We start from the raw sequence: 72,089 nt of genomic DNA on the forward strand, positions 1-72,089 counted from the left end.
GAGAATTTCGGGGGAGGTCACATATTTATAGGTAGAGGGAGTTAGGAGAGTCCAAATGAGGAGCGGTTTTCGGCCACGCGATCGTGATCGAACGACCGAGAGCATGGAGGGGATTTTGCTGGGGTTTGGGCCACTTTGGAAGGGGTGTTGGGCTGCAACAAAAGAGGGCTTTGCGGTTATCCGGTTAACCGCTGGAGTATCAAACGACCTCCAAATGGCACGAAACTTGACAGGTGGTCTACCGGTGCTATACCAAGGACACTTGGCAAACCTCGGTCCATTCCGAGAACGTTTAATGCCCGCTCACAACGAGAGACAAAAAGGGGACGCCGGAGGACATAGGAGTGCCGGATTGCAAAACGGACAACGGGGAAAATGCTCGGATGCATGAAACGAACACGAATGCGAAATGAGATGCACATGACGACATGATATGAAATGCATAAGATGACATGGCAAAGTGCAACACGCAAGCAAATGACAAGGCAACGACGGTGAATAACTGGCGGACACCTGACGCAACGAATCCGGGGCGTTACAACACTCCTCCACTAACAAGAGATCTCGTCTCGAGATCTTAGGACCGAGACGGAAGGGAAAAAGGGATGAGGTGAAACAAGAACTCAAGAGAAGAAGCAAAGAATCGAGAGCACTTGAGAAGAAGAGAGGAACGACGAGAAAGACGAGAATCGAAAGCTCATGGAATCAGATAGACTATGTAACCACTCCTGTTAGAACAAGATAAGAAACGAATAAGACTGAAAGGATTTAGGCAGCACTCCGGCTGAAACATGGAGGAATAGAACACGAGCTTGAGAGGATGGAATGATACTTTATGAAGACATGACACAAAACCTCCGGAAAGAATTGAAAAGTTGAATGAAAAGAACGGAGAAGAAAATGACAACTTGTGCCACGAATGAAATTGAAAGCATCTTTAGAAGGAAGGTTTAAATGGAGTTGTTGAGAAAATCAACAACAAAAAGAATAAGCTTGTTGTGGACTTATAGATAACATCTCAAAATTATGAGGTGATCTCCGACCACAAGCGGAAAAGATTGAATGGCTGAGAAGAACGAAGAAATGCAAAACTCCACTTCAAAAGAATACGGAGAATTAATTGCACTTCGAGATGCAAGAAGAAAAGATACTTGAATTCTCCAACAAAAGTTGATGAACTCTTGAAGAATGAATTAAATCATGAAGAACCACCATGAAGAACTCCGGTAACAAAAGATGATGAGATAGAATGAAGGATGAAAAAATAAGATGAGCCTTGCGATGATTTAGATGGAGGTTCCGACGAGATGGCGAGGAAATTTGAACTCCGGAAAAGAAAAGATGAAAACACTTGGAACTAGAATTTATTCCTCAAGAACAAACTCCGAAGAAAGGGATTAATCACTTGGATGAAATAAGAATAAGATTTATTGTATGCTTATATCCTTCATCAAATTAAATTGATGACAAGCAATGTATTTTGCATACTACTTATTCTTCTTGAAAAGGATTGAGAAATGACATATCGCAAACTTGAGAAGGTCTTCATGAACCACCGGTAGGATTGAAACGAACGAATGGATTAATATGATAAACAAGGAAAAGAATCTTGAACGAACCACCGTAAGAATTCAGAAATGACTGACAAAAGAGAATGAATCACCGGGAAGAATTAGAAGAACAAATATGCTTGAGGGAATTTAGATGCAAAAGAACAAAGAGATCACGAACTGATTGAAGAATACTTGAACGAAGCACCGGGATAAATAGAGAACGATAACTGGAATGATGGCCTCCGGTGAAAAGAAACAGAAATCAACTCCTGAAATACTCCGGATGGGTAAGGAAGAATATCTGACAAACGGAATAATATGAGAGGATAACATGAAGCTAAAACCACGAAACTTCGAGAGAACGGGCAAGATTTAGAGGAAAAACTCTTCTTCAATCTTCAAATGATGACGAGAAACACCACCAAAATTACTGAGATACTCCAGGAGAATGAAAAGCAAAGAGGTAGAGTCGACGATGAAAATGATTCCAAATCGATCTTGGAAAAGGCATGTGACTGATGAAATCCATTCTTACGTCACACTTGAAAAGAATTGAGAATAACTTCGGGGGAATTAGAAGAGTCAGGTAATATCCTGGGAAAAGACCTGTGGGTTAGGGCCCACTAAAAAGAAAAACACCGTTGGAAAGGGATGATGAATAGATAGATGATGCACCGGAACAATTGAAATATTCGAATGCGGTGACAACCCCAAATTAATTCGAACACAGACGAATCTCTTGAGATGTCTTCCGAACTCCGGAATGATTGAATGGTGAGAGGCAAACGAGCAAGCAGAACACTTTAACCAAGGAAAAGAATATAATCACTACCGAAAAAAAACTAGAATTGAATCCACCGGAAAAGAAAGGGATGAAGAGTGACGAACGAGACGAGAATCCACCGGTTGAAATGATTGAGGGAAGACTGAAGAGACTCCGGAAAGAAAAGGGTGGGAGGGCGGGAAAAACACAGGCAACTGGAAGGGGAAATCGACGACTAACTTGAAGAGAACGCACCGGTTGAAATCATTGAGGAAAGAAAGCAAAGACTTCGCACGAGTAGGTTGGATACTCGAATACGGATTCCGGTTCCGAGAGGAAGAAGGGTGGGAGGGTGGTAAAAATAAAGGACAACTTCGGACAGGGAAACAACGTCGATCGAAAAGAGCTGAGGATTGATCTCGTGAAAGACAAAGAGGTTTGAGTCAACTTGACAAGAGATGCACCAGATAAAAGAGGATGGACAACTCACAAAACTAACCACGTGATCCTAAAGAAAAATTTGAACGGGAAGAGGAGTAATTCAAAACATCTACGTCAAGATTCCTCACCAGAGCGACGAAGAGGCTAAGGAGTAAAAAGAATTCCTACTCTCCGATATAACTAGACTCAGGAAACAGTTTTTTTTCTAGACTCAACAACAGCCAAACTACACGATCAATCAAGGGGGCTCCTAGGGTCGGTCGAGGCTCTGATACCAACTTGTCACGCCCAATATGCGACCCTATCCAAAAGGAACTCGAAGGTCCTATCAAGGATAGACCCGCATATTGAAACACTTTTGCAAGGTGGATATCATTACATCAACAATTACATAATAGATGGGGATACATACAAGAGGCATACAATGCCACATGAATATGACAATACATCATACATAAGACAAACATCCGACTACGATTGAAACACAAACAGAAGCTCAAACGACATCCACCCTGCTAGCCCAGGCTGCCGACCTGGAACCTATCCCCTGATCGTAGAAGAAGCAGAACAAGAACTCCAAAACAAGCAAACATTGCTCTCGTGTCAAGATCATCGCAACCTGTACCTGCAACTATTGGTGTAGTAATCTGTGAGCCATGAGGACTCAGCAATCCCATTACCATGGGTATCAAGACTAGCAAAGCTTAATGGGGAAGGAAGGGGTAAAGTGGTCAGGTTGCAGCAGCGGCTAAGCACGTATGGTGGATAACATATGCAAATGAGAGCGAGAAGAGAAACAAAGGAACGGTCGTCATCTAGTAATGATCAAGAAGTGATCCTGAACTCCTACTTACGTCAGACATAACCCAGAAACCGTGTTCACTTCCCGGACTCCGCCGAGAAGAGACCATCACGGCTACACACACGGTTGATGCATTTTATTTTGGATCTGGTGTCAAGTTATCTACAACCGGACATTAACAAATTCCCATCTGCCACATAACCACGGGCACGGCTTTCGAAAGATAATACCCTGCAGGGGTGTCCCAACTTAGCCCATGATAAGCTCTCGCGATCAACAAAGGATATTCCTTCTCCCAGGAAGACCCGATCAGTCTCGGAATCCCGGTTTACAAGACATTTCGACAATGGTAAAACAAGACCAGCAAGACCTCCCAGCGTGCCGACATCCTGATAGTAGCCGCGCGTATCTCGTCTCAGGCCACGACCGGATGAGCAGTACGTACAACTAGAACCAGCCCTCAAGTTTCCCCGAGGTGGCGCTGCAAGTGGCTCTAGTTTGGACCAACACTTAGACAAGCATTGGCCCCGGGGGGGGGGGGCTAAAATAAAGATGACCCTTGGGATGCGCGACTCCCAAGGGAAAAATGTAATAGGTGAGGCAAATGGTAAAATCAATGTTGGGCCTTGCTGGAGGAGTCTTATTCAAAGCGAACTATCAAGGGGGTCCCATAAATCACCCGACCGCGTTAGGAACGCAAAATTCGGGAACATAACACCGGTATGACGGAAACTAGGGCAGCAAGAGTGGAACAAAACACCAGGCATAAGGCCGAGCCTTCCACCCTTTACCAAATATATAGATGCATTAATAATATAAGAGATATTGTGATATCCCAACATAACCCTGTCCACCATGGAGCCATCTTCAACTTCACCTGCAACTAGCAACGCTATAAGAGGGGCTGAGCAAAGCGGTAACATAGCCAAGCAATGGTTTGCTAGGAAGGGTGTCAAAGGTTAGAGGTTCATGGCAATTTGGGAGGCTTGAAGAACAAGTGATAGGAAGCGCAGCATAGCGATAGAACGAAACAACTAGCATAGCAGTGATAGTAGTGAGATCCAGGGTAGCGGTCATCTTGCCTGAAATCCCGCAAGGAAGAAGAACGAGTCCATGAAGAAGATGAAGCCACGAAGACGAACCAAGCGTAGACGAACGAATCCTCACGATCGCAACGAAACGGGAACTATCGAGAAGAAGCACACAACATAGTAAACACACCACACATAGGCAAGACATGATGCACAACAAGCATGATGCCTGACAAGGCTACATGAAGCTACTCATGGCAAGAGATGATGCAAACAAGAACAACACATCAAGGCAAGGTTAAATGAGGCCGGGAACAACATATAACAATTCCGGTAAGTCCTCATATGCAAATTTAGAAATGGGTCCAGATCTGAATAAACCTTATGTTCAAGTTGTTAAACAGCAAGTTAAGATGCACCAAGATGATCTACACGAAATTCTAGTCAAGTTACATATAAAGTTCATTTAGTTCGGAGCTACGGCCTAGAAGATATGAGCAAAACAAGTTAAACATGGCATTGATGCAAAACGCATACAAACATCAAACTAACACCTCAAAACAAGGATGCAACATGATAATATGAAGATACATGCAAAATCAAGCAAGTTTCATATAGAGCACACTCAAAACGGAGCAACGGTTCAACACACACACACTATACAAGTCATAGCAACAATCTGTCCATAACAGCAACTAGGCATCTTACAAGCATCAAAACAGCAAGCTACAACACCCCAACATAATAACAAAAGGCATGAGCATGAAGTACAGGTAAAGCATGACAAGACATGAACACTGAGCTATCTCCAGAAATCACTAGATCATGCTCAAAAAGACATGGTAAGATTGCAAATTATAACAGTTTCAGACATATCAGGAAATAACATCAGGTTGCAATGTTTAGACCTATCAAACAACATGTTACAGGAGCTTAACATGGCAAACAAAGGCATGGCATGAATCTACTAATTGCATATAACAAAAGTCCCTTACTGACCATGAGCCAAAAAGGCACAGAAAATATGATGGCACCCATGTAAACATGGCAAATAAATATGACAGATTCAAACATGGTAGGAACAACAATAAGTAGGCATGTTGGTGAGCTTGAACCACTCACCACAGAGCAATACATGGCATGGCAAGGCAATCCACAGTAAGAATACATGTTTATGAAGCTAAGCATGGCAAGAGCAAGTTCATAGGGTGCATGGATCACTAGAAAATAACATGGCCAAAACTGAACTTAAGGTTAACAGGCTGACAGCAACATTATTTAGCAAGTTTGGAGCAAGATTACAACAAGCTACAGCAGGCTATAAATGCAACCAGGGGCATGAATGGATAGAGCAAGACATGTATAACAAAACATATTTAGTGAACATCTCTAGATTATGCATGGAATGACTTGTAGTAGCAAGTTTACATAGCATCAAAACATAACAGAATCTGTTAGGAAAACAGCAACAGCAAGTACCATACTTAACAAGCTCGATGCACTCAGCACACCACTCAAAAAAAATACATGGATGGCACCCCTGGAAAGATGGCATGACATAAATCAAAACACATGTAGACATCAACCTCATAGGATGCACACATCAAACATGGCAAAAATGACAAATGAGCAAGTTATAATAGTTTCAGCACATTAACATCAACATGCACTCTTACAACGATAATTCAGGCATCAAGATGAGCTCAAATGAAAATGACGCAATGGAATGAAATGAAGTACTCGTCGAGGCGAACAATTTGACATATTACACGCATGAAACGGAGCAGTATGCACCAAGTTATGATGCGATGAACATGGCATGATAATGTCAAATCTCAGGGACTTGGGCAAAATCGGAGAAGGGGAAAAGTCAACCTCGTATGGATCCGGATCGGGGAGCGGGCACGGACGACGAGGATCGCCGGAGAGGAGGGGGCCGGCGAGGGGGGCGCCGGATCCGGCCTTCCCGCGGTCGGATCTGGCCGGGGCGGCGCGGTTGGAGGCGAAGGGAGGCGCGGCGGGCGGCAAACTCGGCCGGGGCAGCGCGGTCCGACCGGCGGAGGCAACGGGCGGCGAAGGACGGCGGGGTCGCGGCGGCCGGGCAGGGGAGCCGCGGGCGGAGGCGGCAACCGCGGCGGCGGGTAGCTCGGGGCGGCGCCGGCGGGCGAGGGCGGCGGAGGCCGCGGTCGGGCGGCGGCGGGCGCGGGGCCGCACCGGCGCGGTGGCGGCGCGCGGGCCGGGAGGGCCGGGCGGCGGCGGCTACCGGGCCCCGCGGGCCTGCAGCGGACCGCGCGGGCCGGCGGCGGAGAGAGAGGAGGGGCGCGGCGCTGGCGACATGGCGGCTCGGGATTGGCTGCGGACGGCGACGACGGACATGTCCGGCGGGGTTCAGACGTGTCCGGGTGCGGGAGGAGGAAGAAGCTATGGTTTGGACTGCGGGAATTTCGGGGGAGGTCACATATTTATAGGTAGAGGGAGCTAGGAGAGTCCAAATGAGGAGCGGTTTTCGGCCACGCGATCGTGATCGAACGACCGAGAGCATGGAGGGGAGTTTGCTTGGTTTTGGGCCACTTTGGAAGGGGTGTTGGGCTGCAACAAAAGAGGGCTTTGCGGTTATCCGGTTAACCGTTGGAGTATCAAACGACCTCCAAATGGCACGAAACTTGACAAGCGGTCTACCGGTGCTATACCAAGGCCGCTTGGAAAACCTCGGTCCATTCCGAGAACGTTTAATACCCGCTCACAACGAGAGACAAAAAGGGGACGCCGGAGGACATAGGAGTGCCGGATTGCAAAACGGACAACGGGGAAAATGCTCGGATGCATGAAACGAACACGAATGCAAAATGAGATGCACATGACGACATGATATGAAATGCATAAGATGACATGGCAAAGTGCAACACGCAAGCAAATGACAAGGCAATGACGGCGAATAACTGGCGGACACCTGATACAACGAATCCGGGGCGTTACAAGCATGAATAATAAATATTTATCATGAATTAGGTAAATAAGTAATAACTCTATTATTGCCTCTAGGGCATATTTCCTTCAGTCTCCCACTTGCACTAGAGTCAATCATCTAGATTACATAGTAATGATTCTAACACCCATGGATCTTTGGTGTTGATCATGTTTTGCTCGTGGAAGAGGCTTAGTCAACGGGTCTGCAACATTCAGATCCGTATGTATCTTGCAAATATCCATGTCCCCCTCCGGCACTTGATGACGGATGGAATTGAAGCGTCTTTTGATGTGCTTGGTTCTTTTGTGAAATCTGGATTCCTTTGCCAAGGCAATTGCACCAGTATTGTCACAAAAGATTTTCATTAGACCCGATGCACTAGGTATGACACCTAGATCGGATAGGAACTCCTTCATCCAAACTCCTTCATTTGCTGCTTCCGAAGCAGAAATGTACTCCGCTTCACACGTAAATCCCGCCACGACGCTCTTCTTGGAACTGCACCAACTGACAGCTCCTCCATTCAATAAAAATATGTATCCAGTTTGCGACTTAGAGTCATCCGGATCAGTGTCAAAGCTTGCATCGACGTAACCATTTACGACGAGCTCTTTTTCACCTCCATAAACGAGAAACATATCCTTAGTCCTTTTCAGGTATTTTAGGATGTTCTTAACTGCTGTACAGTGCTCCACTCCGGGATTACTTTGGTACCTCCATGCTATGCTTATAGCAAGGCACACATCAGGTCTGGTACACAGCATTGCATACATGATAGAACCTATGGCTGAAGCATAGGGAATGACTTTCATTTTCTCTCTATCTTCTGCAGTGGTCGGGCATTGAGTCTAACTCAACTTCACACCTTGTAAAACAGGTAAGAACCCTTTCTTTGACTGATCCATTTTGAACTTTTTCAAAAGTTTATCAAGGTATGTGCTTTTTGAAAGTCCAATTAAGCGTCTTGATCTATCTCTATAGATCTTGACGCCCAATATGTAAGCAGCTTCTCCGGGGTCTTTCATTGAAAAACTCTTATTCAGGTATCCCTTTATGCTATCTAGATATTCTATATCATTTCCAATCAACAATATGTCATCCACATATAATATCAGAAATGCTACAGAGCTCCCACTTACTTTCTTGTAAATACAGGCTTCTCCAAAAGTCTGTATAAAACCATATGCTTTGATCACACTATCAAAGCGTTTATTCCAACTCCGAGAGGCTTGCACCAGTCCATAAATGGATCACTGGAGCTTGCACACTTTGTTAGCACCTTTTGGATCGACAAAACCTTCTGGTTGCATCATATACAACTCTTCTTCCAGAAATCCATTCAGGAATGCAGTTTTGACACCCATTTGCCAAATTTCATAATCATAAAATGCGGCAATCACTAACATGATTCAGACAGACTTAAGCATCGCTACGGGTGAGAAATTCTCATCGTAGTCAACTCCTTGAACTTGTCGAAAACCTTTCGCAACAGGTTGAGCTTTTTAAACAGTAACATTACCGTCTGCGTCGGTCTTCTTCTTAAAGATCCATTTATTTTCTATGGCTTGCAAACCATCGAGCAAGTCCACCAAAGTCCACACTTTGTTCCATACATGGATCCCATCTCAGATTTCATGGCCTCAAGCCATTTCGCAGAATCTGGGCTCATCATCGCTTCCTCATAGTTCGTAGGTTCATTATGGTCTAGTAACATGACTTCCAGAACAGGATTACCGTATCACTCTGGTGCGGATCTTACTCTGGAAGACCTACGAGGTCCGGTAGTAATTTGATCTGAAGTTTCATGATCATCATCATTAACTTCCTCACTAATTGGTGTAGGAATCACTAGAACTGATTTCTGTGATGAACTACTTTCCAATAACGGAGAAGGTACAATTACCTCATCAAGTTCTACTTTCCTCCCACTCACTTCTTTTGATAGAAACTCCTTCTCTAGAAAGGATCCATTCTTAGCAACAAAGATTTTTCCTTTGGATCTGTGATAGAAGGTATACCCAACAGTTTCCTTTGGGTATCCTATGAAGACACATTTCTTCAATTTGGGTTTGAGCTTATCAGGTTGAAGCTTTTTCACATAAGCATCGCAGCCCAAAACTTTAAGAAACGACAACTTTGGTTTCTTGCGAAACCATAGTTCTTAAGGCGTCGTATCGACGGATTTTGATGGTGCCCAATTTAAAGTGAATGCAACCGTCTATAAAGCATAACCCAAAAATGATAGCAGTAAATCAGTAAGAGACATCATAGATCGCACCATATCCAATAAAGTGCGGTTACGATGTTCGGACACACCATTTCGCTGTGGTGTTCCAGGTGGCGTTAGTCGTGAAACTATCCCATGTTGTTTCAAATGAAAACCAAACTCGTAACTCAAATATTTTCCTCCACGATCAGATCGTAGAAACTTTATTTTCTTGTTACGATGATTTTCCACTTCATTCTAAAATTCTTTGAACTTTTCAAGTGTCTCAGACTTATGTTCATTAAGTAGATATAACCATATCTTCTTAAATCATCCGTGAAGGTAAGAAAATAACGATACCTGCCACGAGCCTCAATTGTCATTGGACCGCATACATCAATATGTATTATTTTCAATAAGTCAGTAGCTCGTTACATTGTTCCGGAGAACGGAGTTTTAGTCATCTTGCCCATAAGGCACGGTTCGCAAGCACAAAGTGATTCATAATCAAGTGATTCCAAAAGTCCATCAACATGGAGTTTCTTCATGCGCTTTACACTGATATGACCCAAATGACAATGCCACAAATAAGTTGCACTATCATTATCAACTTTGCATCTTTTGGCTTCAATATTATGAATATGTGTATGATCACTATCGAGATTCAACAAAAATAGACCACTCATCAAGGGTGCATGACCATAAAAGATATTACTCATATAAATAGAACAACCATTATTCTCTGATTTAAATGAATAACCGTCTCGCATCAAACAAGATCCGGATATAATGTTGATGCTCAATGGTGGCACAAAATAACAATTATTCAGGTCTAAAACTAATCCCGATGGTAGATGTAGAGGTAGCGTGCCGACGACGATCACATTGATCTTGGAACCATTTCCCACGCGCATCGTCACCTCGTCCTTAGCCAATCTTTGTTTAATCCGTAGCCCCTGTTTCGAGTTGCAAATATGAGCAACATAACCAGTATCAAATACCCAGGCGCTACTACGAGCATTAGTAATGTACACATCAATAACATGTATATCAAATACGATAATTAACAGCGACGGATGGCGCTCCCACCTCCCACCTCGGCGCTGACCTCACCACCGGCGATCTCCACCCTCATCCACTAATCTGTGGATCCCTTCCGATCATCTTCTCCGGCGTCTCCTCCTGATCAAGGCAATACCCATCTCTCATGGGTTCTTCTGGTGGATCTACCCTTGGCTTGGATTTCTCCAGGGGTAGAACTTTGTCTGATGAGGTTTTCAAATCCAGTGGTCAGACGATCCATCCAATGGGACGTAGGGCCTTCACGTTGGTTGTGTCCTTTAGCCGCCATGCATTCCGGCTGTCGGAGGACTCGGTGGCGGCGGCCTTGGAGGCTGCCCTTGGGGGATCAGCCATTGATCTGCGGGTTCTTCTCATCAAAGACAAGGTTTTTTCTTTCCAAGTTTCATGCAAACAAGTTGGTTTCATTATTATGGATCTACGTTTTTTTGCTTGCGATCTGTTCAAATGTTACTTCAATCTCTGGGGCAATGGAGGGCCTAATTGGGTTCGGGAACTTAACATATGGCGTAAGGAATGTGATGCGGAATGGATTCTGATTAGTCCTACTAAGCGACGTTCATCTATGGGTCTTTTGGCAATGCATAGGCCCCCGGTTAGATCTTCAATTAAGTCTGCCGCCACTGTTCGAAAGAAATTAACCTTTGCCACATTTGAGCAGTATTCTGCTTGCAAAGGTTATAGATATCCCGCTACTCAGAACTGCATTGATACGATCATGGATGGAGGTTATTCTCTTTCTGCTCATGAGCGTGTTGTTATTAGACAGGCGCCTCCTCTTGACTTGCATTGGACGGTGGCTCGGCCTCCAATCGTGTTTGGCACAGTCCAGCCACTGCCGGAGTTGCACCGGTCAAACGCGCCGCCCCAACTAGATTTGGTAATGGAGGATCCGCAGCCCGTGGTTTCTGGTAATCTTGCCGCGCAATTTTCGGAGGCGGGATTTTCTCCAGTTCAAAATGGAAATCAGGCTTCTAGTTCTTCTTCGATGCAGGCCCAAATGCCTGGCCCAATGTCGGATTCATCTGCTGGGCCATCGGATGGGTCTTTGGTTAATGGGCCAGTAGCGGCACAGAATACCCCAGTTTCTGTCCTGCCTTTTATCTCTACAAGCTCTAGCCCATCTTTGCCTTCTCTGGAAATACCTTCCTCGCAAGATGCTGCATAGCAGTTTGACGACATGGTCAATGACATGGTGGACCAGGTTTTAACTTGTTCTCTCTGCTCTCTCAAGGGCCACCTTGCAGCCTCTTGTGGAAGGCGAGCGGTCTGCTCGGCTTGCTCGCGAATGGGTCACTTTACCAGGGATTGTAATGATTTCGCGCGCTCCAATGGTTTGGTTTGGAAAAAAATCCTTCTACAACAAAACACGCATATCTCGGGAAATCCTGACGGTCAGGGGAATAGTGCCGGAGTAATTGGGATAGCTTGCCCCGTCGCATCATCGCCGCCCACATTGCACCAATCTCCCCCTGTCCCTTCCAACGAAAACCCCCTTCCATCCTCCCAGTCGCCAACCATGGCGAACTTTGAGCTTGATCCGCAGCGCTTCGTCCCGGCTGGCGGCTCCCACGCACCTACATCACGCCGGCGGCTCGCCCTCCTCGCCGCCATGAGGAGTACATGGTGGCTGAAGTTATGCCTACTCCGGAGGGTCCAATCGGGCCTGTCAGAGAGGAGATTGTGCAGTTCCTGCAAGAAAGGGGTACTCTGGTTCGCTCTGCTCAGCCTTGGTTTCATGGAGTTGGATTATTTCAAGTCAGAGACCCCTCCGTTAGATACACTTTGATTCAGCACCCTCCCTTCCCTTTGGGCAATGATCGATTTGTGAGATTCATGAAGCATGATGAAGGAGAAAATTTTAAGGGTAGTCATGGGTTCCGTAAGGGTTGGCTTATGTTTATTGGAATTCCTCTTGATTATCGCAATACTGAGTTCATATCTCAAGCGGTTGGCACTTTTGGAAAGTTTCACTCCTGGGACAGTGAAGATCCATATTTGGTCCGCACACTAGTGGAGGCAAATTTCCCTGATACACCGTTAGTACCACGCGATGTGGTTTTTGGAGATTATGCTGAATGGGGAGGAGCTCAAGTTTCATGGACTGCTGCTTGCTATGTGTTGGGAGCTGATTTTGCTGATCAGATGCCCAATGACGAAGATCCAATGCCCCTGGATGGCAATCCGCACCCGTTACCTGGAAATCTTGTGAATGATAATCTGATGTTTGTTCTTCCGCCTTATCCCATGATTGGCTGGAATGATAAGCCTGTTCCTCCTCCAGTTGATCACAATGACGCTGCTGGAGATGGATGGGGCCATGCAAATTGGGGAGACAATGATGAGGAGCTCCCACAGCAGCCTCAACCTGCCGAAACAGGATCAGATTTCAATTGTAATTGATCAGCCAGAGGGGTCTGTTTCTGTGGAGCAACAGGCGGAAGTTCTGATAGCGGATCATCATGCGATGTAGCAAGACCACTAGCTCCAGGACAATGTACAGCAGCCTGTTGAGGACAATCCATTAGCAATTGTTCCTTATCAACCACCTGTTGTTCAGCATCATCAGTTAATAATTGGTATGGCTAGGATTGTGGCTGAGCCACCTTTACCTCCAGAGATGATTTGGAAACGATCTTTTGAGAATCTTTTGCCTGAGTTTGTTATCAAGAAGGTGCCGAGGCCAATCTTCTTCAAGCCTCTTGGGATAGTGACATACTCCAAGCGCTCTTGGACCATTGCCTTTGATGATTCCCAAAGGAGCTCTTCGCTGGTTCCTGCTCTGCATAACAATTTGGTCCTTCGAAGGCCTTTTGTGGCCAAACGACCTGTTGCAAGAGCTCTTTTTGGTAATTCCTCTGAAGAAGCTACTTCTGATAATGTCACTGGTGGTATGGAGATGGATGTATCTGGGGGGCAAACACAAGATGATGTACCTCAAGGACTAGAGGAGGTCTCTTCCTCTCCTGTGGTTTTTGCTTTTGCGCAGGTCAAGGGCAAGAAGCAGGCAAGAAGAACGAAGCCAGTGGCCCCCTTGGTGGATACTTCTGTTCGAAGATGTACACGAAGCGCGACAAAACTCGATGGGTTTAAACCTGTTATTTTTGAGCAGCTCTCTTTCCAGCCCACCAAGAGGCGCCCAAGGTCCAAGCCCATCCCTGAGAAGGCCCAGTCCAAGCCTGAAGGTGTTGATGATATTCCTAGTGCCACTGAAGAAGTTCCTCCGCCCACGCCGATCAATGTGCTGCAAGCAATCGGAGCAGAACTGGAGATTGATAAGAGCTTGCTGTCCAAGGAGAAGCTTATGGCTAATCCCAAGGATGATTCCTCCTCCAATGGTGTTTAAATGTCGTTAATTATCTCTTTCGATAGGTGTAGCAAGCCTGTTAAATTTGCTGTTGTCCTGCTACTTCTGAACTTTATGCGCTGCACTTTGGTCTGGTTGCCTTTTGGCTGTTATGGCGTGGTTTATGTGACATTATATGGCATGCAATGGCTTTTTTTCTGCTACTACTTATATTATGTATCAAAGATCTACGCGTAATTGGAAGGTGCTTTGTTGGAACGTTCGAGGCCTCAACTCTGAAGCTCGTCAGCGTTCTGTTAGAGAGAAAATTACTGAAAGTCAGTGTGCCATTGCCTGCCTACAAGAAACTAAGTTGTCTGATTGTTCCCGTTCGGTAGTTAAGGCAATATGTCCTGTGGGCTTTGATCAATTTATTGACTCACCTTCAAGGGGAGCATCAGGAGGGATTCTGACAGTCTGGCGATCTGACTCTTTTAAGGGTGTGTTAATTGAAGTTAAGCCTTTCGGCATTGTCATCAGTTTTACCTCAATGCATAATAATGAACAATGGTTCTTAGTTAATGTGTATGGGCCATGTCAGGGTGAGATGAGGGACGACTTTGTCAACTGGTTGTACCATCTGCAAGTAGAGCCTGAACAAAAATGGTTGATTGTGGGCGATTTCAATTTCATCAGATCAATGGAGAATAGAAATTTGCCAGGAGGGGATGTTAATGATATTTTTATCTTTAACGAGATCATTGGTCATTTAGGGCTGCTTGAACTTCCACTTAAAGGTAGAAGATTCACATGGTCTAACATGCAGGATCTACCGCTTTTGGAGCAGCTGGACTGGTTTTTTACTTCTGCGAGCTGGATAAATCATTATCCCATGACACAAGTGGCACCTCTTGCGAGAACAACATCTGATCATGTTCCATGTATTATCACTATCAGCACCTCAATCCCTAAAGCACATATTTTTAGGTTTGAAAATTATTGGGTGCAACAGCCTGGATTCATGGATTGTGTATGGGAGGTCTGGAACAAGCCCTCACATAAACTCCATATATCTGCAGTCATTATGGACAAATTGAAATCTTTGAGGTTTGCTTTAAAGAAATGGCAGAAGGGGCTCTCTCACATTAAATTGTTAATTGAAAAATGCAATTGGGTAATTCTTTGGCTGGATGATTTAGAGGACTGGAGGCCTCTGTCTATTCCAGAAAACAATTTCAGGAAATTGTGCAAGTTGCACCATGAACACCTTTTGCATTTGCATTATTTATATTGGAGGAAAAGGTGTACTATCAGATATATTAAGGTGGGGGAAGAGAATTCCAAATTCTTCCAGGCCATGGCAACAGAGAGATATAGAAAAAACTCTATTGCTAGTCTGCATTTGTCTGATGGGACTGTTTCTTCAGATCATGGGGAGATAGCTAAGGAATTCTTGGTAACTTTCAAAGGAAGAATGTGAACTATCAAACCTATTGTCCTAGGGAATGATATCCTTTCTTTGATTCCAAGAATTCAAGGTCTTGAAGTGCTTACAAAACCTTTTAGTCTGAATGAAATTGAGAAGGTCATAAAGGAAATGCCAGTTGATAAAGCACCTGGACCGGATGGTTTTAATGGTATGTTTTTGAAGAGATGCTGGTCAATTATCTCTTTTGATTTTGTTTAACTGGTGAATGAATTTCATGCTGGGACTGTAATTCTAGAAAATCTGAATGAAGCCTTTATAACTCTAGTCCCAAAGAAGCAAACACCTGAGGGCGTGGGAGATTTCAGACCAATCTCTTTGACAAGTGTAGGAATTAAGTTTCTGACAAAGATGGCTACCAATAGGTTTCAGGAAGAAATCACCAAATGTGTGCATAAGAATCAGTATGGCTTCATTAAATCAAGGACAATTCAAGATTGTATTGCATGGACTTTTGAATATATTCATCAATGCAATCAATCAAAGAAGCCAATTCTTTTGCTAAAGCTTGATTTTGAAAAAGCTTTTGACACCATTCAGCATGAGGCAATCTTGAGAATTCTTGTGGCAAAGGGGTTTGATAACAAGTGGATTTCCTGGATTAAGCAATTGTTACTTCTGCAACATCCTCAATCCTACTAAATGGAGTGCCTGGAAGTCACTTCAAGTGCAAATGTGGTGTTAAGCAGGGAGATCCTATCTCTCCTTTGCTTTTTGTTATTGCAGCTAATCTTTTGCAAACCATGATCAATGATTTATTGCTTAGGGGCCAGCTGGATTTGCCTCTGCCAACACATGATCCTTTTTATCCTGTGGTTCAGTATGCAGATGACACCTTGCTATTTGTAAATGCTGACCTGGCTCAGTTGGAGGCTCTTAAAGCACTGCTCAATTCCTTTTCAAAGGCAACAGGTTTGCAAATCAACTTCCATAAATCTTCAATGTACCCCATCAATGTGGAACCCACAGTTGCTTCTACACTTGCTGCTTTCTTTGGCTGCCAGTTAGGCTCAATGCCTTTCACTTACTTGGGACTACCAGTTGGAACCACTCGGCCAAGAATTGTTGATTTGCTACCTTTGGTTGATTGCATGGAAAGAAGGCTCACTGCTAGTTCCTGGTTTCTGCCTCAAGGTAGCAAACTACAGTTGGTAAATTCAGTAATATCCTCTTTGCCCATTTTCTTTCTTTGTAGCCTATCTTTGCCAAAGGGAATTCTTAAGCAGTTAGAAAGGATTCAAAGGCAATGCCTATGGAGGAAATATGGTCAGGAAAAGGGCCCCTCTTTGGCTGCTTGGCCCCTTGTCTGCAGGCCCAAGATGAAGGGGGGACTGGGAATTCTGAATTTGGAACTGCAAAATGATGCTTTGTTGCTCAAGTACCTGAATAAATTCTATAACAGAGAGGATGTACCATGGGTGGGATTCTTACTACTATCAAAGAGTTCCACATGACACCACATTGTGTGGCTCTTTTTGGTGGAGAGACATTAGTAAGTTAATGGATAAATATAGAGCTGTAACATCTGTTTCTGTTGGCAAAGGGGATTCGGTGCTCTTTTGGTCTGATCATAGGGAGATTGGACAATCCTCTATACCTCTGCAGGAAAGATTCCCACGACTCCATTCATTTTGCCTTCAGAAGAACCTTTCTGTTAAGGAAGTGATAATGGCAGGAAACTTGCAACAAATGTTTACTCTGCCTTTGTCTGAACTGGCTTTTAGGGAGTTCAATCAGCTTACTTCAATGTTATCAGGGAGACAATTGGATGATACTTGTGATGATAGGTGGACCTGGAGACATGGAAAAAAGGGTGAATATTCTGCGAAAAAATTCTATGAATTTGTTCATCAGCCTGTTGTTGCCAATCCAATTCTGAGTTGGGTTTGGAAAAGCTGTTGCACAATGACAGTTAAAATGTTTGCTTGGTTGGTTATTATGGATCGAGTAAACACAAAGGATATGATACAACGAAGACAGTGGAAAATTAATGATGGACCTGGTTGTGTACTCTACCCCACTGCAGTTCTGGAAGATAGAAATCATCTATTCTTCCAATGCAATTTCAGCATGAGGATTTGGAACTACTTGCAAATACCCTGGTTGAACAGCAATGATATGGTGCAAATTGCCTTACATGCAAAGAAGGAATTTGATAAACCATTTTTTGCTGAGGTGGTCTTTCTTGCCTGGTGGAACATCTAGAAAGTGCGCAATGACAAGGCTTTCAGACACGTTCATCCAACTTTTAGACAATGGTGAAATGGGTTCATTCATGATATATCCCTTCTTTCCCACATGATAAAGGCCAGATTCAAGGAGGATCTCCTAAAATGGATTGATTTTCTACCTCCTTGAATTCTTGTTAGATTTGTAACTTCTTCCTGTTCATAGGTTTGCTAGATTTCTGACTCTTTATTTTATTCTGTTCCCCCTCTTGAGGAACTTTGTAATTACTTTCTGTTTTTATTAATAAAATGTTGTGGGGTGTAAGCCCTGCAGTCTTCAAGGTCAAAAAAAACATGTACATCAAATATACCTTTCACTTTGCCATCCTTCTTATCCGCCAAATACTTGGGGCAGTTCCGCTTCCAGTGACCAGTCCCTTTGCAGTAGAAGCACTCAGTTTCAGGCTTAGGTCCAGACATGGGTTTCTTCTCTTGAGCAACAACCTTTTTGCCGTTCTTATTGAAGTTCCCCTTCTTCCCTTTACCCTTTTTCTTGAAACAAGTGGTCTTGTTGACCATCAACACTTGATGCTCCTTTTTGATTTCTACCTCTGCAGCCTTTAGCATTGCGAAGAGCTTGGGAATAGTCTTGTTCATCCCTTGCATATTATAGTTCATCATGAAACCTTTATAGCTTGGTGGCAGTGATTGAAGAACTCTGTCAATGACACTATCATCAGGAAGATTAACTCATAGCTGACTCAAGTGGTTATGGTACCTAGACATTCTGAGTATGTGTTCACTGACAGAACTATTCTCCTCCATTTTGCAGCTATAGAACTTGTTGGAGACTTCATATCTCTCAACTCGGGCGTTTGCTTGAAATATTAACTTCAACTCCTGGAACATCTCATATGCTCCATGACGTTCAAAACGTCTTTGAATTCCCGATTCTAAGCCGTAAAGCATGGCACACTGAACTATCAAGTAGTCATCAACACGCGTCTGCCAGGCATTCACAATGACTGCAGTTGCGGGCGTGGGTGGTACACCTAATGGTGCTTCCAGGACATAATTATTCTGTGCAACAATGAGGATAATCCTCAAGTTACGGACCCAGTCCGTGTAGTTGCTGCCATCATCTTTCAACTTAGATTTCTCTAGGAACGCATTAAAAATCAAAGGAATGGTAGCATGGGCCATTGATCTACAATAACATAGACATGCAAAATAACTATCAGGACTATGTTCATGATAAATTAAAGTTTAATTAATCATATTACTCAAGAACTCCCACCTAGATAGATATCCCTCTAGTCATCTAAATGATCACGTGATCCAAATCAACTAAACCATGTCCGATCATCACGTGAGATGGAGTAGTTTTCAATGGTGAATATCACTATGTTGATCATACCTACTATATGATTCACGTTCGACCTTTTGGTCTCAGTGTTCCGAGGCCATATCTGCATATGCTAGGCTCGTCAAGTTTAACCTGAGTATTCTGCGTGTGCAAAACTGGCTTGCACCCGTTGTATGTGAACGTAGAGCTTATCACACCTGATCATCACGTGGTGTCTCAGCACGACGAACTGTAGCAACGGTGCATACTCAGGGAGAACACTTATACGTTGAAATTTAGTAAGGACATCACAGCAAGCCTGCAAAAACAAGTTAGACGTCCTCTACTTTGTTGTTGCAAGTTTTACATGGCTGCTACGGGCTTCTAGCAAGAACCGTTCTTACCTACGCATCAAAACCACAATGATTTTTTGTCAAGTGTGTTGTTTTAACCTTCAACAAGGACCGGGCGTAGCCACACTCGATTCAATTAAAGTTGGAGAAACAGACACCCGCCAGCCACCTATGGGCACAAGCACGTCGGTAGAACCAATCTCATGAACACGGTCATGTAATGTCAGTCCGGGCCGCTTCATCCAACAATACCGTCGAATCAAAGTATGACATGCTGGTAAGTGCTACCTCTTAAGCATGGTTGGTTTTCCCTTGAAGAGGAAAGGGTGATGCAACAAAGTAGCGTAAGTATTTCCCTCAGTTTTTGAGAACCAAGGTATCAATCCAGTAGGAGGCTACACTCAAATCCCTCGTACCTGCACAAACAAATAAGAACATTGCAACCAACACGATAAAGGGGTTGTCAATCCCTTCACGGCCACTTGCAAAAGTGAGATCTGATAGAGATAATAAGATAAATATTTTTGGTATTTTTATGATATAGATTGGAAAGTAAAGATTGCAAAATAAAATAGATCGGAAACTTATATGATGGAAAATACATGGGGGCCATAGGTTTCACGAGTGGCTTCTCTCATGATAGCATAAGTATTACGGCGGGTGAACAAATTACTGCCGAGCAATTGATAGAAAAGTGCAAAGTTATGAGAATATCTAGGCATGATCATGTATATAGGCATCACATCCGTGACGAGTAGATCGAAAAGATTCTACATCTACTACTATTACTCCGCACATCGACCGCTATCCAGCATGCATCTAGAGTATTAAGTTCATAAGAACAGAGTAACGCATTAGGCAAGATGACATGATGTAGAGGGATAAAGTCAAGCAATATGATATAAACCCAATCTTTTTATCCTCGATGGCAACAATACAATACGTGCCTTGCTGCCCCTGCTGTCACTGGGAAAGGACACCGCAAGATTGAACCCAAAGCTAAACACTTCTCCCATTGCAAGAAAGATCAATCTAGTAGGCCAAACCAAACTGATAATTCGAAGAGACTTGCAAAGAGAACAAATCATACATAAAAGAATTCAGAGGAGATTCAAATATTGTTCATAGATAATCTTGATCATAAACCCACAATTCATCAGATCTCGACAAACACACCGCAAAAAGAATTACATCAAATAGATCTCCAAGAAGATCGAGGAGAACTTTGTATTGAGATCCAAAGAGAGAGAAGAAGCCATCTGGCTAATAACTATGGACCCGAAGGTCTGAGGTAAACTACTCACACGTCATCGGAGAGGATATGGTGTTGATGTAGAAGGCCTCCATGATCGATTCCCCCTCCGACGGAGCGCCGAAAAAAGCCCCAAGATGGGATCTCACGGGTACAGAAGGTTGCGCGACAGTGGGAATAGGGTTTCGTTGTGCTCTCGGATGTTTTCAGGGTATATGAGTATATATAGGTGAAAGAAGTCGGTCAGGGGAGCCACAAGGGGCCCACGAGGGTGGAGGGTGCGCCTAACCCCCCTGGGCGCGTGATACGTCTCCAACGTATCTATAATTTTTTATTGTTCCATGCTATTATATTACCCGTTTTGGATATTTATGGGCTTTACTTTACACTTTTATATCATTTTTGGGACTAACCTACTAACCGGAGGCCCAGCCCGAATTGCTATTTTTTTGGCTATTTCAGTGTTTCGAAGAAAAGGAATATCAAACAGAGTCCAAACGGGATGAAACCTTTGGGAGCGATCTTTTCGGAACAAATGCAAACCTGGAGACTTGTGTGGACGTCAAGCAACAACCGAGGCGGCCACGAGGGTGCCCGACGCGCCCGCTGGGGGTGGGCGTGCCCCCCACCCGCGTGGGCCCCTCGAGCGTCCACCGACCTACTTCTTCCTTCTATATATACTCCCGTACCCTGAAACCATCAGAATGGACCACGAAAACCTAATTCCACCGCCGCAATCTTCTGTATCCGCGAGATCCCATCTTGGAGCCTTCGCCGGCGCTCCACCGGAGGGGGAATCAACCATGGAGGGCCTCTACATCATCTCCAAGGCCTCTCCTATGAGTTGTGAGTAGTTTACCACAGACCTTCATGTCCACAGTTATTAGCTAGATGGCTTCTTCTCTCTCTTTGATTCTCAATACAAAGTTCTCCTCGATCTTCTTGGAGATCTATTCGATGTAACTCTTTTTGCGATGTGTTTGTCGAGATCCGATGAATTGTGGGTTTATGATCAAGTTTATCTATGAGAAATATTTGAATCTCCTCTGAATTCTTTCATGTATGATTAAGTTATCTTTGCATGTCTCTTCGAATTATCAGTTTTGTTTGGCCTACTAGATTGATCTTTCTTGCAATGGGAGAAGTGCTTAGCTTTGGGTTCAATCTTACGGTGTCCTTTCCCAGTGACAGCAGGGGCAGCAAGGCACGTATTGTATTGCTGCCATCGAGGATAAAAAGATGTGGTTTATGTCATATTGCATGAGTTTATCCCTCTACATCATGTCATCTTTCTTAATGCGTTACTCTGTTCTTTATGAACTTAATACTCTAGATGCTGGCAGGAGCCGGTCGATGTGTGGAGTAATAGTAGTAGATGCAAAATCGTTTCGATCTACTTGTCACGGACGTGATGCCTATATACATGATCATGCCTAGATAATCTCATAATTATTCGCTTTTCTATCAATTGCTTGACAGTAATTTGTTCACCCACCATAATACTTATGCTATCTTGAGAGAAGCCACTAGTGAAACCTATGGCCCACGGGTCTATCTTTTATCATATAAGTTTTCCATCTATCTTTGATTTGCATCCTTTACTTTCCAATCTATATCATAAAAATACCAAAAATATTTATCTTATCATATTATCTCTATCAGATCACACTTTCGCAAGTGGCCGTGAAGGGATTGACAACCCCTTTATTGCATTGGTTGCGAGGTTCTTGTTTGTTTGTGTAGGTGCGTGGGACTTTTGAGGAGCCTCCTACTGGATTGATACCTTGGTTCTCAAAAACTGAGGGAAATACTTACGCTACTTTGCTGCATCACCCTTTCCTCTTCAAGGAAAACCAACGCAAGCTCAAGACATAGCAAGAAGGATTTCTGGCGCCGTTATCGGGGAGGTCTTTGCTCAAGTCAAGACATACCAAGTACCCATCACAAACTCATCTCCCTCGCATTACATTATTTGCCATTTGCCTCTCGTTTTTCTCTCCCCCACTTCACCCTTGCCGTTTTATTCGCCCTCTCTTTTCCAATCTCCTCTCTCTTTTGCTTGTCTTTTGTGTGTTCGTCACTATGGCTAGTCCTCCTATTATCGTTAATACTCCCGATCATGAAGTTCTCAATTTTGAACAAAGGGTGGGAGAAAATTTAAAAGATGCTTGGCATAGAATTTGTAATGCTCAAAATAGATCTACTAGGAAGCAATCTACTTCCTTTCTTCTTCGCAATTTTTATGTAGGCATTACTCCTTGGAATAGATGTATTCTTGATACCATTACCGGAGGAAATTTCTTGGGTAGCCATACTTTTGATGCTTATAATGCCATGTTAGATTTGTTTGCTCCACCCCCTCTTTTGGTTAATGGAACTGTTTTAACTTTGGAACATGTGATGCAAAGGCTTGAAATTATTGAAAATAAAGTTGCCACCGTTGAGTTAATTGAAAATTTGGATAAAAAGATCCACAATCAAATTAACCAATACGGATCTAGGGTTGGAGTTACCTTGAAATTTTTTAAAGAAAAAGAACCTATAGTTAATGAATGAATAGATCTAGATTCTACAAGAATTAGTAAACTGGAGGACATTATCACCAACTTAGGGTCTGCCTTTTCATCTGTGACAAATACCCCAACTCCTCCTACCAAAATTTCCAAGGTCATGTATGTTCCTAAAAATAAGGGTAAATCTTCTAGTAAAGGAAGTGCCGATCTCAAATCGGTAAGTGTTCATTCCAATTTTCTTGCTATCATTAAGGAACCTTTTGCTACAAACGAACTTCTTGATTTCTTGCCTAGGAGCTTAATCATTTCTAAAAAGAAAGAAACTCCTAAGGATTATAAGTGCTCTATTGAAGAATTGAGTGCCAAAGATGGCACTACTTAAATCTATTCTCGCTTTTTTGCCTAGCTAGGGGCGTTAAACGATAGCGCTTGTTGGGAGGCAACCCAATTTTATTTTAATTTTTGCTTCTGTTTAGTAATAAAATTTTCATCTAGCTTCTGTTTAGATGTGTTTTCATGTTTTAGTTAGTGTGCCAAGTAGAACCTATAGGATAACCTACGGTGATAGTTAATTTGATTCTGCTGAAAAACAGAAACTTTTGCACGCACGAAAATAATTTTAGTAATTCACAGAAACGTGATTTTGCGTTGATTCTTTTTGCTGTAGATCAATAGACAAATTTACCAGGATTTCATATTTTGGTAAGATTTTTAGAGTTCCATAAGTATTCAAGAGTTACAGATTTCTACAGACTGTTCTGTTTTGAACAGATTCTATTTTGTGTGTGTTGTTTGCTTATTTTGATGCATCTATGGCTAGTATCGGTGGGTATGAACCATAGAGAAGTTGGAATCCAGTAGGTTTAACACCAATATAAATAAAGAATGAGTTCATCACAGTACCTTATGTGGTGGTTTTTCTTTCTTGCACTAACGGAGCTTATGAGATTTCCTGTTGAGTTTTGTGTTGTGAATTTTTCAAGTTTTGGGTAAAGATTTGATGGACTATGGAATAAGGGGTGGCAAGAGCCTAAGATTGGGGATGCCCATGGCACCCAAGATATTCAAGGATAACCAAAAGCCTAAGCTTGGGGATGCCCCGGAAGGCATCTCCTCTTTCGTCTTCGTCTGTCGGTAACTTTACTTGGAGCTATATTTTTATTCGCCACATGATATGTGTTTTGCTTGGAGCGTCTTGTATGATATTAGTCTTTGATTTTTTAGTTTACCACAATCATCCTTGATATACACACATTTTGGGAGAAACCCATATGATTTAGAATTTATTAGAATACTCTGTGTGCTTCACTTATATCTTTTGTGCTAGATAGTTTTGCTCTAGTGCTTCACTTATACTTTTTAGAGCACGACGGTGGCTTGATTTTGTAGAAATTGTTAATCTCTCATGCTTCACTTATATTATTTTGGGAGTCTTTTAGAACAGCATGGTATTTGCTATGGTTATAAAATTGGTCCTAGGATGGGCATCCAAGTTGGGTATAATAAAAACTATCACAGAAAGTGAATTGTATGCTATGATCATTTTGATGCTTGATAATTGTTTTGAGATATAGAGGTGGTAATATTAGAGTCATGCTTGTTAGGTAACTATGAATTTAAATAATACTTGTGTTGAAGTTTGTGATTCCCGTAGCATGCACGTATGGTGAACTGCTTTGTGATGAAGTTGGAGCACAACTTTATTTATTGATTGTCTTCCTTATGAGTGGCGGTCGGGGATGAGCAATGGTCTTTTCCTACCAATCTATTCCCCTAGGAGCATGCGCATAGTACTTTTTTTTCAAAGACTTGTAGATTTTTGCAATAAGTACATGAGTTCTTTATGACTAATGTTGAGTCCATGGATTATACGCACTCTCACCCTTCCACCATTGCTAGCCTCTCTTGTGCCACGCAACTTTTGCCGGTACCATACACCCACCATATACCTTCCTCAAAACAGCCACCATACCTACCTATTATGGCATTTCCATAGCCATTCCGAGATATATTGCCATGCAAATTTCCACTGTTCCATTTATTATGACACGCATCATCATTGTCATATTGCTCTTGCATGATCATGTAGTTGACATCGTATTTGTGGCAAAGCCACCTTCATAATTTCATACATGTCACTCTTGATTCATTGCATATCCCGGAACACCACCGGAGGCATTTATATAGAGTCATATTTTGTAATAAGTATCAAGTTGTAATCTTGAGTTGTAAGTAAATAAAAGTGTGATGATCTTCATTATTAGAGCATTGTCCCAAGTGAGGAAAGGATGATAGAGACTATGATTCCCCCACAAGTCGGGATGAGACTTCGTACTTTACCAAAAAAAAGAAAAAAAAGAAAGAGAAAGGCCAAAAAAAAGAGAAAGGCCAAATAAAAAAATGAGAGAAAAAGAGAGAAGGGACAATGCTACTATCCTTTTTACCACACTTGTGCTTCAAAGTAGCACCATGATCTTCATGATAGAGAGTCTCTTATGTTGTCACTTTCATATAGTAGTGGGAATTTTTCATTATAGAACTTGGCTTGTATATTCCAATGATGGGCTTCCTCAAAATTCCCTAGGTCTTTATGATCAAGCGAGTTGGATGCACACCCACTTAGTTTCTTTTGTTGAACTTTCATACATTTATAGCTCTAGTGCATCCATTGCATGGCAATCCCTACTCACTCACATTGATATCTATTAATGGGCATCTCCATAGCCCGTTGATAAGCCTAGTTGATGTGAGACTATCTTCTCCTTTTTTGTCTATTCCACAACCACCATTCTATTCCACATATAGTGCTATGTCCATGGCTTACGCTCATGTATTGCGTGAAAGTTGAAAAAGTTTGAGATTACTAAAGTATGAAACAATTGCTTGGCTTGTCATCGGGGTTGTGCATGTAAATACTTTGTGTGATGAAGATAGAGCAACAATCAGACTATATGATTTTGTAGGGATAACTTTCTTTAGCCATGTTATTTTGAGAAGACATGATTGCTTAGTTAGTATGCTTGAAGTATTACTATTTATTATGTCAATGTGAACTTTTATTTTGAATCATTTGGATCTGAACATTCATGCCACAATAAAGAAAATTGCATTGAAATTATGCTAGGTAGCATTCTTTCTGTTCTTATCATCTACCTACTCGAGGACGAGCAGGAATCAAGCTTGGGGATGCTTGATACGTCTCCAACGTATCTATAATTTTGGATTGTTCCATGCTATTATATTACCCGTTTTGGATATTTATGGGCTTTACTTTACACTTTTATATCATGTTTGGGACTAACCTACTAACCGGAGCCCCAGCCCGAATTGCTATTTTTTTTGCCTATTTCAGTGTTTCAAAGAAAAGGAAATCAAACGGAGTCCAAACGGGATGAAACCTTCGGGAGTGATCTTTGCGGAACAAATGCAAACCTGGAGACTTGGAGTGGACATCAAGCAACAACCGAGGCGACCATGAGGGTGCCCTGCGCGCCCCCTAGGGGTGGGCGCGTCCCCCACCCTCGCGGGCCCCTCGAGCATCCACCGACCTACTTCTTCCTCCTATATATACTCCCGTACCATGAAACCATCAGAACGGACCATGAAAACTTAATTCCACCGCCGCAACCTTCTGTATCCACGAGATCCCATCTTGGAGCCTTCACCAGCGCTCCGCCGGAGGGGGAATCAACCATGGAGGGCCTCTACATCATCTCCAAGGCCTCCCCTATGAGTTGTGAGTAGTTTACCACAGACATTCGGGTCCAGAGTTATTAGCTAGATGGCTTCTTCTCTCTTTTTGATTCTCAATACAAAGTTCTCCTCGATCTTCTTAGAGATCTATTCGATGTAACTCTTTTTGCGGTGTGTTTGTCGAGATCCGATGGATTGTGGGTTTATGATCAAGTTTATCTTTGAGAAATATTTGAATCTCCTCTGAATTCTTTTATGTATGATTAAGCTATCTTTGCAAGTATCTTCGAATTATCAGTTTGGTTTGGCCTACTAGATTGATCTTTCTTGCAATGGGAGAAGTGCTTAGCTTTGGGTTCAATCTTGCGGTGTCCTTTCCCAGTGACAGCAGGGGCATCAAGGCACGTATTGTATTGTTGCCATCGAGGATAAAAAGATGGGGTTTATATCGTATTGCATGAGTTTATCCCTCCACATCATGTCATCTTTCTTAATGCGTTACTTTGTTCTTTATGAACTTAATACTGTAGATGCAGGCAGGAGTCGGTCGATGTGTGGAGTAATAGTAGTAGATGTAGAATCATTTCGATCTACTTGTCACGGACGTGATGCCTATATACATGATCATGCCTAGATAATCTCATAACTATTCAATTTTCTAGCAATTGCTCGACAGTAATTTGTTGACCCACCGTAATAGTTATACTATCTTGAGAGAAGCCACTAGTGAAACCTATGGCCCCCGGGTCTATCTTTTATCATATAAGTTTTCCATCTATCTTTTATTTGCATTCTTTACTTTCCAATCTATATCATAAAAATACCAAAAATATTTATCTTATCATATTATCTCTATCAGATCTCACTTTAGGAAGTGGCCGTGAAGGGATTGACAACCCCTTTATTGTCTTGGTTGCGAGGTTCTTGTTTGTTTGTGTAGGTGCGTGGGACTTTTGAGGAGCCTCCTACTGGATTGATACCTTTGTTCTAAAAAACTGAGGGAAATACTTACTCTACTTTGCTGCATCACCCTTTCCTCTTCAAGGAAAACCAACGCAAGCTCAAGACGTAGCAGCGCGCCCTCCTACGTCGTGTCCGCCTCGTTGCTTCCTTGATGTCCACTCCAAGTCTCATGGATTGCATTTGTTCCAAAAATGATTCTCCCAAAGGTTTCATTCCGTTTGGACTCCGTTTGATATTCCTTTTCTGCAAAACACTGAAATAGGCAAAAAACAACAATTTGGACTGGGCCTCCGGTTAATAGGTTAGTCCCAATAATAGTATAAATGTGCATAATAAATCCCATTAAACATCCAAAATAGATTATATAATAGCATGGAACAATAAAAAATTATAGATACGTGGGAGACGTATCAAGCATCCCCAAGCTTAATTCCTACTCGTCCTCAAGTAGGTAAATAATAAAAACAGAATTTTTGATGTGGAATGCTACCTAGCATAATTCTCAATGTAATTTTCTTTATTGTGGCATGAATGTTCAGATCCAAAAAATTCAAGACAAAAGTTTAATATTGACATAAGAGTAATAATACTTTAAGCATACTAACAAAGTAATCATGTCTTCTCAAAATAACATGGCCAAAGAAAGTTATCCCTACAAAATCATATAGTCTGGCTATGCTCTATCTTCATCACACAAAATATTTAAATCATGCACAACCCCGGTTTTAGCCAAGCAATTGTTTCATACTTTAGTACTCTCAAACTTTTTCAATCTTCGCGCAATACATGAGCGTGAGCCATGGACATAGCACTATAGGTGGAATAGGATAGTGGTTGTGGAGAAGACAAAAAAAGGAGAAGATAGTCTCACATCAACTAGGCATATCAACGGGCTATGGAGATGCCCATTAATAGATATCAATGTGAGTGAGTAGGGATTACCATGCAACGGATGCACTAGAGGTCTAATGGTATGAAAGCTCATCAAAAGAAACTAAATGGGTGTGCATCCAACTTGCTTGCTCACGAAAACCTAGGGAAATTTGAGGAACCCATCATTGGAATATACAAGCCAAGTTTTATAATGAAAAATACCCACTAGTATATGAAGGTGACAACATAGGAGACTCTCTATCATGAAGATCATGGTGCTACTTTGAAGCACAAGTGTGGTAAATGGATAGTAGCATTGCCCCTTCTCTCTTTTTCTCTCATTTTTTTGGTGGGCTTCTTTGGCCTCTTTTTTTATTTGGGCTTCTTTGGCCTCTTTTATTTTTCATAGAGTCCAGAGACTCATCGCAACCTGTGAGGGAATCATTGCTTCCATCATCCTTTCCTCACATGGGACAATGCTCTAATAATGAAGATCATCACACTTTTATCTACTTACCACTCAAGAATCTTAGAACAAAATATGACTCTATGTGGATGCCTCCGGCGGTGTACCGGGATAATGAATCAAGAGTGACACATATGAAAGAATTATGAATGGTAGCTTTGCCACAAATACAATATCAACTACATGATCATGCAAAGCAATATGACAACGGTGGAGCGTGTCATAATAAACGTAACGGTGGAAACTTGCATGCCACTATATCTTGAAATGGCTATGGAAATGCCATAATAAGTAGGTATGGTGGCTATTTTGAGGAAGGCATATGGTGGGTGTATGATACCAGCGAAAGTTGCGCGGCACAAGAGAGGCTATCAATGGTGGAAGGGTGAGAGTGCGTATAATCCATGGACTCAACATTAGTCATGAAGAACTCACATACTTATTGCAAAAATCTACAAGTTATCAAAACAAAGTACTACACGCATGCTCCTAGGGGAAGGGTTGGTAGGAGTTAACCATCACGCGATCCCGACCTCCACACATAAGGAAGACAACCAATAAATAAATCATGCTCCAACTTCATCACATAACGGTTCACCATACGTGCATGCTACGGGAATCACAAGATTTTAACACAAGTATTCCTCAAATTCACAACTACTCAACTAGCATGACCCTAATATTACCATCCTCATATCTCAAAACAATCATCAAGTATCAAACTTCTCATAGTATTCAATGCGCTTTATATGATAGTTTTTATTATACCTATCCTGGATGCTCATCATATTAGGACTAAAATTTTAACCAAAGCAATTACCATGCTGTTCTAAAGGACTCTCAAAATAATATAAGTGAAGCAAGAGAGATCAATAATTTCTATAAAATAAAACCACCGCCATGCTCTAAAAAGATATAAGTGAAGTACTAGAGAAAAATTATCTAGCTCAAAAGATATAAGTGAAGCACATAGAGTATTCTAATAAATTCCGATTCATGTGTGTCTCTCCCAAAAAGTGCATACAGCAAGGATGATTGTGGCAAATTAAAAAGCAAAGACTCAAATCATACAAGACGCTCCAAGCAAAACACATATCATGTGGTGAATAAAAATATAGCATCATGTAAAGTTACCGATGGATGAAGACGAAAGAGGGGATGCCTTCAGGGGCATCCCCAAGCGTAGGCTTTTGGTTGTACTTGAATTTTACCTTGGGGTGCCTTGGGCATCCCCAAGCTTAGGCTCTTGCCACTCCTTATTCCATAATCCATCAAATCTTTACCCAAAAACTTGAAAACTTCACAACACAAAACTCAATAGAAAATCTCATGAGCTTTGTTAGCGAAATAAAACAAACCACCACTTTAAGGTACTGTAATGAACTCATTATTTATTTATATTGGTGTTAAACCTATTGTATTCGAACTTCTCTATGGTTCATACCCCCCGATACTAGCCATAGATTCATCAAAATAAGCAAACAACACACGCAAAACAGAATATGTCAAAAACAGAACAGTCTGTAGCAATTTGTAACTTTCGAATACTTATGGAACCCCAAAAATTCTACAAAAATAGCAAGTCATAGATAATTTGTTTATTAATCTTCTAAAAAAATAATCAACTGCAAAGCACATTTCTGTGATTTATGAAAATTATTCTCGTGTGTGCAAAAGTTTCTATTTTTTAGCAAGATCAAATTAACTATGACCCAAGAAGATCCTATAGGTTTTACTTGGCACAAACAATAATTAAAACATAAAACCACATCTAACCAGAGGCTAGATGAATTATTTATTACTAAACAGGAAAAAAAAGCAAAGAACAAAAATAAAATTGGGTTGCCTCCCAACAAGCGCTATCGTTTAACGCCCCTAGCTAGGCATAAAAGCGAGAATAGATCTAAGTATTGCCATCTTTGGTATTCAATTATTCAACAGAACACTTATAACCCTTAGGAGTTTCCTTCTTTTTATTAATGATTAAACTCCTAGGCAAGAAATCAAGAAATTCGTTTGTAGCAAAAGGTTCCTTAATGATAGCGAAAAAGCTAGGGTGAACACTTATTGATTTGAGATCCGCATTTTCCTTACTAGAAGATTCACCCTTATTTTTAGGAACATACATTAATTTGGCAATTTTGGTAGTAGGAGGATTTGGAGTTTTTTTCACAGATGAAAAGGCAGACCCTAAGTTGGTAATAATATCCTCAAGTTTACCGACTCTTGTGGAATCTTGATCTATTCTTTCGTTAACTATAGGTTCCTTTTCTTTAAAAAACCCAGAGTAACTCCAACCTTAGATCCATATTGGGTAGTTTGGTTGTGGATATTTTTATCCAAATTTTCAATTAACTCTACAGTGGCAATTTTATTTTCAATAATTTCAAGCCTTTGCATCACATGTTCCAAAGTTAAAACAGTTCCATTAACAAAAAGAGGTGGTGGACCAAACAAATCTATCATAGCATTATAAGAATTAAAAGTATGGCTACCCAAGAAATTCCCTCCATTAATGGTACCAAGAATATATATGTTCCAAGGAGTAATGCCTACATAAAAATTGCGAAGAAGAACGGAAGTAGATTGCTTCCTAGTAGATCTATTCTGAGCATTGCAAATTATATGCCAAGCATCTTTTAGATTTTCTCCCTCCCTTTGTTTAAAATTAAGAACTTCATGATCGGGAGTACTAACAATGATAGAAGGACTAGCCATGATGATGAACGATGACACAAGAAGCAAGCGAAAAAGAGGCGAACAGGAAAAGGAGGGCGAATAGAATGGCAAGGGTGAAGTGGTGGAGAGGAAAACGAGAGGCAAATGGCAAATAATGTAATGCGAGGGATAATAGTTTTTGATGGGTACTTGGTATGTCTTGACCTGTGCGTAGACACCCCGGCAACGACGCCAGAAATCCTTCTTGCTACCTCTTGAGCATGCGTTGGTTTTCCCTTGAAGAGGAAAGGGTGATGCAACAAAGTAGCGTAAGTATTCCCCTCAGTTTTTGAGAACCAAGGTATCAATCCAGTAGGAGGCTACACTCAAATCCCTCGTACCTGCACAAACAAATAATAACCTTGCAACCAACGCGATAAAGGGGTTGTCAATCCCTTCACGACCACTTGCAAAAGTGAGATCTGTTAGAGATAATAAGATAAATATTTTTGGTATTTTTATGATATAGATTGGAAAGTAAAGATTGCAAAATAAAATAGATCGGAAACTTACATGATGGAAAATAGACGGGGTGAGGGAGTCCTGGAGTAGGGGGTATCCGGACAGCCGGACTATTTACTTTGGCAGGACTGTTGGACCGTGAAGATGCAAGACTCAAGACTTCGTCCAGTGTCCGGATGGGACTCTCCTTTGCGTGGAAGACAAGCTTGGCGACCCGGATAATTGATTTCCTTCTTCATAACTGACTCTGTGTAAACCCTAGTGTAACGCCCCGGAACTGATGCGCCAGGTGTCTTCTAGTTATTTCGCCGTCGTTGCCATGTCGTTTGCTTGCGTGTTGCATTTTGCCATGTCATCATCTGCATGTTTTTCAAAACTTGCATCCGTTCGGGTTTCCCCGGTTCTCTCCGTTGTCCGTTCTAAGCCCAACCACACTCGCATGCCCCCGTCGCCCCCTCAGACCTTGTTTCTTGAGCGGGAGAAAAACGTTCTCAGAATGAGCCGAGATTTGCCGAGAGGCCTTGGTATATCACCGGTAGACCGCCCGTCAAATTTCGTTCCATTTTGAGGTCGTTTGATGCCCCAACGGTTAACCGCGTAGCCCGAAAACCGTTTCTCTTTGCTGCCCAGCACCCCTTCACCACAGCCCCCTAGCCCATCCTAACCCCCGCCATGCTCTCGGTCGTTCGATCACGATTGTGTGGGCGAAAACAGCTCCTCATTTGGACTCTCCTAGCTCCCTCTGCCTATTTAAACACCGTCTCCCCCGAAATTCGCGGATGAACCCTAGTCTTCTTCCCCTCCGCGCCGCCGGACAAAGCCTCCCTCACCGACGGAGATGTCCGTCCCCGCCGGCCACCTCACTTCGACGAATCAGCCACCGCCACCTCATCGCGCCGCTGCCCTCGCCCACTCACAGCACGACACCTCACCCTCTCTCTCCTCCGTACGCCGCCGCGGCCCGCCCGACCCACGGTCGGCCCTCCCGGCCCACGGTCGGCCCTCCTGGCCAACGACCGGGCCGAGCCGCCCCGCCGCCGCGCACGCCTTCACCGTCGACCCTGCCGCCCTTCGCCGACATGTGCCGCTTCCTCCATCGCAGCGCCGGCCACCGCTGCCGGCCTCCGCCCCGAGAGCCACGCCCCTTGCCGCCCCGCTCGGTTCCCGTGCCCGAGCGCGCCGCCGCGGCCATCTCCGCTGGTGGTCGCGCCTCCCCGGCCTCTCCCCGAGCCCCTTTGCGCTGCCTCTCCTCCCCGCCGGCCGGTACCGCTCCGGCGAACTCGACCTCGAGCCGATTCAGATCCAGATCCATTCTCAAGGTTGACCCCGGATTTTCTCTAAGTCAATAAATTTTAGCATTCTGGTGCCCACTTTGACATGCCATAACTTCATGTGTGATGCTCCGTTTTGTACGTGTAATATACCAAAATGTTCATTGTACGATTCTCTTCATTTCATTATATTGTGCCATGCTTGTTTGAGTCCATCTTGATGCCCTAATCATTGTTGCAAGAGTGCTATATGATGTTAACTGCTGTCTGTTAACATAACTTGTTGTTTTGTCTTTCTCAGTGCATTTTGTGTGTACATCCTATGAGCTTGATGTCTACATGGGTTTTGAGCTAAATCATGCCATATTTATAGAGGTGCAATCCATGTATTTTTTTGAGTCTTGTAGTGAGTGCTTCGAGCTCGTGTAGTAGGGTACTTGCTGTTTCCGTTTTGCTAGGCTGAATCTGTTTTATCATGATGCTACGTAAACCTGCTGCTACAAGTCATTCTATGCATAATCTGGAGATGTTCACTAAGGATGTTTTGTTTTACATGTCATTATCTATCCATACATGCCCCTGGTTGCATTTATAGCCTGCTTTAGCTTGTTGTAATCTTGCTCCAAATTTGCTAAATAATGTTTGTCAGCCTGTTGACATGAAGTTCAGTTTTGCCATGTGTCTTGCTAGTGATCCATGTACCCTATGAAATTTATATTGCCATTCTTAGCTTCATATATATGTCATCTTCCTGTTGGTCACCTTTTCATGCCATGTATTGCTCTGTGGTGAGTGGTACAAGCTCACCAATGTGCCTACTTATCGTTGTTCCTGCCATTTCTGAATCTGTCATATTATTTTCCATGTTTGCATAGATGCTACCATGTTTTCTGTTGATCTTTGGAATTAGTTCAGTAAGGGAGTTTTGTTCTTTGTCTTTAGTATTAGCATGCCATGCCTTTTTTTTGCCATGCTAAGTTCCTGTAACATGTTGTTTGATAGCTCTAAACATTGCAACCTGATGTTATTTCTGCTAAGGCTGAAACTGTTATAGTTTGCAATCTTGCCATGTCCTTTTGAGCATGTTATAGTGTTTTCTGGAGATAGCTCAGTGTTCATGTTTTGTCATGCTTTACCTGTACTTCATGTCCATGCCTTCTGTTTTCTTGCCGAGGTGCTGTAGCATATTGTTTTGATGCTTGCTAGATGCCTAGTTGCTATTTTGGACAGCTTGTCCTTTAAACTTGTTTCGTTTGTATGTGTTGAACCGTTGCTCCGTTTTGAGTGTGCTCTATATGAAACTTGCTTGATTTTGCATGAAGTTTCATATTATCATGCTGCATCCTTGTTTTGAGAGTGTTTGCTTGATGTTTGTATGCATTTTGCATCAATGCCATGTTTAACTTGTTTTGCTCATATCTTCTAGGCCGTAGCTCCAAATTAAATGAACTTTATATGCAACTTGAGTAGAATCTCGTGTAGATCATCTTGGTGCATCTTAACTTGCTATTTAACAACTTGAACATAAGGTTTATTCAGTTCTGGACCAATTTCAAAACTTGCATATGAGGACCTACCGGATTTGTTATATGTTGTTTCCGGCCTCATTTAACCTTGATTTGATGTGTTGCTCTTGTATGCATCATCTCCTGCCATGAGTAGCTTCATATAGTCTTTGTCATGCATCATACTTGCTTGAGCATCATGCCATGTCTATGTGCTGCGTGTTTACCTTGTTGTTTGCTTCTTTCCGGTTGTGCTCCTTCTCGTTAGTTCCTGTTTCGTTACGATCGTGAGGATTCGTTCGTCTACGCTTGGTTCGTCTTCGTGGCTTCATCTTCTTCATGGACTCGTTCTTCTTCCTAGCGGGATTTCAGGCAAGATGACCGCTACCCTGGATCTCACTACTATCATTGCTATGCTACTTGCTTCGTTCTATCGGTTTGCCGCGCTACCTACCTCTTGTTGATCACGCCTCCCAAATTCCCATGTCAGTCTCTAACCTTTTCACCCTTCCTAGCAAACCATTGTTTGGCTATGTTACCGCTTTGCTCAGCCCCTCTTATAGCGTTGTTAGTTGCAGGTGAAGTTGAAGATTGCCCCATGATGGACATGATTATGTTGGGATATCACAATATCTCTTATTTAATTAATGCACCTATATACTTGGTAAAGGGTGGAAGACTCGACCTTATGCCTAGTGTTTTGTTCCACTCTTGCCACCCTAGTTTCCGTCATACCGGTGTTATGTTCCTTGATTTTGCGTTCCTTACGTGGTTGGGTGATTTATGGGACCCCCTTGACAGTTCGCTTTGAATAAAACTCCTCCAGCAAGGCCCAACATTGGTTTTACATTTGCCTCACCTAGCCTTTTTCCCTTGGGAGTCACGCTCCCGAGGGTCATCTTTATTTACCCCCCGGGCCAGTGCTCCTCGGAGTGTTGGTCCAAACTAGAGCACCGTGCGGGACCATCCCTTCGCAACTTGGGTTACGTCGGTACCTGTATGCTTTGCTTATCCGATGTGTCCTGAGAACGAGATAAGTGCGACTCCTATCGGGATTGTCAACACATCGGGCGGCTTTGCTGGTCTTGTTTTACCATTGTCGAAATGTCTTGTAAACCGGGATTCCGAGACTGACCGGGTCTTCCCGGGAGAAGGAATATCCTTCATTGACCGTGAGAGCTTGTAATGGGCTAAGTTGGGACACCCCTGCAGGGTATAAACTTTCGAGGGCCGTGCCCGCGGTTATGTGGCAGATTGGAATTTGTTAACGTCCGATTGTAGATAACTTGACACTTGCCTTAATTAAAACGCATCAACTGCGTGTGTAGCCATGATGGTCTCTTTTCGGCGGAGTCCGGGAAGTGAACACGGTTTTGGGTTATGTTTGAACGTAAGTTTCAGGATCACTTCTTGATCATTGCTAGCTTCACGACCGTTCCATTGTTTCCATTCCCGCTCTCATTTGCGTATGTTAGCCACCATATATGCTTAGTCGCTGCTGCAACCTCACCACTCATCCATTCCTCTACCCGTTAAGCTTTGCTAGTCTTGATACCCATGGTAATGGGATTGCTGAGTCCTTGTGGCTCATAGTTTACTACAACAACAGTTGCAGGTACAGGTTTGCGATGATCATGACGCGAGAGTGATGTTTGCTTGTTTTGGAGTTCTTCTTCTGCTTCTTCTTCGATCAGGGGATAGGTTCCAGGTCGGCAGCCTGGGCTAGCAGGGTGGATGCCGTTTGAGTTTCTGTTTGTGTTTCATCCGTAGTCAGATGATGCTCTTATGTATTGTATTGATGTATTCATGTGGCATTGTATGCCTCTTGTATGTATCCCCATCTATTTATGTAATGTTGATGTAATGATATCCACCTTGCAAAAGCGTTTCAATATGCGGGTCTATCCTTGGCGGGACCTTCGAGTTCCTCTTGGATAGGGTTGCATATTAGGCGTGACAAGTTGGTATCAGAGCCTCGACCGACCATAGGAGCCCCCTTGATTGATCGTGTAGTTTGGCCGTTGTTGAGTCTAAAAGAAAACCATTTTCGGAGTTTAGTTATATCGGAGAGTAGGAATTCTTTTTACTCCTCAGCCTCTTCGTCGCTCTGGTGAGGAATCTTGACGTAGGTGTTTTGAATTACTCCTCTTCCCCTCAAAATTTTCTTTAGCATCACGCAATTGGTTTTTCGATTGTTGGTTCTCAGCTCTTTTCATCCGGTGCATTTCTCGTCAAGTTGATTCGACCCTCTTTGCTTTTGCAAGATCAACCCTCAGTTCTTTCTCAATGAAGTTGTTTCCACGTCCTCAGTTGTTTTCTTTTCCCACCTGCCCACCCCTTTTTCATCTCGGAGCCGGAGTCCGTAATCGAGTATCCATCCTACTCGTGTGAAGCCTTTGTTTTCTTTCAACCCGGTGTTTTCCCTTCAAGATATTCATCGGTTCCCCCTTCCAAGTTGCCTTTGTTTTCCCGCCCTCCCACCCTCTTCTTCCTGTAGCCTGGGTCTATTTCGAGCACCAATTTCATTCGTGTGGAGCATCTTCAGTTTTTCGTCAATTGTTTCAACCGGTGAATTCTCTTGTGTTTGAAATTCTTCATCTCTTTTTCTTCTCCGGTGGATTCAATTCCAATTTTCGGTAGTGATTATATTCTTTCCCTCGGCTCAAGTGTTTTCCTTGCTCGTTCGCCTCTCGCTATTTAACTATTCCGGAGTTCGGAAGACATCTCAGGAGATTCGTCTGTGTTCCCATTAATAGGTTGTCACCTCATTCAAATATTTCGATTGTCCCGGTGCATCATCTATCTGTTCAACAATCCTTTCCAACGGTGTTTTCTTCTAGTAGGCCCTAACTCACAAGTTTTTCCTAGGATCTTACCTGACTCTTCTAATTCCCCTGGAGTTATTCTCAGTTCTTTTCAAGTGTGACGTAAGAATGAATTTCATCAGTCACATGCCTTCTCCAAGATCTCTTTCAAATTCTTTTCATCCTTGGTTCAACCCTTCTTCTTTTACATTCTACCGGAGTACCTCAGTAATTTTGGTGGTGTTTCTCGTTGTCATTCAAAGATAGAAGAAGAGTTTTTCCTCTAAATCTTGCTCGTTCTCCCGAAGATTTGTGGTTCTAGCTTCATGTTATCCTCTCGAATTATTCCATTTGTCAAAGATTCCTTTTCTTACTCATCCGGAGTATGTCAGAAGTTGTTTTCCCGTTTCTTTTCACCGGAGGCCATCATTCCAGAAGAATTCTTCATCCTCGCATTTCAGCTAACGTTATCCAATTATCCCGGTGCTTCGTTCAAGTGTTCTTTAATCAGCTCATGATCTCTTTGTTCTTTTGCATCTAAATCCCCTCTAGCTTATTGGTTCTTCTAATTATTCCCAGTGATTCATTCTCTTTCATCCGTCATTTTCTAATTTTTACGATGGTTTGTTCAAGATTCTTTTTCCTTGATTATCATTTTAATCCATTCGTTCTTTCGAATCCTACCGGTGGGTCATGAAGACTTTCTCAAGTTTTGTGCTATACCCCCCTTAATCCTTTTCAAGAAGAATGCGTAGTATGCAAACTCCATTGCTTGCCATCAATTTAATTTGATGAAGGGTAAGCATACAATAAATCTTATTCTTATTTCATCCAAGTGAGTAATCCCTTTCTTTGGAGTTTGTTCGTGAGGAATAAATTCTAGTTCCAAGTGTTTTCATCTTTTCTTTTCCGGAGTTCAAATTTCCTCGGCCATTTCGTCGGAACCTCCATCTAAATCATCGCAAGCTTTAATCTTATTCTTTCTTCCTTCATTCTATCTCATCATCCTTTTGTCACCGGAGTTCTTCATGGTGGTTCTTCATGATTTAATTCATTCTTCAAGAGTTAATCAAGATTTTGTTGGAGGATCTCAAGTATCTTTCTTCTTGCGTCTCGAAGTGTTCTCCGTATTCTTTTGAAGTGGACTTTTGCATTTCTTCGTTCTTCTCAGCTATCCAATCATTTCCGTTTGTGGCTGGTTATCACCTTATGATCTTGAGATGTTACCTATAAGACCACAACAAGCTTATTCTTTTCGTTGTTGATTTTGTCAACAACTCTGTCATTTTCGTTTCTGTTCTTTTCATTCAACTCTTTCAATTCTTTCCGGAGGTTTTGTGTCATGTCTTCATCAAGTATCATTCCATCCTCTCAAGTTCATGTTCTATTCCTTCCATTTTCAGTCTTCCATTCTTATTCCTTTCCTATCTTGTTCTAACCGGAGTGCTTTCAGAGTCTATATATCTTGTTTCCATGAGCTTTTGATTCTCGTCATATTCGCCGTTCATCTTTCCTACCCGAGTGCTCTCGACTTTGTTCATCTTCTCTCTTGTGTTCTTACTTCACCTCTTCCTCTTTCTCTTCCGTCTCGTTCCTAAGATCTCGGGACGAGATCTCTTGTTAGTGGAGGAGAGTTGTAACGCCCCGGAACTGATGCGCCAGGTGTCTTCCAGTTATTCGCCATCGTTGCCATGTCGTTTGGTTGCATGTTTCATTTTGCCATGTCATCATCTGCATGTTTTTCAAAACTTGCATCCATTCGGGTTTCCCCGGTTCTCTCTGTTATCCGTTCCGAGCCCAACCACACTCGCATGCCCCCGTCGCCCCCTCAGACCTTGTTTCATGAGTGGGAGAAAAAGGTTCTCGGATAGGGCCAAGATTTACCGAGTGGCCTTGGTATATCACCAGTAGACCGCCCGCCAAATTTCATTCCATTTGGAGGTCGTTTGATGCCCCAATGGTTAACCGCGTAGCCCGAAAACCCTTTCTCTTTGCAGCGCAGCAACCCTTCACCACATCCCCCTAGCCCATCCTAACCCCCGCCATGCTCTCGGTCGTTCAATCACGATCGTGTGGGCGAAAACCGCTCCTCATTTGGACTCTCCTAGCTACCTCTGCCTATTTAAACACCCCCTCCCCCGAAATTCGCGGATGAACCCTAGTCTTCTTCCCCTCCGTGCCGCCGGACAAACCCCCCCTCACCGACGGGCATGTTCGTCCCCGCCGGCCACCTCACTCCGATGAATCAGCCGCCTCCACCTCATCGCGCCGCCGCCCTCGCCCACTCACAGCGCGACACCTCACCCTCTCTCTCCTCCGCACGCCGCCGCAGCCCGCCCGGCCCACGGTCGGCCCTCCCGGCCCGCGACCGGGCCGAGCCGCCCCACCGCCGCGCGCGCCTTTGCCGTCGACCCCGCCGCCCTTCACCGACCCGCGCCGCTGCCTCCATCGCAGCGCCGGCCACCGCTGTTGGCCGCCGCCCTAAGAGCCGCGCCTCTCGCCGCCCCGCTCGGTTCCTGTTGAGGATATAACTACTGAGTGTAAACCGCCCAGGAAGGGCCAGTTCACGTTCAACTATACTGAAGCCCATGAAGATAAGAAGACGGCGCTTTACTGATAAAGTTTAGAGGCCCGAAGCCCAGAGGCGGATTAGGGCCCATAGTAGTAAACCGTCAAGGTTGTATAACTTGTATTGTAAGATAGGGAAAGGGAGAGACCGAGCCGAACACTTGTATGAGTCGGCCTTGGGACTCTGTAAACCGGCCGGGCGTCAACCTGTGTGTATGAAGGGATGACCCGGTAGCGGTTTAGGGACAATAGACAACAATTCGAGACTCAGGCAAAGCGTATTTGCTCCCTGGTCATCGAAACCCCAATAATTCCATCACAACTAGACGTAGGCTTTTACCTTCATCGAAGGGGCCGAACTAGTATAAACTCTCGTGTCCCTTGTCTGGTTTAACCCCTTCAGGCTAATCTCATTGTGTTGGCTCCATGACTAAGTCCTTCTACTAGGACATCTGACATGATATTTCCACGATAGTTGGCGCCCACCGTGGGGCTTTCGCATGATGGTTTCGAGTTCTTGAAGGGATGCTTTGAAGGACTCAAGGGATACGTGGTTGGCCGGATGACCAAGAGTCGTCACGGCAAGATCTACATCGACGATACAGGATGGGGCCCCGAGGCCAGCTCAATTGAGTACGGGTACTGGGTCCCCTTTGGTGGAATTCACGTTTTCATTGGCAATATCGGTGAACCGGGCCCTGAGCCGGACATCTACACCGACCTCGTCGAGATGGCTCAGCGTGCAAGTCCTGCCCTGGTTTAGCCTGCCATAAAGTGTGCGTTTGTGGGATTCATTCATGGTGCGGAATCTGAACCGGTGTCCAATGGTGAGACACCCGTCTACTCAGATGGTGAATCGTTCACTAGAGAAACCGAGTCGCTATACTAGCTGCACGATGGCCGGTTTGAGGGATACTCCGATGGCGACAGTATTCCGGGTCGCCTTGAACCGCCAAACCGGGTTGCGATCTTCATGGCCGGTACACAGCCCACCATGCAATCTTCATCTATAGCAGCAATGGTCTCTGGAACGGCAGCCGTGGCAGGAGGCCCGGCGCGCCGGCCGGCTCAAGTTCTGGCCGGTTTACTGGATGCCTGGACGACATTGTTGACCAAAGTGGTGAATCCGGAGACTCAAGATCAGCATAACGCAGATGTTACAAAGCTAAAGGATCAGATAGTTCAGGCCAAGGCGGACTTGGCAGCTGAGGAGGCCAGGATGGATGAAGAGTGGGCCGCTTTAGATGCCCAGTCACAACAAATCCAGGCGCAGATTTACCGGCTTATGTTGGATCAGAACGCATCAAACGACGTCATGAGAAGGAAGTACCGATCTCGGCTACCGCAAATTTACGAAGGTCTGAATCTCTTCAGTACACCAGGGGCTGGGCCTAGCAATCCGGCAGGAGTAAACCGGACTGAGGCACCTGGGGCGGCACCGGATCAGCCACGGGCGATGGACCCGCCTCGATGGACGGACAACCCGTCGCAGTATGTAGCAACACCGCCGGGTCACTTTTCCAGCCCCTTGGATAATATGATTGAGGCAGCATCACATTTGGCGGCTATTCCGATGGAGGGTGATTCATTAGCAGCGATTGAGACTCGACGAGCCAGGGATCTTCTTCAAACCGCCATTGTTCAGCAACAGGCTTATTCCTACAACCGAGACATAATACATTCAACCCCTCGTCCGAGCAAGAGTTATAGCAGGCACATGAACGAACCGGCCATATCAAGCAATGCACGGCGTCGTGATGCCCCTCGAGGGCCTAATCCGGCAAATGGCGGTTTGAATGCTCGGGATGTGGTGGATAATGGCAGAGCGTGAAGGGAGGCCGCATTAGCAGCACAATGATGTCTACTACACAACCTTCTTCTTGTAGACGTTGTTGGGCCTGCAAGTGCACAGGTTTGTAGGACAGTAGCAAATTTCCCTCAAGTGGATGACCTAAGGTTTATCAATCCGTAGGAGGCGTAGGATGAAGATGGTCTCTCTCAAACAACCCTGCAACCAAATAACAAAAAGTCTCTTGTGTCCCCAACACACCCAATACAATGGTAATTTGTATAGGTGCACTAGTTCGGCGAAGAGATGGTGATACAAGTGCAAAATAGATAGTAGATATAGGTTTTTGTAATCTGAAATAATAAAAATAGCAAGGTAGCGAGCGATAAAAGTGAGCGTAAACGGTATTGCAATGGTAGGAAACAAGGCCTAGGGTTCATACTTTCACTAGTGCAAGTTCTCTCAACAATAATAACATAGATAGAACATATTACAAGCCTTCAACATGCAACAAAGAGTCACTCCGAAGCCACTAATAGTGGAGAACAAACGTAGAGATTATGGTCGGGTACGAAACCACCACAAAGCTATTCTTTCGGATCGATATATAAAAGAGTTCGTACTAGAATAACACCTTAAGATACAAATCAACCAAAACCCTAATGTCACATGGATACTCCATTGTCACCTCAAGTATCTGTGGGCATGATTATACGATATGCATCACACGATCTCAGATTCATCCAACCAACATAAAAGTACTTCAAAGAGTGTCCCAAAGCTACTACCGGAGAGTCAAGAACGTGTGCCAACCCCTATGCATAGGTTTCCAAGTGTCACAAAACCCGCAAGTTGATCACCAAAACATACATCAAGTGGCACATGATATCCCATTGTCGCCACAGATAATCACGACAAGACATACATCAAGTGTTCTCATAAAGACTCAATCCGATAAGAAAACTTCGAAAGGGGAATCAATTCATCACAAGAGTAGAGGGGGAGAAACATCATAAGATCCAACTACAATAGCAAAGCTCGGGATACATCAAGATCGTGCCATAGATGGAACATGAGAGAGAACACGAGAGAGAGAGATCAAACACATAGCTACTGGTACATACCCTCAGCCCCAAGGGTGAACTACTCCCTCCTCATCATGGATAGCGCCGGGATGATGAAGATGGCCTCCGGTGATGGGATCCCCCTCCGGCAGGGTGCCGGAACGGGGTCCCGATTGGTTTTTGGTGGCTACAGAGGCTTGCGGCAGCGGAACTCCCGATCTATCTTCTCTTCTGGAAGTTTTAGGGTACGTAGGTATATATGGGTACATGGGGTACGTCGGTGGACCCTCGGGGTGCTCACGAGGTAGGGGGGGAGGGCGCGCCCCCCACCCTCGTGGGCAGCCCGGGGATCCCCTGTCGTGCACTCCAAGCCCATCTGGTTGGTTTCCTTCCAAAATTAACTTCTCCAGTTGATTTCGTTCCATTTTGACTCCGTCTGATATTCCTTTTCCTCGAAACACGGAAGTAGGCATAAAACAGCAAATCTGGGTTGGGCCTCCGGTTAATAGGTTAGTCCCAAAAATAATATAAAAGTGGATAATAAAGCCCAATATTGCCTAAAACAGTAGATAAAGTAGCATGGAGCAATCAAAAATTATAGATACGTTGGAGACGTATCACACAACACGCGGGTCGTCATCAACCCGCCCCGGTTCAGCCAACGGCGTCAGTAGAGCGAGGGACAGGGCTTGCTTTCAGCTCTTGGGGAGTGCCGTGTCTCATCCCGGCTCTCCGTAATGTGCGGTTGCCCAAGGATTTCAAAGGGCCACGCAAGGTGCCTAATTATATCGCTGATCAGCCCCCCGAGGCGTGGGTTGAGAGTTATGGGATGGCAATGGAGATGCTAGATGTGTATGAAGCGGCGTGTGCAAAGTACTTCACCATGATGCTAGAAGGAACGGCTCGCACCTGGTTGAAGAGCCTGCCTGCTAACTCGATCAATTCGTGGGATGAGTTGAAGGCCAAGTTCATAGCAAACTTCAAAGATACATGCAAGCAGCCTATGTCCATTGTAGATCTGGCGACTTGTGTCCAAGGAGAGAATGAATCAACAACCCATTGGGTGCGTCGGGTTTCAGAAATTTTGCACTCGTCAGGCCGCATCAATCCGGATACAGCAATTGTGACGTTGGAGGGCAATTGCCGGTTTAAGTCACTTAAAATGAAGTTGGGACGACTCAAGCGTCACTGCAATGATATGGGAACACTCATGGCGGCTCTGGTTAAATATGCTGATTCTAATAATACCAAGGACCCTGATTCTGATGAAGAGAAATAGGAGAAGGGAAATAAGAATGCCGGTTCAAAGGGACATCATAACCAGGCGGGCCACCGAAATAATGGTAAGCGTAAAGCGAACAATTCCGATTCTGTGGCTAACACCAGTATGCAGGGTAATATGCAGCACCGTAAGGGTAAACCGCCCCAACGCGGTGGAGGAATGAATCTGGAACGCCTGTTAAACTAGCCTTGCCCAAAGCACGGGACAAAGGAAGCTCCGGCCACACACCTTTGGAAGGATTGCCACATCATGAGGGAATTCAAAAACTCTGATCTTTTCCGGTATGATCAAGGTCCATCTGGTGGTTCCGGTCCAGGATTTCATGGGCCAGGTTACGGTGGTGGTGGTTCAAACTCAGGGTTTCAGAATAATCAGGGCAATCAGAATAACCAAGGTGGTAACCATCAACAGGGTAATCAGGGGAATTAGCAGCAGTCGGGTTATCAGAGCAACCCAAAACAGTTAAACGGTGGACAATATCACGTCTTCACTACTAGCTTGTGCAAGCGCGATCAGAAACTCCATAAAAGGGCAGTGAACTCTCTTGAACCGGCGGTGCCCCGTTATGTACGCTGGTCTGAGCAGCCTATTGTCTGGAGTAGAGAGGATCATCCGCCCCGGGTCACCTAGCTTTGGTAGTTGCATCGCAGGTGGGAGGTTATAAGTTCACTAAGGTGCTCATGGATGGAGGGAGCAGTATCAATATCTTGTACTATGAAACCTTCTGGCGTATGGGGTTGACAGATAAGAATCTTAGACCGTCAAACACCATTTTCCACGGAGTGGTGCCTGGTAAATCGGCTTACCCAGTTGGTAAGATAGCTCTGGAGGTGGTTTTCGGAGATGATCATGATTCTAGGTCCGAGACGTTGACCTTTGAAGTGGTCAAGATCAGAAGTCCGTACCATGCTTTATTTGGACGGCCGGTTTATGCTAAATTCATGGTAAGGCCGTGTTATGTTTATCTGCAGCTCAAAATGCCGGGTTACAAGGGGACCATCACGGTTCATGGTAGACGTAAGATTGTTCTGGAGTGTGAGGAAGGTGATGCGGCGTATGCTGAATCGGTTTGTGCAATGGAAGAGTTGAAGTTTTATAAGGACAATGTTGATCCGGCAGACATGACCTCTCTAAAGAAGCCCACTACAGAGCATGATCCGGCTTTGAAATTCAAATCGGCTGATGAGACTAAATTGGTTGACTTTGTTCCGGGCGATTCATCCAAGCAGTTCAACATCAGCGCCAACTTGGATCCCAAATAGGAAAGCGCGCTCATCGAGTTCATCCGTGAGAACCGGGACATCTTTGCATGGAAGCCTTCTAACATGCCAGGTGTATCGAGGGAACTCGCTGAGCACACTCTTAATATTGATCTGAAGTTCAAACCGGTCAAACAGTTTCTTCGCTGCTTTAATGAGGAGCGGCGCAAGGCCATTGAAGAAGAGGTAGCCCGACTCCTGCCAGCAGGGTTTATCGTGGAAGTGTTTCACCCAGAGTGGTTGGCTAATCCGATGCTGGTACTTAAGAAAAAGGGCACTTGGCATATGTGTGTGGATTACACAGATTTGAACAAAGCTTGCCCGGCTGATCCCTTTGCCCTCCCTCGTATTGATCAAATCATTGATGCTACGGCGGGTTGTGAGCGTTTGAGTCTTTTGGATGCTTATTCCGGTTATCATCAGATCAAGATGGCAGTTAAGGACCAGGAGAAGACAACTTTCATTACTCCCTTTGGAGCCTTCTGCTATGTATCCATGCCTTTTGGGATCAAGAGTGCCTAGGCAACTTATCAACGTTGTGTGCAGAATTGTCTTCATACTCAGATTGGGCACAATGTTCATGCCTATGTGGATGATATTGTGGTCAAATCCAGGAAAGCAGAGATGCTCATCTCTGATTTGCAAGAAACCTTTGATAATCTTAGAATTTATAAAATGATGCCTAATCCGGCTAAGTGTGTTTTTGGTGTACCGGCTAGCAAGCTCTTGGGTTTGCTGGTGTCCAACCGGGGCATTGAGGCTAATCCAGAAAAGATCAAGGCTAACACATCTCTGGCTAAACCGGCATGTATTAATGATGTTCAACATCTGGCGGGTCGTATTGCGGCTTTGAGCCGGTTTATCAGCAGGTTGGGAGAGAAGGCGATTCCTCTGTACCAGATGTTGAAGAAGACAGACAATTTTGTCTGGAGCGAGGCTGCTGATGCGGCGTTTGAAGACTTGAAGCAGTTGGCTGAACCGCCGGTTCTTGCTCCTCCAGTTGATAAGGAGCCACTACTGTTATATGTGGCTGCTAATGCCCGGGCTATCAGTGTTGCTATTGTGGTAGAGAGCAAGGAGGCTGGGAAGGAATACCCGGTTCAAAGGCCGGTTTATTATATCAGCGAAGTGCTCATTGAGTCGAAGCAAAGATATCCGCATTGGCAGAAGCTGGTGTATGGGGTTTTTATGGAAAGTTGGAAGCTTAAATAGTACTTTCAAGGTCATCCCATCACGGTGGTCAGTTCTGCTCCTTTGGGGGATATAATCCAGAACAGGGAGGCAACTGGTCGGGTTGCTAAGTGGGCTATTGAGCTTGGACCACACGGTTTGAAGTACATGCCTCGAACAACAATCAAGTCCCAGGCCCTTGTGGATTTCATCAATGATTGGACAGAGTTGTAGATACCAGAGGACAAACCGGACAATACATACTGGACTATTCACTTTGACGGGTCCAGGCAATTGGAAGGCTCAGGGGCTGGAGTTGTCCTTACTTCCCCTCGAGGTGATAAAATTCATTATGTTCTTCGCTTAATGTTCCCTTGTACTAACAATGCAGCTGAGTATGAAGCCTTACTCCACAGTCTTCGAGTGGCTAAGGAGATGAACTTGAGCCGAGTACGATGCCTTGGAGATTCTGATCTGGTGGCTCAACAAGTTTCTGGCACTTGGGACTCTAAAGATCCCCTCATGGCGGCTTACAGGCGAGAAGTGGATGTTGTGGCTGGTCACTTCAAAGGTTATAAGGTTGAGCACATTGATCGGCGTAAAAACGAAGCAGCTGATGCTTTAAGCCGGCTGGGATCTCAGCGTAAACCGGTGCCACCCAATACCTTTCTGGATGTCCTGCATAATCCGTCGGTTCAACTGCCCACAGAGGAGGACCTCACTATTCCTGATCCGGAGGCACAGTTGGTGGCCGCTTTACATATCATTCCGGATTGGACGGTTCCATACTTGGCGTATATGAACCGGGGCGAGTTACCAGAAGATGAAGTTCTGGCCAGACAGATAGTCCGGCGATCCAAGTCCATGACAATCGTCAATGGCGAGTTGCATCATTGTAGTGTTTCAGGGGCGTTTCAGCGTTGCATCTCTCCTGAAGAAGGCCGTGAGATTTTACGCAAGATCCACGAAGGAGACTGTGGTCATCATGCCGGTTCAAAATCCTTGGTGGCTAAAGCTTTTCGTCATGGTTTTTACTGGTTGACGGCTCATGCTGATGCTGAGGACCTGGTAAAGCGGTGTGATGCTTGTCAGAAGTTTGCACGCCGAGCTCACGTTCTGGCTCAGGAGCTACGGATGATTCCTATCACCTGGCTGTTTGCCACTTGGGGGCTTGACATGGTAGGGCCTTTCAAGCGATCCAAAGATAAGAAGACCCACCTGTTGGTGGCGGTTGACAAATTTACTAAATGGGTTGAAGCGAAGCCAGTAAGCAAATGTGACGCAGCCACGACAGTTCAATTCATCAAAAAGGTGATCTTTCGTTTTGGTTTTCCACATAGCATCATCACAGATAATGGCACGAACCTTTCCAAAGGTGAGATGGAGGAATTTTGTCAACGAGAGCACATCCGGCTTGATGTAGCGTCCGTGGCTCACCTCCAGTCCAATGGTCAAGCTGAAAGAGCTAATCAGGAGATTTTAAAGGGTATAAAGCCCCGGCTCATGGTCCCTTTGAAGAGGACGCTGGGTTGTTGGGTGGAAGAACTACCATCTGTGTTATGGAGCATAAACACCACCCCAAACCGATCAATAGGTTATACGCCCTTCTTTATGGTCTACGGAGCAGAGGCGGTTCTCCCAGTGACATTCGTCATGATTCGCCCCGGGTTGCCAATTATGTTGAAGCGGACAATGAGCAAGCTCGCCAGGAGGTGCTAGACCTGTTAGATGAGAATCGGGACATGGCTTTGGCTCGTTGGGCGGTTTACCAGCAAGACCGGCGACGTTATCACAGCCGCCGGGTTAAAACAAGAACCTTTCAAGAAGGCGATTTAGTGCTCCGGCTCATCCAAGATCAGACCGATATGCACAGTTATCCCCACCTTGGGAAGGACCCTTTGTGGTCAGCAAGAATCTGCACAACGGATCATACTACCTCATTGGCGTTCGAGAAGACTCACGCAGTTCTGAGGAGGAGACCCGGCGGCCATGGAACATAGCTCTCCTTTGGCCTTACTACACCTGAGCTACAGGCTCTCATTATGTACATATTATGACAATGTATATATTATGCTCAATATAATAAACCGGCATCCTTGATACAAGCAGGGCCTCTGCCGTTCTTCTCATATTTTCTGGTTACAAGGGGGCTTCTGCTTCCAAAGCGATGACCCGTTTTTATCCATTAAACCGGCTATCATGCCATCATACAGCTTGGGAGCTTCACACCCAAGGGGCCAAAGAGAGTTCTGTTGCTAAAAGCGCGACTCAAACATAGGCACCCATTGAGCATAGCTCACAAAGTTACTTGGGGGCTCTTTGTGTAAAGTAACAAAGAGTTTGAAAGGACCCTTGTAACCGGGTATCGACCCACGGCTTGGAAGCCTGGTGTATTCACCTAAAACCCCGGGTTAACCCGCCTTCATCAAGTAAGCCACTCCTATCCAGGTAATCCTGGCACGACCCACCGAACGTTTGACAAGTTACTCTCACTAAGACCCTGAACTTGTCAAAGTTAAAACGATGATTGGTTAGTTGGAGGCCCATCATAAAGGCTTTGTCAAATGGTTTAACTCAGCGGCCTGGCAGCCCACGAAAAGCCTCGAATTTGGGCCTGGCAGCCCTCGAAAAGCCTCGACTACATGTTTTATTTGCTTTCGCTTTTTTACAAGTTTTATCTTTATTGATCCACTTTTCAAGTAAACCGGCATCTTTCGACCCGGCCAGACTATATGTCTTCATCTCAATCTAGGCGTTTTTAACCTGGTGTGGCTTACAGATATCAGCTGTTGAGCATATAATCAAGGGTGAACCGGCATCTTTTAATCCGGTCTGGTATTGAACCAGAATGATCATCCGGTGTTTATCTATACACGGTATGGCTTATTACGCACCAGCATAATATGGTGGGTACCTTCCAACACCCAAAGTTGGGTTTTCACCCTTACTAAACGAGTTGGTGGACCAACAAGATTGATTTAATATCACAGGTATGATATGATTCATATTTCAGTACCTTATAAACCTTTATTAGGATTCTGTTTCTGTATTGGGTATCATAACCCATCCGGTGGTAAACTGCCAGGACATGTTTAAGTATTTAACATGCAGATAGCAGGACTTATACAACATACCAAGACAAATAAAGCATAGCAATATCATGCTGGATTAAAATATCAAGTGGCATTGCACAATGGCAGCAAATCAAAGTATGCCAACTAGCCTATTACAAGGCGCTTTAAGGCCCAAAACAAGTGATTGTTCTTTACACAGAACACAATCTGTGAATATCAATCCAGTTGCCGGATTAAGACTCATCACCGGGTTGACGACAGGTTGATGGATCTTCTGGTGTTGGTTCAGCCTCCTCCTCCCCATCCAGTGGCTGGAAGTCAACGGTGGTCCAGTCAATTCGGGTAAAAGCTTGAAAGACATCCTCTTCACTTATAAGTTCGGATGGATCAACGTCTGGGGCGTAAGTGTGCTTACGGATTGGCGGGATAAGATTTTGCACTTCCTTCACAGCAGTGTCAATCCGTTGTTTGTTGGCATCATAGAAGGACCGATGAACAGTCAAATTAGCTTCTTCCGCCAATTGACTTGCCAAAGGACGCATCTCCTTTGTCAGGGCTTTGAGGGCTTCATTACCAAATTCTGCCCCATTTTCTTGTTCACCGGGATAGCCCTTGGCAATATCAACTGGATCTAGGTCAGCTATCCATGCTTTGGCTCGAGTAAGTGCCAACAAAGTGCCAGCCCTGACAGCGGATCGCTTCATCTCCTCTATCTACGCCGGCGTCATTGATAACCTTGCTAGAGTGTCCTTGATCAATGTTGGTGCCGGTTTGTTGTATGAGACTGCATAGATAACCCATTGGGCACCGGTATACAGTTGCTCTATCAACGTATATGCTGCCTTCAGCTTCATCCGCATGTTAGCGCCCAGATGAGCAACACAGCCACCTATAATGGTTTAAGACTTTGATGTTAAACCGGCAATTTCAAAGATGGTTATTCAAGAAATCTTGACAAGAGTATTTACCAAATATTGCAGAGGTCATGGAATTTACTTGGCGCTTCAACCCAGTTAGCTCTTCCGCCACCGGTTTAAGAGCTGACTCGGCGTCTTCAGCCCGCTTCAACAATGTAGTCTTTTCAGTTTCCAGCTAGCACGTTCATTCTTGAACCCTTCCTTAAGTTGTTCCATGGCTGTCAAAGCGGTTTTAAGCTCATCCTTGGCCTTGGAAGTCTCTGATTGCTGGGACTTGATATTCTCTTGAAGATTGGCAATTTTGGAGTCTTTGTTGTTTATATTGGCCTGCAGAGATCAGATGATGATGATATTTTTCTCAAAGTCCCAAGCATATAACCATTTATACACTTGGCACTTGGGGGCTAATGAGGAATGCTTTTTCTTACTGATTATTTAAAAAGTCCCAAGGTTCAATACAAGTATGGATCTTGGCACTTGGGGGCTAATGCATATTTGATCAAAAAGTACAAAGGCGAAAGGAGTTGGCAAAATGAATATTGGATCATGAAGTCCTAGTTCACCTTGATAAGGTTAAACCGGCCCTAGGGGGCTACTCAGTTGAAGCATTCTTTATTCACAAGTCCCGGTTTGTCTTCAAGAGACAAACCGACCCTTGGGGCCTACAATGGAGATATACAGAACAAGCAAGATTAAAGTGCTTGGAAAGTTACCTCATAGCGCTCCTTCATCATGTTCACCAAGCTGGCCTCATAATCTCGGCTTGTGTAGAGGCGATGTAAGAAGCCGGAATGAAGTTCTTCGGTAGTAAAGTTGACATAACTGGATAAATCTGTCTTCTCTTTCCCCTTGCCCATAGCAACAAATTCTTCCTTGGCGGTATGCTTTGCCAGGACAACCGGATTGCCAGGACTGGTGTGACCTGTACCAGTGATAATAACATCATCATCGCCACCTTTTGACGGACTTGGCGGATTGACGGTATCCCTGGCTGGGCTCGGCGGATTAGCAGCTGGGCTTGGCGGATTAGAAGCTGGGCTTGGCGGATCAGCAGCTGGACTTGGAGGCGTAGCATGCGGGCTTGATGGATCAACATGCATAGCCAGTCAGCTTCCGGCGGATTAGCATCAGTGGCTGGATCTTGTGGGGCAGAGTCATCCATGACAACCTTAGTGTTTCTACCAGCATCTTCTGGGGTCTTCTCCGGTTCAACTTCATCAGTGGGGCCACTGGTCTTGGCTTTCTTGCTCAGTCGGGCCTTAGCACTACAATATCAAAACAAAAGATTAGTATGGTAAACCGACGCATGAAGAAAAAAGCTAAAGGACAGTATGCTTACCCAGTGACGGTCTTGAGGGGAGGCAATTGCGTGGTTGATGAGTCGCCAGATGAAGAGTTAGAAGTTACCTGATAATTTGAATCAGACGGATTAAGTGGGTATCGGAAGCAACCCGCCAAGGGACAAGGTTTATTAAAAGAGGAAGAGACCTCTGGACGACGTTTCTGAGGTGGAGTGTCTGGTAAACTGGAGGAAGTGACTTGTTGGCCACTGTGCCGGGTTGTGTGACGACCTTCATGTTGCTGTGTCTTCAAAGAAAATTGTGGATCCAAATGAGCAAGAGGGTGAGAGCGTTTTACTTTTCGAACTGCACGGCAAATTTTTTGAACCGGCACGAGATCTGAACCAGAGTAAAGGGAGATTACCTCAACATGATCAGTGCGGCTGGCTTCCGCATCATCTTGGTAATAGTCATTGTTAATAAGGTGTATGAAAAAGGAGCCAAGGGAGTCAAGTTCTACCTCTTGATACGATTCTTCGATATCTTCGGGCGGATCAGCGGACTCGGCGATTTTCCTCTTGGCTGGTTTCTTTGTGACCTTGCTTTCGGCACGAGGAGCACTCGCTGGTTTATCTTGAGTTTTCCTCTTCCAGAAGGAATCTTTGGCCTGTAAAAATTAAACAAAGGATTATTATAGCAGTGTTAAAGCGGAGACGGATAAAAAAAGCACAAGGTTAAAGTTTTTACCGCTGGCAGTTTATTGGAGGCATAAAAAGGGAGCAGCCCAGTTTGGCTGCATGCAGCGATCTGTTCGTCAAGCATCTTCTTCACACATTCAGTGACTTCATCATCAGTCATTTCTATTTCAATAAACCGTTGAGGATCCTTGGCATCGCCGGTATACTCATGCATCAATCCGAAGTGGCGGCTTAAAGGCAGGATATGCCACGAAACCCAGTAGCGAACGAGGTCAACACCAGTCAAACCATTGGCTAGGAGAGCCCGGAGCTTGGCGAGTTGAGATGCATAAGCTTGTCGTTCCTTGGCAGTTAGTCATTGCGGTAACGGGTGGCCGTTGCTAAGCCGGTGAGCACGATAACCCGGGAAAGGATTTTCTCCAGCAGGGGCAGTGTTCTGACAGTAAAACCATGTTTGGTTCCAGTCTTTGGGATGGTTGTGGTGTTTTGCATGAGGGAAATCAACTTCTTTCCTCTTCTGGATGGACACCCCACCAAGTTCAGTGTTGGGACCATCAGAGAACTCAGTTCGGCGGTTTAGATGGAAAAAGTCCTGGAAGAGCTCAACAGATGGTTCTTCTTGAAGGTAAACTTCACAGAATAATTGAAAATTGCATATGTTGGACACGGAATTCGGTCCAATATCCTGTGGATGGAGTTGAAAGCTAGCAAGGACATCCCGGAAAAACTTTGATCTGGGAGGGCTGAATCCCCGGTCTAGGTGCTGCATGAACACAATCACTTCTCCATCTTGAGGCTCAGGAGGGCACTCAGAGCCAGGAACTCGCGAATGAAGGACATTTTTTGAGGCTAAAGTGCCAGTTACAACATATCCATTGATTTGCGTTTCCGTGATCCGGGAAGGAACCCAGTTGCAAGCGGAGAATTGCTTGGTCATCTTGGAAAACAAAATGTAAAAGAAAAATGAAGGCCGGTTTATGATTGAAGGTTGATGTGCACTAATCGGTGTTAAACCAGGGAATTTGATCAAGGCCTATATGTGAGTTAAACCGGAATTTACTACTCAAATCAAGATGGCGGTTTAAGTGAGGGCTAATGGCATATGGCGGATTATCAACTACTAAAGGTTAAACTGCCCTTAAGGAGAAGAGGCAGAGTTGAAATTTACTAAGTGTTTGGAGAAACAGGTTTCACAATATGGCAGTATAATTTTGGATCTACCGTGGTTCAGTAAAGAAAAATTTTCTGAGCTCTACAATGGCGCTAAGAAGAACGGAGAAGGTCCAGATGGAGTTTTGTCCAGGAATAGCAAGACGCTGTGGTGCGGGAGACTAAGGTTATGGATCTAGCCGCAAAAGAAAACTATTAGGAATAGCTAGATTCAATAAAGAGGCTAAAGGAAAGGCGGAGAAGCACTGATGAATGTCGATGAACACAGATGAACCCGAAGCCCTAATGGAGATCTAGGGTTACGGGAAGAAAGCTTACCAGGGCCACGCAGCAGTGGAGGAGTATCGCAGGAGCTCTGGTACGAACAGGGTGATGCAGCGGCCTAGTCGGTGCAGATTCGAGAATCGACGGCGGCGGCGGCGGCGCTTGAGCTCTTCGGGTCACGAGGAGGAAGACGAGAGGCAAGGGGGAAAAATGGAAAGACCCCCCGGCCCTATTTATAAAGAAAAGGGGATAAACGGCAGGCGCAAGAATCGAGGGGCCTGAAGCGGCAAAAGGGGGTGCAGCTGTCGCCTCGATCTTCGGGATTTAATTAAGAGAAAGGAATCTTCATAAATCTTTTTATGTAGAGATGACATCATGACGATTTACTGAAGTGATAGAAGATGATGTCACGACAGTTCACCAAAGTTTATAGGGAAATGACAATATGGCGGTTTACAAAAATCATTAGAAGATGTTCACAAAAATTTTCTAAGTATTGAAGATTGACATGAACAGGTTCAAATCAATCTGGGGCCTAATGTTGAGGATATAACTACTGAGTGTAAACCGCCCAGGAAGGGCCGGTTCACGCTCAACTATACTGAAGCCCATGAAGATAAGAAGACAACGCTTTACTGATAAAGTTTAGAGGCCCGAAGTCCAGAGGCGGATTAGGGCCCATAGTAGTAAACCATCAAGGTTGTATAACTTGTATTGTAAGATAGGGAAAGGGAGAGACCGAGCAGAACACTTGTATGAGTCAGCCTCGGGACTCTGTAAACCGGCCGAGCATCAACCTGTGTATATAAAGGGACGACCCGGCGGCGGTTCAGGGACAACAGACAACAACTCAAGACTCAGGCAAAGCGTATTTGCTCCCTGGTCATCGAAACCCCAATAATTCCATCACAACTAGACGTTGGCTTTTACCTTCATCGAAGGGGCCGAACTAGTATAAACTCTCGTGTCCCTTGTCCGGTTTAACCCCTTTAGGCTAATCTCGTTGCGATGGCTCCACGACTAAGTCCTTCTACTAGGACATCTCACGTGATATTTCTAGGACAGTTCCCGCTCCCGAGCGCGCCGCCGCGGCCATCTCCGCTGGTGGCCGCGCCTCCCCGGCCTCTCCCCGAGCCCCTCTGCGCCACCTCTCCTCCCCGCCGTCCGGTCCCACTCCGGCGAACTCGACCTCGAGCCGATCTAGATCCATTCTCAAGGTTGACCCCGGATTTTCTCCAAGTCAATAAATTTTAGAATTCTGGTGTTCACTTTGACATGCCATAATTTCAAGTGTGCTGCTCTGTTTTGTGCGTGTAATCTATCAAAATGTTCATTGTGAGATGCTCTTCATTTCATTCCATTGTGCCATGCTTGTTTGAGTCCATCTTGATGCCCCAGTCATCGTTGCAAGAGTGCTATATGATGTTAACTGCTGTCTGTTAACATAACTTGCTGTATTGTCTTTTTTAGTGCATTTTGTATGTACATCCTATGAGCTTGATGTCTACATGAGTTTTGAGATACATCATGCCATATTTACAGATGTGCAATCCATGTATTTTTGTGAGTCTTGTAGTGAGTGCTTCGAGCTCGTGTAGTAGGGTACTTGTTGTTTCTGTTTTGCTAGGCTGAATCTGTTTTATCATGATGCTACGTAAACCTGCTGCTACAAGTCATTCTATGCATAATCTGGAGATGTTCACTAAGGATATTTTGTTCTACATGTCATGCTATATCCATCCATGCCCCTGGTTGCATTTATAGCCTGCTGTAGCTTGTTGTAATCTTGCTCCAAAGGTGCTAAATAATGTTTCTGTCAGCCTGTTAACATGAAGTTCAGTATTTCCATGTGTATTGCTAGTGATCCATGTACCCTATGAACTTGATTTTGCCATTATTAGCTTCATAGATATTTCATCTTCCTGTTGGTCACCTTGTGATGCCATTTATTGCTCTGTGGTGAGTCGTACAAGCTCACCAACATGCCTACTTATCGTTGTTCCTGCCATGTCTGAATCTGTCATATTATTTGCCATGTTTGCATAGAGGCTACCATGTTTTCTGTTGATCTTTGGAATTAGTTCATTAAGGGAGTTTTGTTCTTTGTCTTTAATATTAGCATTCCATGACTTTGTTTGCCATGCTAAGTTCCTGTAACATGTTGTTTGATAGCTCTAAATATTGCAACCTGATGTTATTTCTGCTAAGTCTGAAACTGTTATAATTTGAAATTTTGCCATGTCCTTTTGAGCATGTTATGATGTTTTCTGGAGATAGCTCAGTGTTCATGTTTTGTCATGCTTTACTTGTACTTCATGTACCAGCCTTCTTTTTTCTTGCTGAGGTGCCGTAGCATATTTTTTTGATGCTTGCTAGATGCCTAATTGTTGTTTTGGACAACTTGTCCTTTAAACTTGTTTCGTGTGTATGTGTTGAACCGTTGCTCCGTTTTGAGTGTGCTCTATATGAAACTTGCTTGATTTTGCATGAAGTTTCATATTATAATGTTGCATCCTTGTTTTGAGAGTGTTTGCTTGATGTTTGTATGCATTTTGCATCAATGCCATGTTTAACTTACTTTGCTCATATCTTCTAGGCCGTAGCTCCGAATTAAATGAACTTTATATGTAACTTGAGTAGAATCTCGTGTAGACCATCTTGGTGCATCTTAACTTGCTGTTTAACAACTCGAACATAAGGTTTATTCAGTTTTGGTCCAATTTCGAAACTTGCATATGAGGACCTACCGGATTTGTTAGATGTTGTTTCCGGCCTCATTTAACCTTGCTTTGATGTGTTGCTCTTGTATGCATCATCTCCTGCCATGAGTAACTTCATATAGTCTTTGTCATGCATCATACTTGGTTGAGCATCATGCCATGTCTATGTGTTGTGTGTTTACCTTGTTATTTGCTTCTTTCCGGTTGTGCTCCTTCTCGTTAGTTCCTGTTTCGTTGTGATCGTGAGGATTCGTTCGTCTACGCTTGGTTCGTCTTCGTGGCTTCATATTCTTCATGTACTCGTTCTTCTTCCTAGCGGGATTTCAGGCAAGATGACCGCTATCCTGGATCTCACTTCTATCATTGCTATGCTAGTTGCTTCGTTCTATCGCTTTGCCGTGCTACCTACCTCTTGTTGATCAAGCCTCCCAAATTGCCATGTTAGTATCTAACCTTTTCACCCTTCCTAGCAACCCGTTGTTTGGCTATGTTACCGCTTTGCTCAGCCCCTCTTATAGCGTTGTTAGTTGCAGGTGAAGTTGAAGATTGCCCCATGATGGACAGGATTATGTTGTGATATCACAATATCTCTTATTTAATTAATGCATCTATATACTTGGTAAAGGGTGGAAGACTCGGCCTTATGCCTGGTGTTTTGTTCCACTCTTGCCGCCCTAGTTTCCATCATACCGGTGTTATGTTCCTTGATTTTGCGTTCCTTACGCAGTTGGGTGATTTATGGGACCCCCTTGACAGTTTGCTTTGAATAAAACTCCTCCAACAAGGCCCAACCTTGGTTTTACATTTTCCTCACCTAGCCTTTTTCTCTTGGGAGTCGCGTTCCCGAGGGTCATCTTTATTTACCCCCTCGGGCCAGTGCTCCTCGGAGTGTTGGTCAAAACTAGAGCACCGTGTGGGACCATCCCTTTGCAACTTGGGTTACGTCGGTACCTGTACGCTTTGCTTATCCAATGTGTCCTGAGAACGAGATACATGCGACTCCTACCGGGATTGTCGACACATCGGGCGGCTTTGCTGGTCTTGTTTTACCATTGTCGAAATGTCTTGTAAACCGGGATTCCGAGACTGATCGGGTCTTCCCGGGAGAAGGAATATCCTTCGTTGACCATGAGAGCTTGTAATGGGCTAAGTTGGGACACCCCTGCAGGGTATAAACTTTCGAGAGCCGTGCCCACGGTTATGTGGCAGATGGGAATTTGTTAACGTCCGGTTGTAGATAACTTGACACTTGACTTAATTAAAACGCATCAACCGCGTGTGTAGCCGTGATGGTCTCTTTTCGGTGGAGTCCGTGAAGTGAACACGTTTTTGGGTTATGTTTGAACGTAAGTAGTTTCAGGATCACTTCTTGATCATTGCTAGCTTCACGACCGTTCCGTTGTTTTTCTTCCCGCTCTCATTTGCGTATGTTAGCCACCATATATGCGTAGTCGCTGCTGCAACCTCACCACTCATCCATTCCTCTACCCATTAAGCGTTGCTAGTCTTGATACCCATGGTAATGGGATTTCTGAGTCCTCGTGGCTCACAGTTTAGTACAACAACTGTTGCAGGTACAGGTTTGCGATGATCATGACGCGAGAGCGATGTTTGCTTGTTTTGGAGTTCTTCTTCTGCTTCCTCTTTGATCAGGGGATAGGTTCCAGGTCGGCAGCCTGGGCTAGCAGGGTGGATGCCATTTGAGTTTCTGTTTGTGTTTCATCCGTAGTCGGATGATGCTCTTATGTATTGTATTGATGTATTTGTGTGGCATTGTATGCCTCTTGTATGTATCCCCATCTATTTATGTAATGTTGATGTAATGATATCCACCTTGCAAAAGCGTTTCAATATGCGGGTCTATCCTTGGTGGGACCTTCGAGTTCCTCTTGGATAGGGTCGCATATTGGGCGTGACACCTAGCCCCCTCCGGTGTCTATATAAACCGGAGGGTTTAGTCCTTAGAGACAGAATCATAATCATCATAGGCTAGCTTCTAGGGTTTAGCCTCTACGATCTTGTGGTAGATCAACTCTTGTAATACTCATATCATCAAGATCAATCAAGCAGGAAGTAGGGTTTTACCTCCATCGAGAGGGCCCGAACCTGGGTAAAACATCGTGTCCCTTGCCTCCTATTACCATTAGCCTTAGACGCACAGATCGGGACCCCCTACCGAGATCCGTCGGTTTTGACGCCGACATTGGTGCTTTCATTGAGAGTTCCTCTGTGTCGTTGCTGCAAGGCTCGATGGCTCCTTTAATCAAAAACAACGCGGTCCAGGGTGAGACTTTTCTCCCCGGCAGATCTTCGTGTTCAGCGGCTTCGCACTGCGGGCCAATTCGCTTGGCCATCTGGAGCAGATCGACAGCTACGCCCCTGGCCATCAGGTCAGGTTCGGAAACTTGAACTACACGGCCGATGTCTGCGCAGACTTGATCTTCGACGGACTCGGGCCTATACCAGGAGCGCCGGACAGTCACGGCGAGCACGGCTTAGACCTGCTGTCTGACAATACTCGGGATATTGCACCTGCAGGAGTTCCGGACATAAATCTGGGGCAGATCACGTCGTCCGAGGACGGGTGGATGGACCCCGCCCCGGAGGCCGCACACTCATTAGCGGTAGAGCCGAGCACCGTCTTCACCCCCAAAGAAGCCTGTGACACCGGACCCCCGGACTCGCGTCCGGCTATAGGTTCCAGTCCGCGCACCCCCGAGCCCGCCAAATCTAGTTGGGCTCCGGTAATGGAGTTCACCGCTGCGGATATCTTCCAGCACTCGCCCTTTGGCGACATGCTGAACTCGTTAAAGTATCTCTCTTTGTCAGGACACTCTTGGCCGAACTATGTCCGACCCGAGTGGGAAGCAGGCGACAAGGGAATTCGTTGCCCACCCACCACCCACTTCATTGCCACGATCAATGATTTGATCGACGTGCTTGACTTTGACTCTGAAGACATCGACGGTGTGGACGACGATGTAAGAGAAGAACAGGAACCACCGCCCATGGGGCACTGGACAGCCACATCCTCATATGATATATATGTGGTGGACACTCCAAAAGAAACCAATGGCGATGAGGCAATGGAGGATAACCCCTCAAGGAAGAAGGCAAAGTATGAACGTCATCAGCACCGCCCCAAGCCCCACCACAACAATACCGGCACAAGAGTCAAAAACAATCCGGATGGTGCCGAAGATGAATACAATCCCGATCAGCCTGTCTTCGAGCAGGCCGGACAGGCGACAGACGCTTGGAGAGGGACGACTACATGCCCCCCTCCAAAGATGAGGTGAGCCTCGGCGACGATGAATTTGGCATGCCTGAGGATCCTGCGGAACAAGTTCACTTTAAGCGACGGCTTATGGCCATAGTGAAAAGCCTCTAAAAGAAACAACAGCAGCTCAAAGCTGACCAAGATTTGCTTAGAGATAGATGGACCAAGGTCCTGGCCACCGACAAATACGGACTCGACCGCCCCGCCAAAGGGTACACAAGGCACAATTCGCTACCGCAACCTAAGAAGGAGGACCTAAAGCCCACACACCGACGCCAACACACCATGGTCCGGGGCAATACGCAGGAAATGCAAGGCAGCATCCACAAATCTCGACGCAATAGTCATAAACGTCACAAAAATAATGATGACAACCAAGACAATGGAGTTGGTGCCGAATTCAGCGGCCCCCAGTCCGGTCAGCGGAATAAGAACAGCTCAAGCCCATCCGGCCCGAGCAACATACTCGATCAACCATGTGAAATTCATGGTACTCCTAGAAGGGCGGCCAAGCATACCAACAGAGAATGCCGGATCCTAAAAAACACGGCCGGTCGTGCGCCGGAAACAATGAAAGGAAGTTTCAAACAATGAGAAGCCAACCAAACATGGCGAGGTCAAAGGAAGATCCTCCACAGTACAAAAATACGGCCGATCATCTCCGATCATATCGACCGTCCAGACAACATCAACCATAGAAATTTAATTACACTTACCATCGACCCAATAGTTTGTGGGCTCCATCTCACACGAGCCCCTATGGGCATAAAACTATCAATAACATCTTCTAAAAGATGCCAGGTGCAAAGGCCAAGTTTTACAGGCCCACCACCCTAGTGGTTGTCTTCGGATCACCAAACAAATACCACGCTGAAGAATAAATCTTCGGCATTGTCCCCTTATACAGTAACTACCACATACTATCGGGACGAACCACATTGGCTAGACTCAACGGGGTACAACATCAGGCCAATAACGCGTGACATAGTCACAATTATAGGCAAGGCCAAACTCCACCCTCAGAGTGGAAATCATACCGCCGCTGGAATAGCAAGTTGTGCCCATTTATGAAATTCTGATTCGGCAGCCAACTACCCGGACACCAACTGAGGAGTCCGAGTTACTTTATGGCATGACAGCCTGGTTCGTCCAGGCTCCGATCAGGCACCCGCGGTTCAACCACAATATGACATGCAACTTCCTTTAAGAATTTGTCTTTACAGACTGACTTTTGCACAAAACAGGACTGGCGACATGGAATCAGCTCGGACGCACAAGGCGGGAACACATAAGTACCCCCCCCCCCCCCAAGGAGACAGTCCGGATACACTTCGGATCCACACACAGCCTCCCCCAGTCTGGCCACGACAGGTTCCGCCAACACACCTCTTCTCATAAGCATAAACCGTACTCATATGCATAGACATGTCATTCTACTACAATACATAGACTTAAACAACACTTACCGGCTGTCGTTCCTCATTGACGCCTTTTCCGTCATACACGGCCAACTCTCGGGATATATATACACTAAACAGCCGCACAGGAAGAAAAAAACATTCATATAACAGGCAATAATAGTGCCATTATCCCGCATTACAAAGAACGGCATGACTGCCTTCAGGGAAATATAGTGTATTTGGTACACTGTTCCGCCACAAGGCGAGCTCCTTTCAGGACACCCTCATAATACAACTCGGGCTTGCGATGCTCCTTATCCTCCGGTGGTCCCTCAGTCATCAGCTTCTCAGCATCAACCTTCCCCTAGTGCATTTTCACGCGGGCAAATGCCATGCGTGCACCTTCTATACAGACCGACCACTTAATGACTTTGAGCCGAGGGCAAGCACCAACAATCCGCTTCACGAGTCCGAAGTAACTGCATGGAATCGGCTCAGCGGGCCACAGCCGGACAACTAAGTCCTTCATGGCTAGTTCGGCCGCCTGGTGCAGTTCGACCAGCTGCTTCAGCTGATCGATAAAGGGCACCAGATAATACGGTGCCAAATACTGCGACCAGAAATGCTTCTTCGCAGACTTCTTCTCTTCAGTCCAGTAGAATTGGGCAGCATCAGGTATGCTGCGCGGCAGGTCCGCAAACGCCCCTGGAAAAACAAGAATTCAGTTTGTTGCTTAGAGCTCCTCGTATTACTATGCCAACAAGGCTTTGAGTACCAGAAGCCTTACCAGATGCAACCCTCCGTGCCTCCTGAATGTCCTTCAGAGCACCTCGGGCTTCTTCCCGAGCATCATCTGTGGCTTGGAGAGCTTGGGCGAGTTCGGACTCTTTCCCTGCTAGACTCTGCTCTAAAGTCTCGCTCTTCTTTACGGCCTCCTGGAGCTCACGCTCAGCTTCAATGACCCTGGCCTTGTGCTTCTCGCGAAGAGCCTGCTCTGCGGCGGCTCTCTTGTCAGCTTCGGCCACAGCCTTCTTCAATGCCTCAATTTCGGCACTAGCTCCTAAAGCATACAATACAGATATTTTTCATCAGACACAACTACTCATTCGTGCTGAACTTAGGACAAGGTTTCGACATACCTTGCTTGTCCTCCAACTGCTTCTTCACGCGGCCAAGTTCTTCTTCGGCCTGTTCCAGACTCTGCTTTAGTCCGTACACCTCTGCATTATGAGAAGCGGTCGTCGCTACAGACGCCTATTTTCAAACAAAGGGATATATGTCATTTACTAAGTATCCTGCAAAGTGGAAATTTGATCCCCTGTCCGGCTCTTTCTCTTTCACCGGACAGTGCATCAGGGGCTACTACTCATACTATGACAATCTTCAAAGTTTTCTAAAAACATACCTCAAAGCCTTTTATAAGGCTAAGGAAGGATTCATTCAGTCCGCACTCAGCGGACTGAATCTTTTCAATCACCGCACCCATGAGGGCGCGATGTTCATCGATGATGGACATGCTCTTTAGCACTGTCGATAGGCCGCCCGGCAACTCTGCTTGGACAGAGGTTGCTGGCGGAGCGGGCGGGCCTCCCCTTGCCAAAGATGGCTCCTCGCCCGATCCTGGAGCTTTAAAGATCTCTAGGACCGTGTCCGGCTGCGGCCCGAATCTAAGATCGCCCCCGCCATCGACAAGCATGGGAACCGCTGCTCCCGTGTATCCGGCCCTAGAGATATGCCCTCCCTGGTCCGGGTCCCACTGAGATGACACCTCGGTGTCGCGCCTAGGATTCGGGGAAGGGGCCTTTGGAGGCGTCTCGCTCTCCAGGGCATCTGAGCTCAGCGAATCCTCCGATGAGGACTGTCCGGCGGGGGACCTCGCCGGGCTGCACAAAGTATGGCGACAGTTAGACTACTACATCCTAATGACCTCGGTCACATAGGCATGTTCGGATTTCGTGTACTCATGACTTTACCAGGGGCTGGGCCCTGGGATCCCACTCCAGGCTGCTATTGGCAGCCGTGGTGGACGCCTCCGGGAGGGAACCTTTCCCCCTCTTTGGCGATTCGGCCTCTAGGCATGAGGAAGCCGTCCTTTTCTCCCCTCCCCCTGTGGAGGACTCGTCTTCTTCCTCCTCCTCTTCGTCTTCGGAGGAGGGATGGTTGCTGGAGTCTTCAGATTTTGTGTCCGAAGCATTGCGGCGACGGAGGCCGCTCTGGGTCTTCTTGACCTTCTTGGAGGCCTCTTTCTTCGGCGCCCCGTAAGGTGCTGGGACCAGCATCTTCGTCGAAAGAGGTCCTGCCGGTTCCTCCGGCAGTGGGGCCGGACAGTGTATTCGCCCCACCTTTTTCGTCCATTCCTGGGATTATTGTAGAAAGCATGATAAAAGCGTCTCCATCGGGACATGCCATCTAAAACACAGATGGAAAGAACATAGCAATGACTTACCAGACTTGCAGAGCGGGATAGTTGATACCCGCGGTCCTCGGCGGAGCCCGGCCATGGTTTGCCAGACTTGAAGAGCACCTTCCAGATGTCCTTGTGGGAGGAGCTGTAGAGCTCCCGTAGGGTCTGGTGCTCGGCTGGGTCGCATTCCCACAAATTTCAGGCTCGACGCTGGCAAGGGAGAATCAGGCGAACTAGCATCACCTGGACTACGTTGACGAGTTTGACATCCTTATCGACCACGCTCTGGACGCGCTTTTGGAGCACTGACAGCTCTTCGGATGAGGACCAGTTCAGGCCCTTCTCGGGCCAGGACGTGAGCCATAGTGGGGCTCTGGATCTAAATTCAGGAGCAGCGGCCCACTTTTTACCACGCGGTTCGGTGATATAGAACCACTACTGCTGCCACTCCTTGATGGAATCATTGAAGGTGCCCGTCGGCCATGTAACCTTGGGCATCTTTCTCACCATGGCGCCGCCGCACTCGGCATGCTCGCCATTCACCACCTTGGGCTTCACGTTCAAGATCTTCAAACATAAGCTGAAGTGGGGCGAAATACGGAGAAAAGCCTCACACACGACGATGAACGTCGAGATGTTAAGGAAAGAATTGGGGGACAGATCATGAAAATCAATCCCGTAATAATACATGATGCCGCGAACAAATGGGTGAAGGGGAAACCCGAGCCCGCGGACAAAATGAGGAAGAAACACGACCCTCTCGTGGGGCTCCGGAGTGGGGACGATCTGTCCCGCGGGTGGAAGACGGTGGCCGATTTTCTTGGCCAGGTACCCGGCCTCTCGGAGCTTTTTGATATCCCTCTCACGGGCGGTAGAGGCCATCCATTTGCCTCCTACTCCGTATCCGGACATCTTCGGAGAACCTCTCTTCGGTGGAGAAGAAGAGTGCTTGGGCGCTAGGGCTCGAGCAAAGGGAAATGGACTAGCAGAAGGGAAAGGCGTGGGTAAAGAGGAAGCGACCTTATCTCTTTATATAGGAGGTAAAAGCTTTTTGCGCCTTCCCACTTTCCTAGTGGAACCCGCACGTTCCCCACTCGCCGCGATTAGCGGTGCGGTTGGGCTACCCATGCCCGTATTAATGAAAGCCCCGCAATAAGGGGAACACAATCTCTGCTTCGACGAGACCGCCTCGCAACGGATGCGGTGATTGGTAGTAAAGAGATGGTTCAAAATGACTTGTCCATGGTGCTATTGCATGCTATCCAAAGATGTTAGCAGATTATGTTTGTGGAATATTGTTCTCTCCATGATGGCAGGTGAAGATCATCTTGTAGATCCGGACACGATTTAAGTGTTCGGTAATTACTTTGGAGTATTCGGAGATGGAACCCGCCTTGCAATGCCGAAGACGAACTGTGCGCCGGAATCATTGTCATTGAAGCCTGGTTCAGGGGCTACTGAGGGAGTCCTTGATTAGGGGGTATCGAGATAGCCAAACTATTTACTTTGGTCGGACTGTTGGACCGTGAAGATGCAAGACTCAAGACTTTGTCCCATGTCCGGATGGGACTCTCCTTTGCGTGGAAGACAAGCTTGGCGATCCGGATAATAGATTTCCTTCTTTGTAACCGACTTGGTGTAAACCCTAGCCCCCTCTTGTGTGTATATAAACTAAAGGGTTTAGTCCTTGGAGACATAATCATAATCATCATAGGCTAGCTTCTAGGGTTTAGCCTCTACGATCTCGTGGTAGATCAACTCTTGTAATACTCATATCATCAAGATCAATCAAGCAGGAAGTAGGGTTTTACCTCCATCGAGAGGGCCCGAACCTAGGTAAAACATCATGTCCCTTGCCTCCTGTTACCATTAGCCTTAGATGCACAGATCGGGACCCCCTACCCGAGATCCGCCGATTTTGACACCGACACGGGGGCCATAGGTTTCACTAGTGGCTTCTCTCATGATAGCATAAGTATTACGGTGGGTGAACAAATTACTATCGAGCAATTGATAGAAAAGTGCATAGTTATGAGAATATCTAGGCATGATCATGTATATAGGCATCACGTTCGCGACAAGTAGATCGAAACGATTCTGCATCTACTACTATTACTCCACACATCAATCGCTATCCAGCATGCATCTAGAGTATTAAGTTCATAAGAACAGAGTAACGCATTAGGCAAGATGACATGATGTAGAGGATAAACTCAAGCAATATGATATAAACCCCATCTTTTTATCCTCGATGGCAACAATACAATACGTGCCTTGCTGCCCCTGCTGTCACTGGGAAAGGACACCGCAAGATTGAACCCAAAGCTAAACACTTCTCCCATTGCAAGAAAGATCAATCTAGTAGGCCAAACCAAACTGATAATTCGAAGAGACTTGCAAAGATAACAAATCATACATAAAAGAATTCAGAGAAGATTCAAATATTGTTCATAGATAATCTTGATCATAAACCCACAATTCATCGGATCTCGACAAACACACCGCAAAAAGAATTACATCGAATAGATCTCCAAGAAGATCAAGGAGAACTTTGTATTGAGATCCAAAGAGAGAGAAGAAGCCATCTAGCTAATAACTATGGACCCGAAGGTCTAAGGAAAACTACTCACACATCATCGGAGAGGGTATGGTGTTGATGTAGAAGCCCTCCGTGACCGATTCCCCCTCCGGCGGAGCGCCGAAAAAGGCCCCAAGATGGGATCTCATGGGTATAGAAGGTTGCAGTGGTGGAAATAGGGTTTCGTGGTGCTCTCGGATGTTTTCAGGGTATATGAGTATATATAGGCGAAACAAGTTGGTCAGGGGAGACACAAGGGGCCCACGAGGGTGGGGGGCGCGCCTACCCCCCAGGTGCGCCCTCCTACATCGTGGCCGCCTCGTTGCTTCCTTGACGTCCACTCCAAGTCTTCTGGATTGCGTTTGTTCCAAAAACGATTCTCCCAAAGGTTTCATTCCATTTGGACTCCGTTTGAAATTCCTTTTCTGCGAAACACTGAAATAGGCAAAAAAACAGCAATTTGGACTGGGCCTCCGGTTAATAGGTTAGTCCCAAAAATAGTATAAATGTGTATAATAAAGCCCATTAAACATCCAAAACAGATAATATAATAGCATGGAACAATCAAAAAATTATAGATACGTTGGAGACGTATCAGTAAGCAGCATGACTATTATCGCCCACAATTCTTTGTGTTCTACTCGTGCATATAACATCTACGCATAGACTTGGCTTGGATGCCACTGTTGGGTTACGCAGTAATTTCAAAAAAAAATCTAGGTGATGCATAGCAACGAGGGGGCGAGTGTGTCCACGTACCCTCGTAGACCGAAAGCGGAAGCATTATGTAACACGGTTCATGTAGTTGAACGTCTTCACGATCCAACTGATCAAGTACCGAACGCACGACACCTTCGCGATCCGCACACGTTCAGCTCGGTGACGTCCCTTGAACTCTAGATTCAGTTGAGGCCAAGGGATAGTTTCGTCAGCATGACGGCGTGGTGACGGTGATGATGAAGTTACCGGCGCAGGGCTTCGTCTAAGCACTACGACGATATGACCGAGGTGGAAAACTATGGAGGGGGGCACCGCACACGGCTAAAGATCAACTTGTGTGTCTATGGGGTGCTCCCTTTCCCCGTATATAAAGGAGGAGAGGGGAGGCCGTCCGGCCCTCCTTGGCGCACCCCCAAGAGGGGAATCCTACTAGGACACCAAGTCCTAGTAGGTTTCCACCAAAAGGGAGAGATGGGGAAGGAAGGATAGGGAGAGGGAGAAGGAAAGGAGGGCGCCGTCCCCCCTTCCTAGTCCAATTTGGACTTAAGGGGGAGGGGGCGCACGGCCTGACCTGGCCACCCCTCTCTCTCCACTAAGGCCCATCGAGGCCCATTAGTTCCCCCGGGGGTTCCGATAATCCTCCGGCACTTCGGTTTCATCCGAAACTTCTCCGGAACACTTCCGGTGTTCGAATATAGTCGTCCAATATATCAATATTTATGTCTCGACCATTTCGAGACTCCTCGTCATGTCCGTGGTCTCATCCGGGACTTCGAACAAACTTCGGTACATCAAATCACATAAACTCATAATACCAATCGTCATCGAACGTTAAGCGTGCGGACCCTACGGGTTCGAGAACTATGTAGACATGACCGAGACACGTCTTCGGTCAATAACCAATAGCGGAACTTGGATGCTCATATTGGCTCCTACATATTCTACGAAGATCTTTATCGGTCAAACCGCATAACAACATACGTTGTTCCCTTTGTCATCGGTATGTTACTTGCCCGAGATTCGATCGTAGGTATCATCATACCAAGTTCAATCTCTTTATCGGCAAGTCTCTTTACTCATTCCGAAATACTTCATCCCGCAACTAACTCATTAGTCACAATGCTGGCAAGGCTTATTGTGATGAGTATTACCGGAGGGCCCAGAGAAACCTCTCCGAAACACAGAGTGACAAATCCTAATCTCGATCTATGCCAACCCAACAAACACCTTCAAAGACACCTGTAGAGCACCTTTATAATCACCCATTTACGTTGTGATGTTTGGTAGCACAAAAGGTGTTCCTCCGGTATTCGGGAGTTGCATAATCTCATACACTACTAGGAAAAGGGCTAAAGATGGGATGGACACTAATGGCGCACCAGGGAAGTAGTGCGCTGATACGTCTCCAACGTATCTATAATTTTTGATTGCTCCATGCTACTTTATCTATTGTTTTAGGAAATATTGGGCTTTATTATCCACTTTTATATTATTTTTGGGACTAACCTATTAACCGGAGGCCCAGCCCAGATTTGCTGTTTTATGCCTATTTCAGTATTTCGAGGAAAAGGAATATTAGACGGAGTCAAAATGGAACGAAATCAACTGGAGAAGTTATTTTTGGAAGGAAACCCACCTGATGGACTTGGATCCCACGTCAGAAGAGACACAAGGAGGTCACGAGGGTGGAGGGCACGCCCTCCCCCCTGGGCGCGCCCCCTGCCTCGTGGGCCCCCCATAGCTCCACCGACGTTCTCCTTTCACCCATATATACCTATGTACCCTAAAACTTCCAGAACAGAAGATAGATCGGGAGTTCCGCCGCCGCAAGCCTTTGTAGCCACCAAAAACCAATCGGGACCCTGTTCCGGCACCCTGCCGGAGGGGGATCCCATCATCGGAGGCCATCTTCATCATCCCGGTGCTATCCATGACGAGGAGGGAGTAGTTCACCCTCGGGGCTGAGGGTGTGTTTTATCTCTCTTTCTCGTGTTCTCTCTCGTGTTCCATCTTTGGCACGATCTTGATGTATCTCGAGCTTTGCTATTGTAGTTGGATCTTATGATGTTTCTCCCCCTCTACTCTCTTGTGATGAATTGAGTTTCCCCTTTGAAGTTATCTTATCGGATTGAGTCTTTTATGAACACTTGATGTATGTCTTGCGTGGGATAACCGTGGTGACAATGGGTTATTCTATTGATCCACTTGATGTATGTTTTGGTGATCAACTTGCGGGTTTCGTGACACTTGGGAACCTATGCATAGGGGTTGGCACACGTTCTTGACTCTTCGGTAGAAACTTTGGGGCACTCTTTGAAGTACTTTTATGTTGGTTGGATGAATCTGAGATTGTGTGATGCATATCGTATAATCATGCCCACGGATACTTGAGGTGACAATGGAGTATCTAGGTGACATTAGGGTTTTGGTTGATTTGTATCTTCAGGTGTTATTCTAGTACGAACTCTTTTATAGATCGATCCGAAAGAATAACTTTGTGGTGGTTTCGTACCCGACCATAATCTCTACGTTTGTTCTCCGCTATTAGTGTCTTTGGAGTGACTCTTTGTTGCATGTTGAGGGATTGTCATATGTTCTATCTATGTTATTATTGTTGAGAGAACTTACACTAGTGAATGTATGAACCCTAGGCCTTGTTTCCTATCATCGCAATACCCTTTACGCTCACTTTTACCGCTTATTACCTTGCTGTTTTTATTATTTCAGATTACAAAAACCTATATCTACTATCTATTTTGCACTTGTATCACCATCTCTTCGCCGAACTAGTGCACCTATACAATTTACCATTGTATTGGGTGTGTTGGGGACACAAGAGACTTTTTGTTATTTGGTTGTAGGGTTGCTTGAGAGAGACCATCTTCATCCTATGCCTCCTACGGATTGATAAACCTTAGGTCATCCACTTCAGGGAAATTTGCTACTGTCCTACAAACCTGTGCACTTGCAGGCCCAACAACGTCTACAAGAAGAAGGTTGTGTAGTAGACATCATGCGCCACTACTATATACTAATGGCGCACCAGACAAAAGGTGCGCCACTAGTGATATTTTTTTTTCATTTTTCCATACATACTAATGGCGCATCAGACCAAAGTGTGCCATTACTAGTTCTAACTAGTAATGGCGCACCAGCCACAAAGTGCGCCAGTACTGTATTCTTTTTTTTATTCTTTTGTTTGCGAAACTACTAATGGCGCACCGTGTCACAATGCGCCATTACTAGTTTAAACTAGTAATGGCGCACTACTACACGGTGCGCCATTAGTATATATATACTTTTTTTTTACTTTTTTGCAAAACAACTAATGGCGCACCACCTGGGACCCCAACAAGATATTTTGGACAGCCACACCTACCCACTCACTTCCCCACTTCATTCCCTCCACATCCTTCTCCAAGCTTTCGGCTGCCTCCTCCTCCTCACCTCATTTGCACCATAGATTCATCAAAATTAAGTGGTGAAATTACTTTTTTTTGATAGGCAAGTAAGGGGAAAGCTATCTTCATGATGTAGATCTACTTTTTTTCTCCCTAGCTCACTCCAACAACGTGCACATGCACTTTTTGGTGGCCTAGCTAGATCTATGTATGTTTGTGGTGTTGCATGTGTTTGTGGTGTTGCATATATGTTTGTGTTTGCAGGTACCGGTATTTGAAATGCGATAGTTGCCAATATTTTGCCGAAATGTTGATTCATTTCCGTTTCGGCGAGAATTTTGGCACTATGCATTCTTTTTGGTCCTATTTTTAGGGAAGGTCATGCCAAATTTTTTCTTGGTTCTAAAATATCGTTTTGCTCTACCCCGCAGGCGACCATGGTCCGCACAATGACCGAAGGCATCGTGAATAGGTTTTTGACCTCCGCAAAGGCCGAGATGCTTCAAAAGAACGAGAAGGAGATAAGATGTCTGTGTCGAAGATGCAAGCTGAAGAGCCTTATTGCGGATCCGGATTCCGGGCAGGTGCGGGGCCACCTGCTCTTGCGTGGTTTCATGGACGGCTATCGGTGGCAAGGTGATGAAGATGACTATGAAGTCGTCCATGGGGCCCGGGCAAGAAATGAGGAAGGGCAACAAGACAACCACCACGGCGAGGGCGGGCGAGAAGACGAAGAATCTCTAGGACATGATCACGACGGTGATGCTGTACACAGTCATCATGTAGAAGATGTCGTACATGATGATGAGGAAGATCAAGACGAAGGGCATGATCATGAAGATGAAGCTGCCGGAGGAGACGACGATGGAGGCTGGGTGCAGGACCCTCATATTCAAGAGCTGCTTCTCAAGCAGACGGATAACGCAAGAGCTGCCGCCTGAGAGAAAGCCAAGCTGGATCAACTGGAGATTGACGCGGTTACTCCATTGTATGAAGGATGCAGGCCCGAGGATACCCGCCTGAAAGTAACGCTCATGGCTCTGGAGATG

Source organism: Triticum aestivum, chromosome 3B (genome assembly GCF_018294505.1).
Source record: "Triticum aestivum cultivar Chinese Spring chromosome 3B, IWGSC CS RefSeq v2.1, whole genome shotgun sequence".
NCBI lineage: Eukaryota > Viridiplantae > Streptophyta > Magnoliopsida > Poales > Poaceae > Triticum > Triticum aestivum.